Consider the following 55718-nt stretch of genomic DNA (forward strand, 5'->3'; position numbering starts at 1 on the left):
GAAAGCCTAAGAAAGAGGGAATGAAGCCGGGTGGGGGCAACTCACTCCCTGACTGAAAATTAATTCTAGGGCTGAGCACTTTCACGCCCTGATCGCTCCATGCTGGAGCCAGGTCCCTGGGAGCTTTGTGCTGGGGTTACCTGAGCAAATCTGACTTAGGGTCATGACCAGCGTTGACTGGGACAAGGAAGTGTGCCAGTGGTGCCAGAGCAGACACCCCAGATTCTCGGGGAAGCCACAGGTCCCCTCCCTGCCTGGTTTGCCCCACCTCACGTCTGTGATTATGGAAAAAAAAAGAACCCCAAAACAAAACACAAACCCCTATGCCGGTGCCCGTTTGTACACGGCGTGAGCCATACCTAAACCGAACCTCAAATCTCACCCCCTCCCCGCGCCCTGGGGCTGCCCTGGGCTGCCCTCCCCCACCTCCCCCGGGGGTGCCGGGCAGTGCCCGCTGCAGGGCAGGTGTCATGTCCCGGGCGGGCGGGCAGAGGGTGCTGCAGGGCCGGCCCGCACCATCCGGGCGGGCAGCGCCGGCTGCCCCCGCCCTGCACACAAACAGACACGCACAGAAAACAGACACGCACACAAACAGACACGCACACAAACAGACACGCACACGCAGACACCGGCCGCTGGAGGAGAAGATGCGGCTGGCAAACAACGCCTGCATCTGAGCGCAGCAAGGACCAGCCCAGCCGACGAGGAGGTGCGGTACCGACCCATCCTCCTCCTCCTCCCCGAAAAGGAAAAAACACAAAAACCAAAAAAAAAGAAAGAAAAAAAGAAAAAAAAGGAGGCATATATAAAGAGCAGGAAGAAGATTGTTATAATAATTGTTATAATAATCCCCTTTGCAGCCAGACAGGACCAGAGCGGAGAACTGCCCGGTTAGGATGGAGAGATGTGCTAGTGGCTGAAAGGGAGGCAGGGACAAAACTTGAGGATAACTAACCAGCCCTCGGGAGGGAAGGAAACCCCCAGCCCCAAGCCTTGCTGTAGCAGGAGGGGAGGAAGGATCCTCCAGCCCCTCCTCCTCCCCCTATTTTCCCCCTTCTCGCCTAGGCGCTGGGCATTGCACCTCCACCCCAGCAGCGCAGCCCCCTGCCCGAGCCTGCCCCCCCACCCGCCCCTCCCCGTGAACCGCAGCCCCTAAATCGCGGTCCGGCAGCAGAGACAGCAAGGGATTTCCCGGGCACCGGCACCGGCGAGCTGGCGCTGGGTTTGCTTTTTGCTCTTAGCCCCCGGCGCTCGCCGTGCGAAGCAAATCCCTTGGCGGGGGCGGGGGAGCGGGGTGGGGGGACGGGGGGACGGGGGGGGGGAGAGAAGTGGCTTCGTGACAGCGGAGGGAGGAGGGAAATAAAATAAAATAAAACAAACCAAAAAGAAAAAAAAAAAGAGAGAGGGAGAGAAGAGCCAAGAAAGCACTTGCTTCTCATCATCTCCCAGGGAGGAAAGCCAACTCCGTTCTTCTTATGACCCTCTGTTGCAGGGAGCAAAGGGAAGGGTGCTGGGGTAGACCTCCTAACAAAGCAGGGTTCGCGCTGTCCGCACCCCATCGCTACCCCGGCTAGCGGCCGGCTGCGGGAGGTGCGAGGAGGTCGGGAAGGTCGCCGAGGGGAACCCGGGCAATGCCAAAACGAAGCTGCACCAAAAACAAGAAGCAGAAATGAAAGTTTGGAAATAGCATCCGGAGAACCGCAAAGGACCGGGCAGAGCAGAGCTCTCGGCGTCGCATCACCCTCGATGGTGCATTCGAGGAGCTGCAGCAGGGATGTGAACGTCCCCGACCCGCTGCATGGAGAGGGGTAAAGACAGAAAATCCTTGTTATTTATTTATTTATTGGAAGCAATGTACGGGTGACACCCAGAAGGCATCTGAGCCCTGGGAAAAAACCCACCTCTGGACCCAAATGAGAGCGAGAAGAATGAGACAGCAGCCTTGACCCCTACCCTGAGAGGAAGGTGAGCAGAAAGAAGGAAAGAAGATACAGAAAAGCCATGCAAGCACCAAACCTGTAGATTACTGCAGCTCTTTTTTGCTTCACTGAGGACAGATATTTTACTGACAGCCATGCAGCATAAAGGCATCATGCTGATTGTGTTCCTGGAATATTTTATTTCTGGCCATGGGGAATCAGGTAAGCAAAATAAATCAATTTTGCTATTCATGAAACAATTCATCCTAAGTTTAGCAAGGGAAAAGGGAACAGAAATTTGATCTGTTTGTAAAAAAAATAACTATATCAACATTTTAATATCAGATTGGATTTTTGCAAGGAACCTGAGTTGGTCATTATATACAAATGCTTCTTATTCCCTGCATTACACAGCTTCATACCTCAGTCTCCTCCCAAAGATTTATGATAGGATGTACAGTTTCATACATCCTTAAAAGAAAAAAGTGTATTGTTTCTGTGAATGGAAGCAAAGTAAGAGAGAAAGAAAGAGGATTGAGACAAAATGGATATTTATTCTCAGGACTAAACACTGGCTTTCTGACAGGACAAGAGTGAAACAACATCATCCTGTCACTGTAAGAATCTGACTTCATTTTGCATCATTAGAAGTCAGAGACACTGTTTAGGAATTACTATTTATCCAAGTCAGTCCATTCATTCAGTGTATTCCATGACTTAATAGTTAACAGGTAGTGGGTAAGATTAAATTAACATTAGAGAATAAAAAGGGATTAGGACAGAAAGATGAGTTGATTAGTTGTGTGTGTGTATATATGTGGGTGTACAAATAAGCATATGTAGGAATGATACAGCTGTAATGGTCCTGAAAATACCTGGATTGTGATGGTGACAAATTCCTTGGGGGAAAGGAAGTAAAGCATTGGATTTTTAAATTTGTTTCCTTCTTGCAATGGTTTAATACATCCTTAAGTTTAAAAGAGATGAATTATGGAGATCAGGTCAGAAAAATAACAAAAAAATTATTAATAAAACAACAGTACATCCTTATCCTTGGTGACTTTGTCTTTGAGATGCTGGCTTGGGATGTCTCTTTCTGTACAGGAAAGCATAGCAGTGATTTAAATTTCACCTGTGTGCTCAAAGTATTAGGACAGGAACAGCTACCCTGCAAGAGGCAGGTTGTGTGGTTTTAGTTCAGATTATTCCTAGCTAGAATATTTTTGATACACAGACATCAGATTTCCTAACTGCAAGAGATATTTTCCAAAAAACTGAAAACAGCTCATAAATTTACAATCTTGTCCTACTATCCAGTCACTTATTTGGAAGAAAGGCTGTCTATCACAACATGACAGGGAATGAATGGAGGGAGGAGATGTACCTTGGTCTTCTTGCTGTCTTGTCTTGGGCATTGACTAGTTTTCCAGGCTAGGGCTCTCCCTGTAGGATACATATGCTGACACACAGCACAGAAAGGTTACAGGGATGTAAAGTTGCTGTTACTATTGCAGGAAGCAGCCTGTTACAACCTAGCCTAGGTTTGCCCTGCATCCCATTCAGTGTGAAAAAGAATCTTCAAGGAAATGCAGCCCACCGCTGACTGCTTGGAAAGTGGATTAGAGGGGAGAATGTGTGTTCTGTATGGAGCTAGACACACTCAGAATAATGGGGTAGGACCTTGTGAGTAACAGCAAAGTAATTGGATATTGAAGGCGATGACATGAAGGATTCAATGTCACTTCAAATATATACTTCTTGGTCCAAAGGTTGCACAAGCCATCAGCCTATGAAAGCACAAGTGTTACCTGTTCTTTTAAAAACCCTTTTAATAGATAATGTAGAAATTAATTAATCTTGAATTTTACAGGTCCTGTTATAGGCAGGGTCAGTACTACTCAGATTAAGTTCAGACAGTGCTTAGCCCATCTGTGTAAAACGATGTAGAAGTCTCAGCCTTCTCCTGAGCTGAGAGGTGTACAGGGATGTATGGTTTTGACATACTTTATTAGCCTATACAGTAAACTTTCTTTTCAGCCTTCCTGGTCAGAAGTGAAACAAATTGATGGGGCACTTGTGTGGGGAGTACAGTATTTGTGGGGAGTACAGTATTTGCTTTCTGCCATCTCTGTGCAGAAAAGACAAGCCAGGGCTGTCAAGATTGTCTCCTTTGAGCTTTAGATATAATGCCAAGGGGAAAAAAAAACAGAATAAAACAAAGCAAACAAGCCCATGACTCAGTGGTTAAATTGGAGTCACCTAGTTTTTATATTATGAGATGTGACACTTCCCCTAGTCTTATGCAGGTGGAGGACATTATTCCCCCAAATAAACTGCAGTTTATTAGGACAGTTAACGGGACTGACAACAGCTTGGGCTCTTGCTTCAGCCTCAGCCAGCCCCGGACACCCTAAGTGCCCGGGCCAGCTTTTCTCCCGACGGCAGCCCCCCAAGAGGGGGCGTGATCTGGCCAAAAATGGTCAGTTTATCCCCAGGCTTCAAATCCGTTGTAGGACCCGATTATCAGCAGGGTTTGGTTTACCTCCGGTCTGGGATTATTCAACTCATTCGCAAATGGAGATGTAGGTGTTGCAGCCCACCGTTGCTCCAGAAGGGCTGTGGGCAGGCAGAGTGCAACTGGCCACAATGGAAGAGAGCCCAGACCTGGGATCTGATTCTTCTGTCCATGCCCCAGCTCATGGAGGCAGCTTGGCTTTGCAGCATATTCAAAACTTCATTTTTGAGTATTTACAAAGGATGGCTCATTAGCTCCAGTTATCAGGGCTATTTTAATGCAGAAATACACCAGGCTGTTCATAAATGGACGATGACTTGCCAAACTTATTGCATCTTGGCCCCAGACAAACGAACAGGCTATATAGCACTTCTGCTGTAACCTGCATTAAGGGGTAAAATTCTAGGTTTAATTAATAAAAACTTGAGCAACTCATGTCCCTGGGGTGGTTAGTTTTAAAAGAACACTTAAAAGTTTGTTATTATTAAAAAAAAAAAAAAAGTTTAACAGATACAGAACAAGTGAAATCCAGGATGGCCATATGTGCTGAAACTGCTCCATCAAAAACATAGCAGAACATACTATGATGATTTATTGCTTACATGTTGCTTGGAACTGTGATATTCACTCTCCTGGCTCACTGTGGGAGACTTGAACACAGAAAATTACAGATTTGCATATGGAAAAGAAATAAAAGTTCCAATTCAAATCACTCAGAAGATATTAGGCATCTTTTCAGTCACATCAGCAGGCTTTGACTGAGTTGCCATATGACCTTTCTTCTGTCAGGTGTGCAAAGAAGGGTGAAAAAAATACTTTAAAATTTGAACCTGTTTTTTAGTTACTGTCTACAATGCTCTGTGGCATTACAAGGCTCTGAAGTAAGAGATCTCTCTTTGAAATGGTGTCCCAGGAATACCAGTACTATGACCTCCCTTGAACTGCATGATTTCCTAATCATCAGATAACACCATTGTTATAACACGTGCCAGGCATGTGCCATTGACCTGCCACTTAGTGGCATAGCTCTGAGGGACCAAAAAACCAAACAGCTAAATTAATCATATAATTTATGGAGCTGAGCCATCCTCCTCGGAGTAAAAAGCTAATCAACTTCATGACAACACCCAGCACCCATGCGCAATCCAACCGGTTAGTTCTTGATGAATTATTCAGTGAGTCCTCCTGGCAGTTGGGGTAAGTTGTTTGTTCGCCTGGCTGCTCTCTCTCTTCTGCAGCGGTCTCCCCTCACTGTCCAGATTCAACATTTCACGTTGTTTCCACAGAGTCAGTGAGTGATGGACAGGCTGTGCTGTCCTTATGGCCAAGCAATGTTCTGCCAATTGATTGCTTTAAATGCAAAGCTTTTAATCGACTGCAGATTCTGTTTTCCAATCTCTCTCCTTCTCTCAAACTCCCTTCTGCTAATTTGCACTTCATTCTTCTCCCATTTTCCTAATGACACAGCAGTTCAGACAGGAACTGTTTATTGATGTTGCTGCATTAGCAAGCAGACCAGATAACCTTCTTGTGACTGTTTTTCTTCCCTTTCCAGGTTCAGATTAAAACAGCTAAAAAACTCAATACAAGACTAATAACCCATTTATGGGAAATACAAAAAGCAGCCATTCCCTTTTAAAAATGTTTCCTTTTTTACTTTCTCACATTCCTGTCTGCAAAGTTTCCCCTAACTCCCTAAATTTAGAACTCCAGCATCCCATTTCCTCTGTGAAAGCTTCAGTGCTGTAATCCACCAATAGAGATGGACTTTCTTTTAATTACATGATATATTTATCCACAATCCAATAGCATTTGTAACATGGACCCATTCAGAATCAAAACTAAGTAACCTGACTCTTAAAGCTAATGCTTGTTCAAAGCTCAGTTGTAAGACCAGTCCCACTTAAATTCTCCAGAGGCAAAGATGACACGTTTCTGCAGCACTGAGCAAAACCAGTTAATATCCACTGTACATTAAATACAGACATTGTTGTGCTTTCTGTACTTCTAGTAATTTTTACATGAGCATGAATCTAAATGCCACTTGCAAAGACATTCTTGAGGCATGCAATTGTAGCTGATTATAGCTTTGCTGACCTATAAGGATGGATTTATCTTTATTTCAAGCATGACTCAGTGAAATTCACCCTCCAAAACAGACAAAAACTTGGAATTTCAGGTGCTCTGTAAAAAGCAGGAAGCTCTAAACTACTTTGGGGGAAACCTGAGTCCTTTCTCAAGACAAAAAGACTCAGAGAAATGGCAAGGAACATCCCAGATAAAATCTCTGAAGTTCTTTTGCTGTCCGTAGCTGTACTAGGCTCAGATGGAATAAGGATTTAATAAACAGAAAGAAAATACACGAAAACGCATCAAGCAGCCAGGATGGTCTGAGGGCTTGGTGGAGGATCACCAGTAGTGCTAAGAATCACCTGCTCTGCTGAAGTTAGGGAGCAAAGAACAGAACTGATAAAGCCAAACATCCCCATCTTCTTTCCTCCCCAGCTCTGCAACTCCTCCTCTCATAAGTTCACCTCTGTGCTGGCACAGGGAGTTGTGGTGAGACTGAGGAGGGGTCTCTTTCCTTCCTTTGATCTGAGGACTTTTTGGTGCATGTGTAATTGAGGCTCTGCTGCCCTCTAAGCTCTGCCAGTCTCCTAGGACTTCACTGGGATACTTAAAAAAAAGTCTTGGTCATTCCAAGCCCATTCCAGCCACTGGTGGAAGACAATTCCACCAGGAGGAAACTTACAATGTCTCCAGACACCCCCTCTTTCGCTGAGGTTGCTGCTTGCAATGTCTGTAACACAAGCACACATTAAGTCCAAGCTCCTTTGAAGGTGACATCCACCTGTTTCTAAGAGTAGTTGAGAGCACTTTTGGATGATCTGCTTCTGTGATATCTGAAGTTTAAGGCTACCTAACGCACACCATTGGTGAGTGGGATTCAATGAACATACAGCAACTTCATTTTGTGTCCTAATCCTGGGAAGCAAAATGCATGAGGTGTTTTCCAAAACAATGTCCACCTCTCACCTTTCTCTTCTGGCCTGAGGAACTGATGACAGAAGCAACTCAGAGGCAACACTGTGCATGCTGGACACAGTTTTTCACCCTAAACATTCCTTTCCAAAAGAGTTGCATACAGCCTCATTTATGATTTGAGTATTTTTATAAAGCTGAATTATTTTTCATTTACCTAACTTGATTTTAAAACTAATTTTGCCTGAGGAAAGACTGATTATAAACTGAATTGGGATTTTAAAATTTGACCTAGAATAGCTGACCTTTGAACTGCTCCTAGATTGCCCAGGGTTTACAGTCATCTTACGTTTCACTGGAAAGATAATTTCCTGTAGGACTTACATCCAGTGATTTGACTTTGTGACCTCTTGGATTAGATTTATGACCTTGCAAGGTCAGTCTTTAACTCCTTCTAAATGGTTAAGTTGGAAAGAGGACATTGTATGTTATTAGAAAAGCATGTGTCTCCAGTATAGTAATAAGGTTTTGGAATGATCTTTAATTCCAGTTTGTCAGGACACCACTGATTGCCAAACGGTAGATAAAATACACATTGAAGATAATAAAAATTTGCTAGTATTTGCAAACTTGGCAAATAGAATACAGTTGCCTACTCCATATCAAGGTATTTAAACAGAGATTTGATTTTCAGCTTTGCTAAGTATTAACACCAGGTGATCTCAAATGGAGCAGTAGAAACTGAACACCCCTCAAAATTATGCCAATAATGCATAACTGTGGAAATACATGCTTTGTTTATGTGTTTGTATATATAATTTGTGTCTGTAATTTGTTGGGCAGGAATCAACTCATTTCTTAATGCATCTATAGTATATAGTACAGTTTGACTTTGCTTTCTCATAACAATGAAAATAAATGCATTGAATTGATTCAGTCCTCACACACAGAGCTTTACTAGAGTGAAAATAAGGAAACACAGGATTTCTGTGGTTAAACAGACCAACACAACTGCATTTCCAACAGACACCAAAGTTAAGTGCCATAAACATGAGTTTTCTAAAGATCTCAATTTATGAATTAGGCACCAAAACCAAGGACTAGATTTACTGGGAAGCTCCCTCCAAACTTTGTGTAGAAAAGGTGAAGTAGTTCTCTTTAAAAGGAGTACTCTTGGATGTCAGTTCCCAGATGAGGACTCCAAACGTTTACATGGTCACATTTGTTACAGCCTGAGAACTATTTGAGAAATTCTACTTAGCTGTGTTTCTTTTGCCTGTCTTTCAGATCCCATGAGGTTACGAGCCTTCCGCTGTAATGGTCGTTCATGCAACCCTCCAGTGGGAAACCTTGCAACAGGGAGGACACCAGTTACTCTCACCACGTGTGGCCAGAACAGTACAGAACTCTACTGCTTCTACCCAGACCAGAATCTCCTCCATCAGGTGTCCCATGGCTGTGGGCAGCCTCGCTGCACCAAATGTAATGCCAACCAGCCTGATAACTCCCATCTCCCTGCTGACATGACAGATGATTTCTTTGCAAACCCCATATCCTGGTGGCAGTCTGCCCAAGGGGTACACAGGGAAGAAATCAGACTGGACTTTGAAACAGAGTTCTACTTGACCCATGTCATTGCTGTGTTCAAGTCACCTCGCCCAGCTGCGATGGTGTTGGAAAGATCCCAGGACTATGGGCAGACTTGGAGGCCCTACAAGTATTTCTCCACCAACTGTACAGCGACTTTTGGGCTCCAAGATGATCTCCTTGAGGAGGGCTCCATGTGCACTTCCAGGTATTCAGATGCAGTGCCCTGCACTAGAGGAGAGGTAAGCAATAACTAACATTTGGACTATGTTTAATGTCAAACAGCTGAAGATTGAGTGCAAATCAGAGCGTATGTGCTCAAAGAGGTACTGCACATAGAAATTAAGAAAGGTAGCCCATCCTCAAAGGCTTTGTGTTAAGAAAATAAAGGTGGAGAAGAGAAATTATATATTAATTAAAATAAATGGAAACTTTAACAAATTGCTTTTACAAGAGTTGCACAGGATAGGTTAACATTGCCTAATTTTCCATTGCAAACACCAACAACTGAACTAGAATTCCAACAGAACAGATGTAAGGAAATTCACATTTGCAGAGTCTGATTTACCCAGACTGGTTTCCTGTTTTAAGATGACATTAACTGCATGGCCTTTACTTTTCTTCTCTGTATAAAAGTCCTAGATGATTGGATGACTTTTAAATACATCTTTTCCCTAAGTTTAACGTAACTTTTCTTGTAGGGAGTGACCACACAGGTTGCATCTAGACATAGGCTCAGAAATTAAGCTGTTTCTAAACAGAAGTGGAAGTGAGCAGCCAGATTTCAATATTCATTGGTGGGAAAAGGCTCTCCCTTGGTCTGAACATTTTGATGTGCTGTTCAGACTTTATTTTAAAATAAATGTGCTATTGCTCTGATAAATTCCTCTGACAAGAACATTAACGGTGGCTTAGTAATCAGGTAGTTAGGTATAACCTTTTTCTTTCATCTATTTTGAAACAGTTTAGATGGGAAAGATGGTAAATGTAATAGGTAGTGCTTTATAGAGGAGACCTAAAGGCACAAAGTGAGATTATAAGACATTCTTATAATCACAACAGAGGCCAAAGTCCTTTCTCTTCCATCTCTCTTCCTTAGAGAGGTCACAATACCCTTGGTTTCCCTGTCCTGAATAATAGTAATACTTTCCTACAAATTAAGTTCAGGAGTGAGGTGAATGGTCCAGATACTCTTCAAAAACCATGGTGGTTTCAGCAGTGCACTTCAAAAAGCACTTGAGAAGAAACCAATGGCTGTACCATGCTTGAGGAAACGAAACAGCCGTATGGAGAGACTGAGTTCATCTTTGTGCAACAGGCTGGGAAATATCTCTGCGTATCAGAAATCTGGAGCAGATCATCTGACTGCTAAAGTGTCTTGTTCCTGGGAGTAGTAATTCTGCTGGTCAGTTATCATGATACATTTAAGTAAAATACATCCAAATGTCTTCTGTAAAGAGATTACAGTTTGCCACGTCAATACAGAATCGAGGCAACTAATATAATTTTTCAGCCTTACGTGCCTTCCTCTCAAAAATCTGGAAGCACTTTGCACGATCCATTTAATGATCTTCAGCACACATATAAGGGTCCTGTTGCCATTTCACAGATGGGGAAAGAGCAGCACGAAAAGGTGAAGTGTTTCATGGTAAATCAAGACAATTCTGGTTGAGTAAGAAGCAGAATTCAGACTCTTAGGTATATGCCTTGGCCTTAAGCACAAAACAATGCTTCCTTCTCTACCACAGTATCCCCTGTTGCCCTGCACAGGGGCCTACTTAACCTTGGGGAATATCATTAAGACCATGTGTTGCTGCTACAACAAATTTGAGAAGTAGATGGCAGAAAATCAAATAATAAAACATTCATCCAACACAAGTCCGTGTGATTTTAAGTCAAAATGATTCTGGCAACTTGGACATCAAGATCTGAGATGAATGTGTGCATGCTTAATTAATCTACTCTGTAGTAATAGATGACAGATAACAATAGCAATAGTGAGACCAGTCATATATTTAAAGGTCACAAATACATGCTTCTAATCTTTATCCTATTTGTAAAGGCAAAAATTCTTAACTGTTCCATCAGCTTTGGTACACCAACCTCCAACATAACATCATGGACTAAAACCAACCCCTTGTTTTTGAGGTCTGTTCATCTACTCTAAGTGCATCTACAGGAAGTGTCTGTGTGGAGGTTCATGCATCAACTGAATCCTTCTTTACCTACATGTCCATCCATCTGTTTTTCTAATTTATAAAGACCTTCAGGTCAGTCAACGTAAATCAAAACTCTGGCCCAAACAGAAGGAGAAATTACCACAATGTAATTTGTATCAGACATTAATGTGACTTACAGTTCAAAAGTCATATAGGGGATACCAGGACTCAAACGTTTCAGCCTTCATCCTGACAGCACGTGCACTCAAGGAGCTGAGAGATTTGGAGCATGTTTTTAAGAAATTAAAATATCGGGAAACAAAACCAAACCTCTCCAAAGATGATGTTTGCACCAGAGGAAGACATTAGCATGCAAAATGAGGTAGAACACTGACCTGCTTACAGCCACCAGACCTAAAAAGAGACCCTTCCCCTGTTGGGTCTAGCTAGGGGAAGGGAGTTTTGAATCAAAGGCTGGTTCATTTATGTGAGTGTCTGTGTGACAGATGACACCAATGAAGTGTGATATAATAAACCCATTACTGGAATACACTGGGGGCTGGAAGAATTGTGTATGCCTGAATTAAGTAACTTGTTTCTATGGCAACATGTTAAGTGTGCCTTGTGCAGAAGACCTGTTCATTCTCCATTTGGTATCCTGTGGTGACCTCTTTAGGGACAGAAGTCCCCAGCAGTGCCTTTTGTCAAAGATGAGTGGACTCGATTTGTAGATAAAAGACTTTTAATCACTTTTCATTCACTCTGTGAATGCCAGATCAAGACATGTTGTGATGGGATGCAGTTCTGTCTGATTCAAAAGCCACCAGGTTGTTCAGATGGAAGCCACAGTCAAGCCAGTGGAAACCCTTTTCTTCTACACTGACACTGAAGACCTCTGGTGCCTTTCTCCATCTACTGGGACTGCCTGAACAACAGTTATGGCAGAGAGGAACCACTTGCACACAGACACCAAGGCAGGCCAGGACCAGGGCTCTGTGTGGGATGTATGTGATCCTGTTCTTAGGACCTACATATTTTGGTGTCTTTTCTCAGGCTTTTATTTTTCTGCATTCATGCCAAACCTTTTGATAAACAAAGAAGGATCCTACACACACATACTTCATTAGGTGGTAACATCAATAATTCAAGAGGTCACCACTGAGGCTTCAGTGGCTTCTTAAAGACCTGATCTCATATGGCAGAGGGGTCACTGAAAAGTAACATGCTCAGCACATCACAAGGTTGAATTCCTAGCAGATAAGATGCAAGGGCAGGGTCCTGCACTGCAGTGAATTGTACAATAGCCATCAGGTCTGGCCTCTCAAAGTTGTGTGATGCTTGGGTTATGCTGACTTCCAGCCGGAAAGGATTCCAGGAGGGATTAGTCACTAGTGAAGGTAAGTGCACGAATGTTATGACTAGGGCTGTCTGTTCAGCATTTCATTTAATATGAACTGTAGAGGAGATAGAATGCAGAGGCAAGTTGAGAGGAAGCAGTTAACACCAGCAGTGTAAACAAGCAGATAGCACTGCCAGGCCCTGCTTCCCTGGAGGAAGAATTAAGGGGCTCAAGGGTTTGACTCTGAAGGGAATTTGAACTGACGAGACCAATCCAGCATTCCCATCTCTGGCAAGTGAACTTCAGGAAGGCACCATGTGTCCTACTCTGACCTGGTTTGCAATGAGCCACTTCAGAGACATTAGGAACTTGCCAAAAAGACACAGTAAGGTTTTTTTTTTTAAGCATTGCTTCTGCATTTTCTGCAGCAGATATCACAATTTATCTTCACACCTTTTTTATAAAATCTTAGTGGAGTTGTAGCCATGACTTTTTTTTTCCCAAGTTTCAGCAGTGAAACAATTCTTGTCTAAAATGCTATGAATTTTAGAGATTCATTGCCATAATTTTCAGACTCCAGGCAAAAGAACACTTGCTTGCTCTACAGTTGTCCACACATCACTGTCACGGTGAGGCTGTGCAGTTAGTTAAATCTGTTCATGTGTAAGAATTCAGCCAAGACCTAGAGGTGTAAGTGGCTCCACTTGTAAGAAATGGATGCTCTCCCATGAGACTACAGCTTGGTTGACAGTGGTTGATACTGACAGTGATGGGTTGTTTTAACTTCGCCTGACAATTCAGCAAAGTGAAATGAGTCTCGTTCTCTCACCAGTTCCCAGTCAGGCTGTCTGTATCACAGAACTCCTTATGCCAGTATCATTCCTCAGAATGAAAAAGGACACTGCACTGTGGGAGCATGGAAACTTTCTCCCATCTCCATGTAAGGAGGTGCAATGTAGGATGGAAGGAATTTTGTCCATTCCCTGTATCCAGACTGCAAGCTGAAGGTTTTGGTGCTCAATAGTCTAGATTTTGTACTCCGTTACCTGGCTTGACAGAAGATACAAACCTTGCCTTTCTACAGAGATGCAGAGATTTACATCTGCAGATAACCTGAACCTATGGAATACGTTTTGTCTGCATAGCTCCTCAGATTTGTCTGCCTCTAACTCCTGTTGTGCAGCCTTTCCCCATCACCACATTGGCAGCAATACCAAACATTAATATTAATGCCACACTGACTAGATTACTGGAATAACCTCAAAGCAAATTCAAACTGAAGGGACACTGACCCTTTCTGTTTTGGAAAACACAGATTGAATTCAAGATGCCACTGTCTTGACAGTAGCTGAGTTTACCCAGATCAGAGAAATTTTTTAAAAATCAAATGCACAGTTATTTCGCTAACACACTATCATATTCTATACTGGCTTTAAAGTTTTATTCTCTGGAAGGGCAGAAAAGCAGTGGATCTTGATTTAAAACCACTATTCCATGAATTGTCAGAGTGGGCCTTCTAATAGGTAAGAGAATAGTTAGACTTTCTCCATACTCCAAAAGTATCACAAAATAGGAAACAGGCTGCTTCTTAGTAAAGACTAGTGCAGCACAAGATGGAAGAATTCATTTTAGTCAAGTGGCTCCATCAAATAAATCAGAGGATATTTGCCACTGGGTAGGAAAAATTCTGAGACAATTGTTTACTATTCTTTTACCAACAAAATCAACTCACATGAAAATCTCTTAATGAAGAGGATTTAGGACTGATGAGAGTTTTTATTGCAGCTTCCTTCTGATGGGCCTAGTATAAGCACACAGACATTTCTGATCTCATTAACCTGATTGTGTGCAACATGATCAACATAGTTTAAGGATGATTTGTAATACCAAATTCTTGCTCTGCACAAGGATCTTCTTTTGTAGGAGGCCATGCATTGGCACTGCCCTCCATTTCTGACTCATTCCTTGACCTTAGGCTATGAGCTTGCAAGGGGGAACCTTTGTTTTGTCCACATCTTTTCTGACTAACACTGGCTGGAAGATCAGGTTAAGAAAACAGAATTATCTGCATCAAGAATGGAGAAGCAAAATATATGGCAAGAAATCAAAAATCTGAGACACTGTCTCTGGAATGAAGATGATCTCTTGATTGGTGATAAAACATCATCACCCTCTGTGAACCTGTGCCAGCTTGTGTACAGCAGAACTATTCCTCTAACAGTGGTTACATTTTTTAGCTTTGCACACTTACAGCATTCTCCAGACTTCCTTGCTCTTAGAAAGGTCAGGAGAGGACAGGGTAGTGTCCATCTTTCTGAGGCGCAGCTGATGGACTTTTGAAAATGAGAATGACAAATATGCGCTTGATAGCAGATATGCAGATAAGCATGAATGTCCTACTCAGCATTCAGCTCCAGTGTCAGCTCCTGATTATAAGGGAAACTCAGGATCTAGATGTATTTCCACAACGGGTTGAGACTATAGAGGTGCTGAATACCCTCAACTTCCAGCCTATCCAATGGAAGCAGAAAGATTTCTAGGGTGTCTCTTGGCAGACTTAACCACCATCAGCTTTTCTTCTGCAGCTGTGTATATGGTACTATTATGAAATCTGCACACTGATGTTTAGAGAAACAACCAGCAGATTTCAGAGCAGTCTCTTACACCAAAAAAACAACAGAGGTCTGCAGAGCCTTCTAATTTTCTACAGAGAAATTAGATGAGAAATAGCTTTACAGTGAACATCATGGGAACCTCTTTTCAGAGCCTGCATCTTAATTATAAGAGGTCACTTCTTTATCATTACTCTCTCTTCATACCTTTTACGTTACTATACTGGAAAACTGCAATTTTGCACAGCGTCTCTGGGAAATGAAAAATTACTCATATTTTTTCAAAGGCAGAAGTCAAACATCTGTTGGACTAGGTGATCTCTAGAGGTCCCTTCCAACCCCTACCACCCTGTGATTCTGTGATCTGTCCAGAAGGAATCTGCTTCATAGGCTTTGGAAATGCAAAACTTGTGAATTAAAAGAAAGGAAGAAATAACACAGGAAAAAGATGGAGTGTCTCTTCTCACAGCTTATGATTCTAGCAGTCCACTAATGCTTAGATCCATTTCTAATCTCATCTTCAAAACACTTATGTGAAAACGGTTGGGATGGCCAAACTCTCATCTTTTACCCATTATTATTTAAATTGCATGTATTGAACATCCATCTTTAGGGAATCTCAGATAATATTATGGACATAAATTTACTAATCTTCTTCCCATTCCATGAAGTAGTTGAGGACCTGTATCCTATTTTTTAAAAAAGTAAGCAACACATACAACAGACTGAATTCACTGGAATTCCAGAACAGCATGAGGCTTAAGTTGTGCTGGGGCTTTGGGCAAATAGTTGCATTTCCAACTCTGTATTTTGGTCCCAATGACATCTTTTCTTTTTTTACAGAAATAAAATTCTTCCCTGTACCATATAAAATTATCAATGCACATATATAACCACCACCTATCTGTCTCCTAATTTAGGATTTTTTTCCCTCAGGGAACTGTAAACCCAAATACATTAGTTTAAAATTTAATAATGTATTTTTATTAGAGAAAAATTTAGTGGTTTGACTTTGGGGTTTTTTAGGTAAATTATGCATTTATGGAAAAATAATTCAGGGCATGTAAGGTGACATACAAGAATTGTTTTAAAAGTTCATCCCAATACATACAATAGACTAATAAATGTAACTCAGAGTTTGTAACATATCGCTCTTGACAGTAGGGCAACAGGTATGTTAAGGAAGATGTAATGACTGTCACTTCAATGTAAGAGAAAACATCCAATCAAATATTTAAAATAAGCCAAGGGATGGTGAATACATTTTTGTAGTCTTCCTTGTGCTCAAGGTTCTTAACCACCAAATTCAAGGAGAATGTGTCCCCCAAAAAGGAAGATACAGGAAAATTCCATTTTCCAGTTTTATGCATATATGAAATGATGCTGCTAAACTGATTTAAATACCAAATAAAACTCTGCTACCTATGTGCAAAAGGCAGCTCACCTAAGCCTACTTACAGTGGCAGAACATCTCTGTTTTTACTCTGCTGATACCAAATGTCTTTGTACAAGTAAGTCCTCAATATCTTTGATTTTTACAAAGTCAAGGGAGGCTAATTCCTTAGTGGTTGAATCCAAGAATACAGAAATGCCACTCCCAAAAGACTTCACTAGTGTTATGTCACCTAAATCAGATCTTTTAACACTTAACAAGTCTTGCCTTGGGAGACATAAGGACAAACAAATCCAGTCTCACTGTTGAGCTTATTCCAGACAGAAATGTGTTATGAATTAATCATACAAGCAAACTCTTGTACCTCAACTGGAATGGAATACTTGTTTTTCTTAAAAGGATGCCACAACCCCCATGGGACATCGAAGCTATTAACATCTCTACTCACAAATACTGTTCAGAGTTCTAAGGGGATATGTAAAATGCCAAAGAAACTTCCCTCAAGAGATGCAATGCCAGAAATGAAAATATTTGCAAAACAATAAAACCACAGGGAACCCAACCTTTTTCCAAGCTGTCAAGCAAAGAAACAAGAAACAATACAGCTCCGTGAAAGCAAATGGCCCTATGCTGAGAAAAGAGCACCCAACAGCTGCTATTTTGCCTGAAGAACTCAGTGTTATCTGGATGCCAATTAAGACATGGGGAGGATGGATAATTGACTTGAGATCTCAGAACATGAATCCATCTCTTTAAACTTAGGCTGTAAACAAACCAGCTTTCTAGCAGTGCAATACAGTACACCAGATTTTTTTTCACAGTTAACATAGCACAATGCAAGACTATTGTTATCAAGAAGAAGTACAATCCCAGAGAGTAAAAAGAAATACTTTGGCCACTGTCTAGTCATTCTTTTTCAGAGGGGCCCAGTAAAAACTCTTGTTTTTCACCTCATTCATTTCCCCTCTCTGTCTCCTGTGAGGAGATCCATAGCCATTCACACCTGGGATCTCTGGGGCACAGAAACATTAAGCCTCTTGCTCAGCCTTGTTTAAGGAGGTAACTGGCAAGGACCAGTGCAGATCTTACAGAAGCTAATGACATTTTGATTACCTTTTTTCAGATGTCTTGTCTTGGAGCGTAGTACCTCTAGCATTTATGTTCTCAAGCCAGTGATCTGCTAGGTATCCTCTGGAGAGCTATCCTGAAAGGAGATATCATTTTTACTGAGCATATTTATTAGAGAAACCATAGACAAGAGACTAAATGTGAGAATAGGACTTATAAAAACCAGTCACCAGAGTGTTTTACCCTTGGTTCCTCTGTTTTCTGTGACTTTAAAACAGTTTCACAAAGACTTTTAATGATTAGCATCCCAGTAGTTAGTTTTCAACACTGGATTAAAATCTCTGAATTTAGCAGGTACTGCAGAAAATTCAGTCAAATTCACTGCCTTGGTCTTAGATTAACTGTCCACGTGGGAGGAAGATTTTTGCATCTGTAGACAACCAGATGCTCAGGAATCTGAGAAACCACTCCAGCTCTGTGTGGTCCACAAGGGACTGGGAAGAAAGAGACAGGAGACAAGGTTCATAAAACTGGCTTCCACTAAAAAATCAAACCATCCTGTATTAGGGGAACTGGACAGAAGAGATTTGGTCTTTGTCCTGTAAATTCATCAACAAGAGGAATGCTGGGCACCTGGACAAAACCAAATGGACCATTTGCTTATGGTTCCATTGACTGGGGGAATGTAGACACTGGGGTGGAAAGGCCTGGGGTGTATTGTCATGGCTTCATTGGTCAGGGGAATGTAGACACCTGCACTGCACAGCCTGGGCAGTCTGCCCACAGCTCTGAGATCACCAAACAGGATCCGGGCACCTCTGATCTCACCAAACAGGACTGTTTGCAGCTTTGTAAGTAGCTGATAGTATAAGACAAGGGAATTAAAAGAAAATAATAACAGAGTTAACCAAACAGAAAATGCTGCATAAAGGTGGGAAATGTGCCACTGCCTCTACTGGGGTACTGGCAGGTGTAGATCTGTGCAAAGCCTGGCAGATGATTCTGTTAAAAGGAGTTTATCTCCCCATGTGCCATCAACATGTAACATAATTATCTTCCAAGGATGTACCACAAGCTCTCTTCTGAAGTTTACACCTGGCTCATGTAAGCAAAAAGGAGCAGAAGTATTTCACATGCTGCAAGTATTTACATTGGTCAGTTCACTAGAAAGAAAAAAATAAAGAAAAATGCAAAGAGCAAGAGAAAGAAGGAATCCCTATGGAAACAAAGCTTTCATTCCTCTGAGTTAGTCACCACTTCTAAAACAGGACCAAAGAACCCTGAGGGCAAGTCCTTCTGCTATGACAGAAAAACTCCATCAGCAGAGAAAAGGTCTTAAATTGGAGTTAGTGTATCCCTAGAGAACATCTAAGTCTGGAAACAAATGCAACCACTCATCTAAGTCACTGGCATGGACTGTGGTGCAGACGTCTGCTGTCAACCTCTCCCCAAAAGCCACAGAAACAAACACACCCTGAGAGATAGAGAAGGGTAGAGCGGTGCATGTTCTAAAATACAGTATGTCCCTTTAGTCAGTGTTAAACACCAAATTAGAACTGTGATACTCAAAACCAAACTACAGCTGCTCCAGAGAACTATCAAACAGCATAAAAACTGTGACAGAAGAGTATCAAGCCACAGCCAGCCAGCAGGCACAAAGCACCTTTGGTCATATGAGCTCACTGCAGTGTAGCTTGTTCTCCAAATGAATAAATCAGTTGACTTTTTTTGAAGACAAGGTTCTCCCAATGCTTACTCACCCTAAACCAAGCTGTGTTTTCTAGCACATAGTTAAGTGACCAAGCCAAAAGTCTGATCACAGTTTCCACCTTTCACAGATACCCTCAGTGCATTAGTGTACCAGACTCCAGAACTCATGCTAAAGCCAGGTTCCTAAAATGCTTTGAGAAATTTTGATGGCATTAATACTGCATTTATGCCAATAAGCCTTGGCCTGTTGTCACTTGGCTCACAAACACAAGGAAGAAACCAACACTTGACAAGTTATTAGGTATTGGATGAACTGCAAGAAGTGACTGGGCTCAGTAACCCCAGGGAAAGATGTTTAAACGAAGGTGTTCCCTTTCTCACATCTGAGATGGGATGAAAGCAGGTGCACAGTCACTTGCTGTGGCTTGTCCAGCTTGTTTTAACTCAGCTGTGAAGTTCTGGGATTAGTCACAGCCCCACAGCTGCTTGTGCAGAGTCTTCTAAATAGGAACTATTGCTTTTTCCCAGACAATGCTTTGGAATGTTTTCTGTATATGCAGAGTCCTGTACCTATTCTTGTACGGGTATCTTCTGTCTTTCAGGTGATTTATCGTGCCTTAAGTCCAGCTAACAAGATCGAAGACCCCTATAGTCCTGAGGCTCAAGATCTCCTGAAACTCACCAACCTCCGCCTTCTTTTGTTAAAAAGACAGGAGTGTCCATGCCACGGTTCAGGATTGGTAGAGAAACCTCAGAGATTTGCCCACTATGCTATTTATGACCTGATCATACGGGGAAGCTGCTTTTGCAATGGGCATGCAGAGGAATGTGAGCTTGCCAACAGGACAGGAGTCATGGAGAACGTGGTGAGTTCACTAACATTCACAGTAGATGTTCACCAAATAGACTTGTTACCTGCTTGTGCTCTCTCAGCCTAACCATACATTTTGTGTATGATCCTGTCCAAGCCTCCTAAAGACTGTCTAAAAAAGGGCAGCACTGTCAATCCACCTTAGTGAAATCTAAAGCTCTCTTGGAAAAGTTTTCCCTTGCTGCAGTTCCATGGGTATTCATTGTATTGCTAGAGATGGGTCCTTCTAAAAACTCAGGACCCCAAAATACCTTCAAACTATGAAGGGGCTTTATATTTGGAACAGAGATCCAACTCCAAATATAGCGAATGAAATCTCCTACCTATATACCTGCACAGAACCAAACTAGTATCTTTGATACAAAGACTGTCCTAACCAGAATTTCAGCATCAGATCCTGAATCTCAGATTTTCTGAGTTTGGGAGACACAGTCAGTTCTGTCATACTTAAAGCTTCAGCTTTCATTTTTTCAGGCTTCTGTGGTTTTTTACTTGCACTACATAGGCAGCTGTGTCCAGGATGATAAAATAATTTCCACTCCCCTCTCATTTACCTATTCAGCTTAAAATAAGTTAGAACATTTGAAAAAAAAGAAAAAGCCAAACTTTGTAGGAAGATTATTCTATAGTACTATGAGCAGTCCCTCCCTGTCGTTCGTCTGCACCCTGGGTGTGCAGAGGGTGTGAGCCGGGTTTGTATGCATCCGCAGAAGCTGCGATTCAGGGGCGGGGGGGAATGACTCCTGTCTCCTCTTTGATTTTGCTGCAAGTACTATATAGAACTATACCAACAGTCACAGGGAAATGTTGCTAACCAAATATCCAGGTACATCTAAGCGCATACATCACAGACAGCATGCAAGCCACTTTAAGCTAGTTAATGGCTCCACTGGTTCCAGAAGGCTCTCCGTCTCTATAATGGGTTTTGAAAAACAAAATAACCCTTAGAACTCCTGGGTGAACTTTGATATAATAGACTCAAGAAATACATCCTCAGCTAATTTCTGTTCCTTTAGATGGGGTACACTTGACATTTTGGTTTACTTTCTTTTAGAATGTGTATTCATTGTCTGTCTTTCAAGTTTCCTAGGTCCAGAGGTAGATACTGTAAGATAATTAGGACTGCATGAGTTTCACAATATTTGGAAAATAATTTCTGAATCAGTTCCACCTGTGGTATAAATCTAAGATTTAGCTACAATTTTCTGGCACTAGGTGATGTTATCAGATGCCGTTGACTGTAAATACAGACTCAATACATAACCATGCAGGGAAAAGCTGTTTAAAGAGTGCATCCTCCCTGTTCCAAACTGTTAAATATACACATAGTGAAACCAAATAGATGAGTAACATGCTAAATGAATACAGCTGGTAGAAGAATAAACACTCTGCCCGTCAGGAAAGGAAAACACAATATTGTGTATATTACTGGCATAACCATTGTAAACTGTGACTGGATTTTTTTCTCTCCACTAGTCTCAAAGGAATAGAATCTTTTTGTGCCATCAATGACATCATGGGGCAGAAGGTGAAATAGTTTTGGTGAAATGCACTTCATGAGTGACTCATATCCCTGGAGACAAGAGGGTGGATATATCGTATCATGTGCACAGGCACAGATATTAGCAAGTCTTTGCCTAAGCAGTGGGAAAAGTGAAGAAAGTATTCCAGAGCTTTAAATACTTGTAGAATCCTAGAAGAGGGCTGGAAAAGACCATCAGTCCTTACACAAAGGTATGATGGAGCATACCGAAAACATGAACGCCTGCGGAACTAGATTTGAGAACCTCTGCTGAAGGAGATCCAACAGCAACCCTCAGTAGCAGGTCCCATTTTGACATTCTGAAAGCTCCTCTAGTGCCTGCCTAAATCATCTCTGCTGCAAATTAAGGTGATTCCTTCTTGTGACCTCTCCCCTGGTGATCAGATAGAGCAGTTGATCCTCATTCTGCAGATACTATTGGAAGGTACTTAACAGTATCCTTCTTTACTTTTGGGGTTATTTTACTATCCAGAGAACTGTGGAACCAGTTGATGAAAGTTTAAAATTCTACTCCTGGATCATACTAGGCTGAAGATGATGATGATACTTCTGTTCCTTGTTTCTGTGGTTTAGTCATTACACCCTAGCTCTTTCTCAAATGAAAATCCACTCCCGGAAGATCCAGGTTCCTGGATTCTTCTACATTTGATTTGATAACTTCTGATGACAATATTGTAGTGGTGAAGTGAGAGTTCACATAGGTACAGATCTCAGGATTTGGTTTACATAGTTAGCATGAGGGACTTTATATAAAGTGTAAACCTTTGCATTTTACAATATGATAATCTTCTTGCCTATATGCAGAAGGAAAAGGTCTTTGTTTCTGAGTGATGAACACTAGTGATACATTTCATATCAGCCAAACTACACTGCAACAAAAATCTTTTGTCATCTTGGAATTTCTTGGCAGAGACAGGAAGGTGCTCTACTTTCTAAAACAGGATGGGGAAAAGAGATCTTAGAAACAAACACTGCACATCCAGAAATTATCTGATTTATTCCACTGTCCACATATAATTACTGAACATATGAGCAGACCAAGTCTCAAGACACACAGTTTTAATGTGGCCAGTGTGACTGATATCACAGCATGAAGGCAGAGCAGCTTCATGTTTCCTGGGTTGCTGTCTAGTAATTAAATAAAATGATGGAAAAATACAGACCTCCACAGAAAGGCTTAAGTAATAGGAGTTGCAGTCCCTTAGGAGTTCAGAGTCCTCCTACAGTGTATTTATTTTCTGCAGTTAACAAAATCAAAAGCAAGTCCATGTAGAAAACAACTGTAATGGTTTGTCATGGGATAAACCCCAAACCTGAGATCATTCTGCACTTAGGCCTTGGAAGAGATCTAATTGTACTAACTTGTAAGTCTGCTCTTCTTCCTCTGAAAGAAATCTTTTTCATTTGCAATACATCTTACACTGCTAGACTGATATGGAGGCTAAATAAGGGAGAAAACCTTCTTCAGATTTTTTTTTCCCCAAAGAATTTCTTGGGACTTTTCAACCAATGCTTATCAACACCATTTTGGAGGGACTAGATAATCTATGACTACCAGATGATCTGCCAATGATCAATCTGTTAGTTCAGTCATGACAACCCATTCAGCCTCTGGTTTCTCCACTGAGGGTGCCCATAAGAAATGCACTTCTGTGAGAAGTAAGGTCACAGACAGCACAACATTGTAGAAACAAATGGTTAGAAGAAAACTTCAGACTGTAAAACTGACCAAGCGTACAGCATTCCTCATGATTTGAAATCCTAGGAAGTTTCATGTGTATTGTCTCTGGTCATAAGTAATTTGTGAAAATACTGAGTAAAGCGAGGTTCAAAGTAGAATTCCACAGGATCCAATAGAAATGTCCTTTGACTTCTTGTTTTGGTGGCAAACCAGTAAAAATTACTCTTTCAATGGGGCTTTTTATTTTTTAACAAGCCATGCACCCACCTCAACACAATTTATCTAGATCACACTTCTCTTATTAACTACTGAGAATATTATGTCAAGTAGGAGAAAGCCTTCAAGGAATTAAGATGGGAGCTGTAAACAATAGGCAAGATACATAGGGACAATCATATTTTGAATTTATGGTTTGTTGCTATTGACAGTGATGCTTTCTTCTTTTCTATTTCCTTCCTCAGAACAAAAAAGACATAAAAATTCCATACCCAACGTAAATGGCTTCTTATGATAGCTAAGGACAAAATTCTCCCTTATGAATTTCACAGCCTATATTATTCATATTATTCCAACTCTTACAAGTAGTTTCTTTGCCAGTGAGGAAAATTATTGAGATCACGTTTTGCCATAGAAACTAGAAAAACATTTTCTTTTGACTGGAGAGCATTAATATGCCTTTACAAGGGAAACAACTGCCAGGACCTGGCCACCTGAATACATCTTCCTCTACCACTGCATGCAATGGAACATAATTCTGTCCCAGGGACTGCTGTTGCAGGATGCAGAAAGTTACGTGTTGATCTACAGTAAATTAATTCTTTATTAAGCTCCAACAAAGCTAATACAAGCTGCCAGGTTCAGGATCTGCTTTGATGACACATTTTGGCTGAGTCCAAGGGTGCTCCCAGAACAAAGTTTACGAAGCAGAAAGCACACATAGTCAGAACACAGAATCTACACCAGAGTCCTTCCAGTTTGCCAAGCATTTCACAATTCTCTTTCTAGTCCCTGAGAAGTAAGTATGGATGGAGGAAAGTGAATGTTGATTAAAATGTTTTTGTATAAAACATTAAGGGTTTTTAAGTTGTGAATTATTGGTACCTACACTGCCAGGAAATTCTTACAAATCACCTCGGATGTTTCTTTTGCTTTTTTATCCTGTTTACAGAGACAAACTAGACTCCCCGTGGGTCTGATCCTCCACAATGAAGCAAACAGAAAGTTTTCCACTTATTTAAAGGGAGGAGGATCTGGTCTTAAGTAAGATTCGTTGTTTGGTATAATGGAGGTTACATAAGGTAAAACTTGTTTTTCTACAGCAATATTGTAGGTGACTTGGCTGTCGTATCCCTTACAAATATTACCTCCTCTTCAAATATCTTGTACAGTTCTACTGATAATCCTCAGCTAAGTTTTCACATTATCTGATCCAAGCTATGCCAGTCTGTATGATGTCCAGGACTCAAACGCAGGAGGTGCTCTCTGTTGTAGTTGGCAACATAAAGCATAGGTTCTGTTTGAGTACCATCAGGAATGTTAAAAAAAAATAAAAATTGCAAGAGCCTGTAGAACATTATTATTTCAGAATAAATTCTAGAAACAGATCCCTGTGCTGAGCTTTTTTTCCAAAAATTAAAACTGAATATGGACTTCAAGCTCTGCTCATAATGATCTGAAAACAGAGAATAAGAACATATAAATTATGGAGAAAATGTAGTCATAAGTCACATCGACTACATCAAAAGAAAGTCGCGTTGCTGACACCTTTGCTACACACAGTGGACCAAAGCATTTCACAGGAATCCTTGGGGGAACAACATGCAGGTGGATGAGAAAGCTTCAGATATTTCTGCTCAGAGATGACAAAGAACCTGATAGGAGAGCATCATGAAAAGGCTGTCTTTAATTTTAGGGGGTAGTCTTAGTTTTCCTAGAGGAAAAATGGCCTTTAAAACTGTAGCTCTAAATGACAGCTAAGTTCTCAATTACTTAGATAACAGTTCGAAATGGATATTCAGATTTGTCTTGTAGATCACATCTAGAAGATGCTGTTTTATCACATTGTCACAAAAGTCACCAGAAACCATAATTGAAGACTTAAATAAATCTAAAAAGGAGCTTTCCTATACATCCTATGCTTCTCTTTCTGCTTCAGACTGTGAGGAAGACTGGCACATTACAGTAATTCCTCCATTATTGCCAGGAGTTGATTCTTGGCCAACCCAAAAATCAACATCTCTGTTCTTCTGAGTTGTTAAAAATTTGAATCCAAGTGAAAACATGGTACATAGCTGCCCCTTTACTTTAGATATATTGTATCCTCCAAATTCAACCTCTGGGTTGGTGTCTGTGGTATTACCTTTCAAAAAATGTATTAATTCTGATAAAGTCTCTTATAATTTCAACTCAGATACTACACTAGGTATCTTCCTAGAATTGCACAAAGCCTAAAGTAGTAATCCCGATGAAAAGATCTTAAAGGTATCAGTCCTGTTCTGTATAGATTTAGGCTCTGTAATCTGGGTTCTTCTCCATAGTTTTTGTGAATATCTCCAGTTTTTCTGGCTCTTCAATGCTAGACTCAAACTTTAACAAGCTTGTCCTCCCCTCCCAACAGAATCAGCTATTTCAGCTGGAAAGCAGGGACACATGTAAGCAATAGTTCACCCAGTTCTGAGTTGACTTACAGGTAAGATTCAGGTAATACTAGGTCGAAAAAGTTTCCAGGGACCATTTCTAGGTGGTTCAGAAGAAGGTTTTGTCCACCTGCTGTACTCAGTGCTACCCACTGAAGTGCAGGCAAGAGCAGAAGAACTTTTGTGCTGCTTTTCAGCCTTATCTACCTGCACTGGCCAACATGCTGCCCTTAGAGCCACCACACTAGGAAGTGGCTGTGATGTGACTACCATAAGATCGGCTGTGTTATGCCTCATACATTAAGCCCTTGTATTTTAAAGCTCCCTTGGGACTGAAGAGACAGCTGTTATTTCTGTCCTCAGATCACCTCCATGTTACCAGAACAAAAGTTTTCAGCCTTTTACCAAGGCTTTTCAAAGCCTTTCAGCCAGTTCACTCATACCCAATAAGTGTCCCTGTAATTTAAGCAAATCTTTCTAGTGTTGTACCTTGGAGTTTGCATTTTAATGCTTTGGCAGCAGGTGCACACAAAATGTGAAGAAATTTTGCACAGGATTATAAACAAATTCTATATTCACAATGCAAAAGATATAAAATTCTACATAGATTTTCTTGCTTTCGTTCATTCACTGTGCTGGAAGGGTCCTGGATATTAGCTTTGCACTATTTAAGCATTTAGAATCCTTTCCTTGCTGTGCACAAGTTTTTTGCTATATCATGGACTTTCTTCCCCTTTTTCTCCCTTCCCAGATTCCCTATAAATCTGGCTGGTCCTGATTTATACCTTCCCCCTCTCTCCAAGTTGCAGCCATCTGCAGAGAAAATGCAGAAAACTATTTTTCTCTTGGCTTCCTCTATTCCATTACTCATCATAATTTCACTTGAATGGGATCGATGGATGCTGCCAACTCCACTCAATACAGGGGTAGAAATTCAGCGAAGAGCTCACAGACGCACTTTGGGATTGGACTTTCAATCACACACACCTACAGTCACTGCAGAATAGCCAGTAGAAACCCAGCTAAGTCAAGACAGTTGCTGGAGTTCACCAGACACTACAAAGTGAATGACACAATTATTTATCCTGTTGAATGAACAGGTCACATCCAAACTTCTCTGAACTGTCCAGTGTGCTAGCCCATCATGCCTGACCTGTAAATCCACAAATCCTTGTCCATATATCAGAATGTAAAGCTTCTCCCATTTCTTCCTGCCCCAAAAACCAAATCTGGGTCTTTTTACAGCAAACTTTGTCAGTCAGGCCAGACTGTTCAGTGGCATCATGAGCAAAACCTTGAACACGACCAAACCCACTCATGCCATTCACTTTCAGGAGATTTGGACAGTAGTATTTACTAGTTATGCTGTGATTCAAGCATTCACCTGTTAAAATACTGAGTCTTCTTCCCCTTTCTCCTTCCTCCATTCTTCAGACACTCACCAAGGGCTGGTGACCTTCTGCAACTCAGGGGCTGCATTTCAGCATGACAGCCGTTGCTTGTGTGTAGTTTGTTAGGGATCAGTAATGGAGCTGTTGGCACTGTAAAGAAAAATAAGCTAAGAGAGCTTACCCTAAATGATAAGAAAGCGGGGTGACAATGTGGGCGAAGGCACAGCCAGACATGTGTAAAGCCTGATGGATGTGAATTCAGGCAGAGGATGGAGTTGTGTCTTGAAACTGTCACAGGCTGAGTTCTATTCCCTCACACGAGACACGAATTTTGTACCTCTTCCGGGCTATTTATCCTGCCCTTTTGTCACGGTTCAAAAGGGGGCTTAGTGATGCCAGTCTGAATATTTGACTAAAGGCTATCCACTGATTTTTCTTCACTGTTACCTATTTAGTGTCCTTTGAGCCAGTGGCAGCTCATTCACTCACTGCCATAGAGATCAGAACCTGTATGGGCGCAGGTGGCCTTGCCACAAGTGTCCCAGCTCTACATATCCCTGCCAAGCTCCCTCAGACTTAATTTACCAAAGTGACCAAGAATGAGCCAGAAATTCGTTTCCCTCAGAAAACATCCATATGTGTACTAGTTTCTAGACATATGCACTTGTTAGACCTTTCCCCAGAAACCAGCAAGTGACATAGGAAAATAACGGCTTGCTTTCAGTTCTGATTAGAGCTGGAATTTGAACCATCATACTACTCATAGCAGGCACTGTAATCTGCACTCCCAAGCCACCTATGCTTTTAGGTCTTTAGAAAGTTGAAGAAGTTGAAAGACATTTTTTATTTGGCCTCTTAAAAGTCATACCTGCCCTCCTGCTATTGAAGGATTTATTGTAAATCTGCATGTATGTATCTCTTCATTTGGAGAGACAACAGAGCCCATTTGAACTGTAAGATAAATGAAGGAGGATAGGAGACACTTTTGTATTTAACTATTCAAAATGATACAGAAATAATCATTTTACTAAAAGCAGGTAAGAGACTAGCCTCTGATGTCATTGCAAACTGCTGTATCCAAAATTTCTCTGGCAACATTACAAAGTGAATACAGAGCCCAAAGACAAACATTTTCTCCGAATCAGCAACAGTTGCTCTGTTCTGGAAGACTTCCAAATTTAACCTTCATTCATTAGGAAAAAAGCCCCCAAACAGACTGAGAATAGTCCAGGAAAAAGAGCAACAACCACAACATTTACTGAAAGGATAAAAGGTGAAAGAAAGTAAGAGGCTTCAGGTATTATACAAAACTGGACAGAGTTTTTAGAAATATCAAAAAATTGTGGGACACAGACGGAAGATGTCCACTCACTCGCTCAGCTGCAGATCAGAATTCAGGTGAAACAACATTGTGCAGTCAAAGGTGAATAAGTATCATGCAATCTCTTGGAATTGTTGTATAAAAAGCAGGATATGGTTCCACACTATTTTCTATAAATCAACCAGAGGTTACTGAGCTCCAGTGAAGAACTACTGGATAAAATTCATGGCTTAGTGTAGCAGGTCAAGCTAAATGACTGGAACTGATCACCCAGGCATTAAAATCCATATAACCTCCTTTATGTCCTAATTCAAAGCTGCTCAGGTGGTTGATGTGCAAATCAAAGCCTTTGGCAGCAATACCAGACTTGGAACAGCATGACTGTACTGTGAGGCAGATGAGGGAATTAATCCAGATTAAAAATACTAGTGCCAAAGGGAAGAAAAAAAAAGTCAGCTTTAACTTTTTTTAACATGGTTTTGTTTCACAGACAAATTTACACATAATTCAGGGCATGATGCAGAAGGTGACAGCATGGAAAGAAGTAGGAAGGATAGCAGAAATGTCTCAAATTGAGACATTGCCCTCAAAGTCTTTATATTGTGAAACACCAGCCTGAGAATATAGCTGCTATACCAAAACAGAAAAGCAGAGCTTGTTTTCAACTGGCCATTAAAGTCAGTATGCTGGTGACTGAGAGTATAGTATAACGTTTTTTGTTCCTCTTCTGGACTAACAATGTCCTTTACCTACAAGGATGTCAGCATATAAACTTCTACCCTTTGCAGGAGCTGATAAGAAAACTGGAAGCTTGATGCAGCCAGAATGTCAGTATTTAACAAAACAGTTTTATCTTTCAAAGCTCATAGCATGCATCAGTGACATGAGTAACCCTGGCTGAATGCACTCAGAAAGCAAGACTGCAAGAATACGAACTATTACAGGCTATATACATAGCACTTCAGCCTAGTTTTATGAAATGGGGAGGTTTATATGACCACACAGTCTGCCTGCCTGCCAGGGCATCTATTTCTATGCATTCATATAAACCCCTGTCATAAACTAATTGTGCTTTAGCTGAAAACTGGCTAGGTTTCCTAATTAATGGCATGAGTCTTATGTAACGCTCTGTTCCTCATACCTTATTCCCAAGGTTCCTCCATCTGAGTTGCCAGCTCTAAATCTAGAAAGCTGGGGTATTTTTTCTTCAGATGTCTCCTAGTAGTCAGATATCCTAAAGCTTCCAACAACACAAATCCACTGCCAAGTAACTATTGTCAGAGTCCTGAGGGCACTAAGAGGACTTTAATGGCTCTGACCAGCCCCACCTGGTATTCCTACACCTCTGTCCATTGGCTCAGGGACTCCATTTAAGCTCAGCCCTGGGTTATCAGTCTGTATTTGTGGCATGCTGTAGATGTGGCTCTGTATTCATGTCTCCAATCTGGCTTCCTGGGTGGACCTTTGGCTTATGCAGTAGGTAGTTTCCCTCCTGGGGGACCTTCCCCCTCCTGGGTGTTGTAGTATCATTCTGCTTCCTGAATTGACTTAGGACCCGTGTTGTGGGCTTGTTTCTGGCCCTGTCTCTTGCTGGCCCATCCCCTTGCTGTGTTTGGGGTTGTCAATAGACCCTGGTACCAGCTCTGTCCTCTACCTACCATACTTGGGATGGTGCCCCCTCAGAGTGAAGCCTGTGCTCTGGTAACCCTCAGCTTATAGCTTTACATCCTTTAGTGAGAAACTGGTCTTTGCTGCTCCTTGATAATTGTCCCCTTAATCATTGTTGTCTTCCTTGCAACTTTGACCCTGTTTTCCAAGGCATAGTAAAATATTAGTGTAGTTCCCCTGATTCTGTATTTTCTATTTTCTCAGTGCATCCTGAGGTCTTGCATTTGGTAGAGAGTCCAATCTTCTGGGATTTTTGGACCAACTTGTGTGAGGGAGATGTGGACTTAGTTCAGCAGGGAAGAACAAGCCAGGGACATGCCTGCTCTCCTTATTGAGTGTGAGTCTCATGTTTTCCCTTCCCTAAGCAGATATCCCATTTCCTAGTTTATCTGACAGCTTCCTGTGTTTCATTCTTGTTTCTTCCTGGACTTCAGCCTCTACTGCTGCTCCTATCTCTTCTTCTCTAACAGAACAAATTGTTTTTCTCTTATTACTTGCAGCCACCTCACCTACCCTTATTTTAACTCATGCTTAAGTGTACCAGGTCTCTTCCACAGCTCAGTTTCTCCTGCATTAACCAGTCTTTCTGCAACTGCCACTTGAAATGCAACTGCCCTCCATGAAATAGGTTTTGTGCATGTGTTCTAGTTAAGCTGTTTGGCTCTGCTATCTTCTCCTGTGTAACTCCTTTCTATACTTGCTTGCCACCACAAGCAATGTTGAACTTTCCTCCTTAGTAGTTCTCACTGTGAATGCTGCCTGAGATTACTCTCCGTGGAAAAATAAACTTCCATGAGAACCATGCACAGGTAACACATGCCAAACTTGTTTTCTCTTCTTATTTTACCCCAACACTCACTTGTTCTCTCGTCTCCTTGTTCTTAAACATATACAAAAAAATGTTTCTCAGACCCAATGCTTTCTAAAAATGTCCCATGCCAGCTCCACTGTTTACTTCTGCCTGCCCAGTGTCTCTCCTGTTTGCTGGCTGCTTGGCTTTTCAACCCTTTGTCTAAGCCAGTCATCTTTCCACATGTATTTGGTAAACTGTTCAATAGCAGGGATCACAGGCAGGAAGCCTCCTTTATGCCTCTGTCCTACTTGCAACATGCCATTCCTAGATAGTCTCTGCAAATTAGGGTCTGCAACAAACCAGCAGGCAACAAGTGAACTAGTACTTCTACTTACATCCAAAGAAAAAACAGACTCTTCTTTTCTCACTGAGTTTTTCCTGTTTATTTTCTGAATAATTGTTCACAAGTGCTCACACCATCTGTGCTGTGCATGGTAAGCACAGGGTCCTGTGGAATAGTGAATATTTGATCGTGTCATTCAAGGCTAAATCAAAACTGTGTGGTTTAATCCTGCCATTTCCCAACTGCACAGTGTCAGGGTTTTTTAATGCAGTTGTTTAAAAATGGTGAATGCACAGGTTTTGGATATATTTCTACAAAATCAAAAGGGCCAACTTAGAAATTTGGCATTGAAATACACTAGCATTTTAAGTGTGGATCCCAGATTTTGGTTTTGATCCATTTTGGCAAGAGCTGTAAACTTCAGATAGTCTGAAGTTTGGCAACTTAAAAATCTACAGTTCTGGGTCAGTCTTGTGTTATCTTCTCCTGTCCCCAGTTCTTTCCTCTGTTCTATGGCTTCTGAAAAGCAATCAGTGTTCACAGGGGAACTTAGAGCCTGAAGAGCTAAACACAAATAGGGAGAAGCTCGACACTGTTGCTTATTAGTACTGTGTGTTTGTTATTTGTGATCCTATTCAGTGCTTTGAACATGAAAGACACTCTTGTCCAAGGGCCTGGAGAGGCATCCCATAATGTGCTACGTGCTGTATCCTCCTGAGATTTGCTGGTGCTGAGCTCTGACAGAAATGCATACCCTGAAGTCTGTGCTCACTCTTCCGTGAGGAGGCAGCCAACCGCTCTGTGCAGCAGCAAATCTGCCAGCTGGCCATAGAGGGGCAATGGCATCAGCTGCAGCCTGTCCCCTCTGCTAGCGACAGGACATCTCTGCTCTGAGAGGATTAGAAACCGGGGGAGTGGAGAGCAAATTGCTGCAGGGAGATGGGTTTGGGGGCAGGGGAGTGCATTCATGCAGCTGCTTTTTTGAACATTTCTCTCTTGATCCCAAGCTACCTGTGATGTGAGATGAGGGAAGGGGAGCACTGCAAAAAGGGAGTTTGACTTTCAGGAAAAGACTGTGGAGAAACATAACGCACATTAGTGGTGAGATTAAAGGATTAGATTCAATTCACACCACAGTCAAAATGAAATCTCAGCCTCTGCTTTTTTATAACATGCAGGGGGTAAGAGCTGTAGCAGCAGTTACAGATCTTAGCATCTTCAGATCTCAGCGTCTTCAGCAATGAAGTTGAGGACATCTAGTCCCACCTTTCCCCTTCTCTTTCTCCCGGTTTCCTCGAAGAATTTATATGGGGAATCCTTTCTCTGAGGCATTGCAAGCAGATACTGGAATCATTTCTCTTAATTAAAAAACCAAAACCCAAACAGAAAAAAAAGCCCCAAACAACGCAAATCCAAAACCTGCTGTAAGGCACTTTTTATATATAGCTTGACAGTATGGAATCTTGTGCACCAAATTACTGTGTGCATACCCCCCCACCCCCCCCAATATTTTGCAAACTCTTATTTCCTAGCTTAAGTGGGTTTATATGCTTAGTGCTTGAGTATCAGTCCCATTATTCATGCCAGCTTTTGATCATTTTTTGTTGAACATAATCCAGTTTCTCCTTTATCTGGTAATAAGATGTTCAAAAGCGAGTGCAGCATTGCAGGTACATTTTCCTATCCAACTGGGGTTACAGTGCTCTTAGTTAAACGGTCCAAAATTTTACTGCACCTCTTCTGCTAACCTATTCCTTCCATATTCATGTGTGAGTTGGCAGGTTGGTGCCTACTGTACCTAAGTCTCTTCAAACATCAGTGCTTTCCTCACTGGATGTGTGGTTTGGATTATTTTTCTGGGGGTATGCTGGTTGGTATTTTTCCAGGTTTCATATTTTTATACGTTGTAAACTGTGCTAGGAGGTTCAGGATTACTTGCTTATTCTTCTAAAAATTTATAACTTAGTAAATTATAACTCTCAACTCCAAAAGGCTAGTTCAACTCTTCTAGCCAAGGGTGTATCTAACACTGCCTGCAGGTAACTGCCTGCTCAGGGTCTGTGCGTGCTCTTGCCCTGAACTTGGCAAGCAAAGTAATTTCTGTAAGCTTACCTAGTTTAAATGGTCTAGAGGCTGTTCATCAATGTAGTAGTAAAATCGCCAAGTAGTGAGTTAAAAGGAGATTGTTGACACACATATTTAAACTGAAAGAGGAAAAATCTGCATCATTAGTGTCTACACAAAGAGATAAGGCCACGTGTTCAGCTCCAGGCTCTGTGGGTTTCCTAAGAGAGCCAGGCGCCTGTGTGGGAGTTGTGCAGAGAAGCTCCAGCTCCTCATGAGGCTGTTGGTCATCCCACTGTGTTCTTGCTTGTAGCTATTTGAACGTGTTCTCTTTCCCTGGCAGGTCCATGGGACATGCGTGTGCAGACACAACACAGCAGGGGATCACTGTGAGAAGTGTGCACCGCTCTACAATGACCAGCCTTGGAAGCCAGGAGATGGAAAAACAGGGGCACCAAATGAATGCAGAAGTAAGTGGAAGGATGTTTACCGATCCAGGCTTCCAGGATGTAGCAGGCTAAGTTCCCTAACAAAGAATTCTGTCAATTTATACTGATGTGTAATTACAGAAACTGGGGATAAACTGCTGACCACTGATGGAAGACTTCAGTGTGCGTGTTGTTTACTGCAGCTGACCCTTTTGGGAAGTCAAATTTACAAAGCAGAAATCTTCTTCATGCAGCTCTGTCCTCTCACATGTTTTAGCATTCCAGGGTTTTCTGCAGAGCTTTCAATAACATCAGACTGGTTTTTCTTACTATAAGAACACCACACAGCTCACAACCACCCCAAGACTCTCAGACCCTGCAGGGATTCTCACTCTATGATGCAATTTAGTTTTTATGAAAGTCAGGGATTGCAGGCAAATGAAATGTTACATTTAAGTATTTCTTCCATGACTCACCATAGGAAAATAACACCATCTGAATAGCACTGCCATATCTATTACATAAGCCTGAAATATATTCTCCTGTTTCCCACCAGAGTGTCGCTGTCACAACCATGCTGACAGCTGCCACTTTGATCTGAGTGTTTGGCTGGCATCAGGAAAGCGCAGTGGTGGAGTCTGTGACAATTGCAAGCATAACACAGAGGGACATCGGTGTCAAAGATGCAAACCAGGGTATTATCGAGATAGAGGGAAACCCATGTCTTCTACAGAGGTCTGCAAACGTAAGTGACTGTTCTTATGGGTGTTGAAGACGAATGAATGGTGGAATAAGCATTAAAAGAAATAAATCAATCAACAGCTGCTATAGAAGTAACCCATGAGTATTACTACCCTTTCTTTGTATTGTGTTCCTAACCTACAGTTTTCCCATCAAAGGTCATCTTCCTGATTTTCTGGTGCTTATTTCTGTCCCTGGTGTCACACTTTTTTTTTCTGTGATACTGCTGCAGTTCTCCAAATGCACTGCCTTCAAGGGAAAGGTGTGTTCTTGTATTTGCATTTAATATAGTTCCTTTTTTCTTGAAGCACATTTTGGGTTTTTGTGCATTTTTCAAGACTGTGTCTGGAAGTTGTTAAATTCCATGTGATTGTGCAATGTCTGTGCACATAAATGTATATAATAATGGCTGCAGGAGGTGTATGCACAGGTTGCTGTAATGGCTGCAGCAACCTCCCAAATAGCATTTATTTGGGAGGTTGTTATTTTCAGGAATATGCATAATTTCCTTTCCCACTCTGGATAGTTTTCCTTCCCCATAGCCCAGACATCAGTTGCCAGCACAGAAAATTTCATCCTGTCATCTATACTCATGCCCATTGGTATCATGTGCTTTTGAAGTTTTCCTGACTATTTCATCAAGATTGCTCTTAAACACTCAGGTTACAAACACTCCTCTCGCTAGGCATCTGACACTGCTTAAACTTTCTGTCCCCAGAAACATTCTGTCCCATGTTTCTGCTCTTTTGTGTTCTTTCCAGGAGATCTTAGTGCCAGCACAGACTGCTTCCACACAACTGTTTTCAATTTCACAATGTTTCACCCTTTACAGTTTCACAGCATTCATCACAGCACACTAATCAGCAGAAAGGGCTGGGGGTGAGTTTATCTAACCCACTGTGTATCCCATAGTCTTTTATGGTGGCCCCTTCCCAGTTCTCTTCTACTCTGAGCATACTTGCTACAGTGACACATTGTAATGAGAATAAACTGTTGTACCAGAAGATTAGTTTCCAATCTCAGTCTCCTAGTACCTGAAAGAATCTGCCTAGAAACTCTTGTATTTAACAGCAGGGAGATGGTGTAGTAACCAACATCATGAGTGACATTCGATAACAGCGAAAGTCAAGGAGCACTGGAAAGCAATGAAGAGGAAAAATCGTTGTTTGAAAATACAGCCTATCTGTGTGGAAACCCTAGAACAGTCTGCCTGGATGAAATCAGACCTTGACTCTACCTCCACTTCTTTTGTCTGGTCTGGTTACAGGCCATTCAGTACCTCTTGCCAACGCTCTGCATAGCAAAAGAAAAACTGTTCAGAAATTTACCTTGTTGAAAGAGCTTTATTCCTACTGTGCCAGTCAAGCACAATGATGTTCTTTTCACCTGGGAACATGCTGCCAGCAGAAGGCCCCCAGATGCAATTGTTTCCACTCTAACTTGCGTGCTCAGGCCTAGATAGCAGTCATCCCACTTCAGCCACCAGAAAGTTGTATGTCTTTTCTAGGCGTCCCATACAGTCAGTGGAGAAACAGTGGGACCTCTAGGGAGTGACTTACTGCAGTCTAATGTAGCTGTGGGATAGCTGAACTGCCCTCTAGAGAGTATCTATTTCTCTTCCTCGACTTCAGAGGTATTCTGGATCACCAGCCTGTGCTAGAGTTTCTGTTGGTTGAGATGAATCTAGCAGGTTTGATTCAGCAGTCTTGTAAAGAGGTAAGGCCTGACCTTATCTCTGATTCACGTCAGTGGGACCTTTCACAAGTGTGTACAGACACACATGAATGTTTGCCATATTGAGATATAAGGAAAGGGAATTGCAGCTGACTCCAGAGAGCCTCAGCTTTCACAGCAGACTGATGTGTGCCCTGTGCTTGTACCTGTATGGGAACAGAGGGGATGCTGCAGATATAACTACAGAGTTAAGAGAAACCTGGAAAAGGGGGTGGTTAGCTTGTGTCTTATGTATTTAAGGTGAGAAGCTCCATGATGACATTTGACAAATCACCTTAACAGGGTAGTATTTTGTATGATGAAAGAACTGATCCTCAAACACTTCCCATGTGGTCTGCAGGTAGTGTTTAAGTGCCTTCATGTTATGCTGTACCTCTGCAGAGAACTTTCAGGTAACATTTCAGTACTTTGGTTATTATCAGTGGCAGCAAAACCAGGAACACCAGTGCAGATGGGAAGAGTTGTTTTGGTTAGAATGGGCTCAGTTTGATAGAGGGAAGACTTCACCTCCAAGACCATCATCAGCTCTTTTTGCCTGGAGCTGATACTAAACTGAAAGGCTTCGTGAGAGATATTAAGATCGAGGCCCTTTTCTCCATCCTTCAGACTGCAAAACTTGCACTGCTATTAAACTTAACCTGGTGTGGTTTGAGTAAACTGTTCAGGTCATGCAACCCTAAAACCAGCTCTAGTTACTCAGTGAAAAACAATTAGTATTTTGAGCACTGCTAATATGTAAGAAATTAGACAATTAGACCACCAGGTACATTTCTTTCATACCCTCAGGCTGCTGATCATAAATTGAAGAGCTGCCACTGTTGGATCAGCATGTTTGTAAGGATTTAAATGTACAAATTCCAAGGCATCATCTCACTTTGAGAAAAACATGCAAACAGTGTCAGACTGGTAACACTAAATGAAAACCCCCCACACTGGGCAAGTGCTGTAAAGCAGTAATAAACTACAAACAGCAGACTGAAAGGATCATTCTGGTGAGAGCAACCTGGTCCTCAGCCTCCTATTTTGAACTCAGAGGAGGGGGAAAAAACCCTCAATGGGAGATCAGAACTTGACCCTTGTGTACAGTAGATACTGAGCTGGGAAAGGAAATCTGATGAAAAAGCTGAATGAAATGCTGTGCTAATCCCTTTGAGAAAGCACGCTTGAAGAGTGCTCTGCCATCCAGAGCAAAGTCTAGGTTCAGCTGTGACATCCCCCTCAGGCTCCCAGAAAGTTAACAGGACACTGCCCAGGCCCAGAAAGAGTCTTTAAGCATTAGTCATAATAACGAACAGCATTCTCTCTTAATCGCTGCTAGGAGAAAAAAGTTGTATAACAATTGGATGTCCTGGCACTATCCAAACCACCCTTTGCTGACCCTCCAATGTGAGACTGCAGAGACATTCTCTTGAAAAAAAGTCTGTTGAAATTTCACATGAAAGTGTGAATCTGCTGTTCCTTTTTGTCTGCAGAGGTAGCCTGGTTCTTATCCTTTTGCTTTTCCTCTTCCTAGCAGCTGGGAATGAATGAAAGCCAGGCTGCAGAGCCTTGTTTTGACACTGTTTGGATCTATATTTAAAAAAAGGGATAAAAAAAAGAGTCCCAGAGCAAGGCACACACCTGCCTGTTATTGGGGGTGACAACACAGGATTAAGTAGTTTGGATATAGACATGTATGGGAGCTTTGACTCGGAAGCCTAATCGTTTCCTAACCAATGGTTGGAAAAGCTCGTCTATCCTTGGCTCTTTCCTGTGGCTTATATGGAGGCTTAAGGGATCCTTCTGAAATGGCACCATCTTTTGTACTCCCCTTTGCTTAGCTTAAAATATAATACAGGCATGTGGATCCATTAAAAAGGGTCTCCAGGAAAACAAGCTTTTTTAACTCTAAGCACAAGGGTTGAAAATTAAAATGTGCCCAGATGCACATGCACACTCCCACCCTGAAAAGCTCTGCCTCTCATCCTTTTACTTCTGAGCAGAGGGAGTGAACTTTTAATTGTAATATCACAAAGGCCTGATCACATCTTGGTTCAAAGTCTGTCTTAATCAGCCCTGACCACACACAGAGCAGTCTGTCTTACTTCCTTCATTTAAGAAACATCATTGACTGAGTCAATCCCCACATCTGACATGCTTTAAAAATTGCCTTGATTTGGTCATATGCTCCAAAGATGCACATGTATATATGTCAGATTCAAAAGGCTTTGTTTCATTTTTCATTTTGCCTGTTTTTCATCAGATAGCCAGAGTCTGCTTAGAGCTCTATCTTATGCAGCGTTACTAGACACAAGTTTAAAGCGAGATTCCTCAAAGGCCACTGAATTATTTGGAGGACTTGTTATTTTCCTTTAAGTTGGGACCATAATGTTACAACCAATATTATATTTTACATCTGTGTCTAATTACATGGGAAAGACAGCTGTGCTGAGGGCAGACAGATTTATTGAGGACTTGAGTGGAGACTGCTGTATGAATTATTCATTTTTCATTATTCCTTGTCTCTTCCTTTTTACAGTAGCTTCTGACAAAACAAACTTAGCATAGGAGTGAGATTAAAAGGCAAGAGGATGCTTTGTGGTACTTTGTGACCGTTAGCCAATTCTAAAGTACTGTGATGAAGTTTTTCATTGCCCTGCTGTCAAGAGGAGAACCCAAATAAACCAGCCATCTCTGAGCCAGAACTGTCTGTACACCGGCCCTAACAGAATTGACGATGCCTTTGACAAACAAGGCCATTGTCATGTCGGCTGGTGTTTTGTTAGACAGGCAGGCGGATGGAGAGAAAATAGGGTTTGCCAAGAGAAAAGAAGCAAAAATCAGCAGGGAAAGATGCTGTGTTGTCAAATATTGGGAAATGGAACAGGGTGAGGCTTTGGAAACTTGCTTTTATGTTTCTTTAATTGTGAGGTTTATCTGCAAATCTGTGGTACTATTAAACAGATAAAACCCAGTCATCAACAGCTGCCCCTTTAGCATGTGACATGTGGGCTCTTATTTTGGGAGTTACCTTAGATACACAACTGGGATTTTGGCCATAATACTCTGGAAGCCAGACAATGTACACACCCAAGCTGAAATGCTAAATAAGCAGACTGAATAAAGCGTTCGCAAACCACTTGTATAACTCATCTGAAAGTGTTGTACACTTACTGATTCAGCTTACTTTGTGATCCACCAGAAGCTGCCCCAGTTTCTGATTGGGGAATGTGCCTCACAATTCTTTTGGTAACATTAATTTTCCTGAGTCCCAAAAATGGGGGTGAGGGTTGGCAAAGCACTCTCTTCCTACCTGCTCACCACCTTCTGCCAATGCTGTCAGGCACTGTCCTGTAGTGCTTTCCTTTAGAGATAGGATGGAAGAAGGTCTCATCTTCCTGAATCAGGATCTAGTCTAATTTGGTGATTTGGTAGTTTCGTGATGCTCTGTTACCTCAGCTGAGGAAACCTGAAAACCAGAAATAAGATGGGAATAAAGACATACCCAGAAGTTGTGGAAACATAAAAAAGTTCAGGTGGAAACTCCACAGGCAGACGCTATGTACAGAGCTATTGCAGTGAAATTGGAAACCTGGATTCAAGCCAACCCAGATGTTGGTAACCTCTTACTTCTTGTGGCTCAGACCTGCCTACAGTAAAGGAAGCGTGTGTTTTCCCTCCTTACCCCCAAATCTGACATCCTTTTTTTAGTGATGATGGAACTAAGCATCTCTTCTTTTAGAGTAATGTAGTCAGCCCTGCAAAAATCTGGGCAAGAATAATTCAAGTTGAGCACCAACAAATCAGAACTTGCCTTTGAAACTGTCAATGCTAATGAGCTCTTCATGGTTACACCTGCTCTCCAGAACTGACAGCAAAATCCCTGGGTTTGCTCCCAAAGTCAAGACTGCTTTGTGGCAAACAGGCGAGCCTGCTGCCATCCGCCACCCAGCTCATTGTGTCGAGTACATTGCCCATGACAGCACGCTTATTTTCTGTCCTTAGGCTATTGTGCCAGTGTCCCTTGAAAACAACGGCCTGAGATGTGTCTACAGCAGAGTGTAATAATATTATTAAAAATATTGGCATAAAGAACACAGGGCATGGTGAAAAACACAACTACGTAGTAAGCAGATCCTAAGACAAATGCTCTTTAAATAAAATTGCTCTCTCTTTCTTAGCCTATTTTCAAAAGATATTTCCTATTCTTGAGTAGCAAATATGAGGTTGCAGATGAAAGTGAATCTGTCACTGCCACACTTAACACTCTTTATAGTTATATACTTGTGTCTTCCCCTTGGAAAATGATGTGTGGAGTCAGTGTTCATTTGGTCTCTTATCTGTGAGCTCATGAAGAAAAGTAGTTTGGTTAGAAGCAGTGATGGGCAAACTTCAAAAGCTTTGGCGATTGTGTTTGATTCAGATAAGGATCCAGAAAGCTGGCCTCTGATCCAAGCTATCTAAACACCTTGGGTGTCCAACATTTAACTGAAAATCTCTGTTAAAGCAGGTCTTAGCCACGAGATTTTTATTTCTGCCCTCTTCCAGATGGATGAAGTAGTGATGCATTTCCTTTTCAGTCTCTGCCACAAGTGAAAGCCAGGGCATGCTTCTTTGTGGACACAAAAAAAGAGCTGAAATATGAAGGCCTGGAGTTCAGCTCAGTTCTCATTTTACTCAAACTTGTTTGAGTATCAGAAATGAATGGATATGTTTATTGCTTCTATTTTACCTCTGCAGAGCTGTTGGCATGAGGCTCGGCCATCTCAGCTTGCCTCTGCCCTGACAGAGAGGAGTCAAGCGTGTTGGCTTTGTACCACTGTATGTATATTACTTTCCACCTCACTCCCTGATGCTGTCACATGTACTGGCACCGTGGCCTTATGACACTTTATTGTCTGTGAAGGCAGAGTTGCCCACTGAAGCTGTTACTGTCTGTTTTACTGCCAAGTTGCCTTGAGTTGCCAGGCTGGTGTCCAAGTGGCAATAGCATTAGAAAGATCTGGAGTTTTTTCCTCCAACTTCCTCACCTCCATCTGCATGTAAAATATGTCTAGTGAGTTTAGAGATCTTCCTTCAGTCCACCTTCCTTAGAACAAATCTGCTCATGTTTTTGTACAAAAATGTCACCGACTTCCTTACACACATACAGTGCTCCACAGCGAGATGCATCCCTTAGAACTTTCACTAATGGGAATTTATGGACTCTTGGAAGGCAGAAATTGAAAACATGTTTCAGGTCATTTGAACCACCTGCATAAACCCCAGAGGAAAGAGTAGTTTTGTGCTGTGTTCACGGGAAAGACAAAGTAGATGATAGGTATAATTTTTTGCCTTGTCCATGCTAGTGAATCTTTTTGCAAAACACTTGGAAAGTGAATCACCTGCAAGCCTCTTTAAAGAGAAGCACGCAGCAGAGGCTTCCTGCCACGGCCTGAACCCCTGTATGGTCAAGATTTGCGTAGCAGCAAGAACTGACTTTCACATGTAAATGGATCCCAGTTGTACTTGTTTTGCTGTGCTTAATGAGTTAAGTTCTGACTTAAATCCACTGAGCATAAGGAGGAGGGCACAAGTTTATCAGCCTTGTAAAAATGTCACTTAACCCAATGACCACCAGGCACGTAGTCTCAGTCACCTCTTACATATCTCCCCAGCGTGTGCCTGCCAGCCGATGGGTTCGGCCAACGCAACTGTCAGCAGAAGCTGGAGATGCCACCCCAAGACGGGATTCTGCTACTGCAAGCCAGGCGTGGCGGGCCCCAGCTGCGACAGGTGCCTCGTGGGCTACTGGGGCTTCGGAGAGAATGGCTGTCGCCCATGTGACTGTGCCAGAGACTGCGACCAGCATACTGGGAACTGTTTCAATGGGTAAAGAAGCCCTCCTTTGGGTTCACTCTGAGATGGGATTCCGTGAAATGGAACGAAAGATTAACTGAAATACTGCAGCAATGGCAGTAATTGGAGGATGCTGCATGGAGGGTGCACAAGCATACTAAAAAGGTGGTTGTAAATCATAAAAGGTTCCTTAGATTCCACTTGCTGGCTGGCCCGCTTTCAAGGCCATTGAACTATCCAAGGCAATCTTGACATGACAACTTTTTGCAGTAATAACAGGCGATTCTACAACCCCATGGAAATACCTATAGCATCTTTAAATACACCTTGGAAATAGATGGAAGAGTCTGGAGAGCTTGCCTCTCATCTGTGCCCAGGGTAAAATGAATTACAAGCTCTCCCTCTCGTATCTAGTGGGCTGGCATCTGTACCCCAAGCATGCATTAATCACTACAGAAATCCTGTGATGAGCTGAGTGACTGCAGTTTTATGGGTCCTGCAATTGTCCTCCGTTCCTAATGATATCAACAAGTGGTCACCAACTTTGAATTACTTAAGTAAGAACAAACAAAAGCAGAAAAGGCCCAATACATAGTTTTTAAAATGCTAAGTCATCAGTGTTAGGACCTAAATAAAAGCCTAAATCTTGTGATCTCTCTGTGGCATGAAGCCTTGCTCTTATTTGCATTCCCAAGCTGAAGCAAGCAAGCTCATCTATCTGGATACAGCCCCATGCTACAAACACCTGCTTCCCACCCATCTAGTGGCCTAACCAAATCTTCTGTTTAATGCATCCTTCCAGCTATGACAATGAGCCTTTCTTTAACATCCCCATTGGGGGACGAATCCCTGACCTTGTGCAAACACCAACCAACGAGAGTGAAGAGGAGTGGAAATGGAATGACCACGAGCAGGGATTTTCTGCACTGAGGCACCCAGGTACAGCCACCAGTAATGGTGACACTTCTTTCTTCTCCCCACCCCAACTTAAATTCCCCCACGCATCTCTAGCTTGTCTGTCCCTCATCTGTCAGCAATACCTGCTAATCTGAACTATAGGTTGTCATTATGTGTACATTGTAATTTTATAAACCACTGTGCCATCAACTTTGGCTTTGGAAATTGGTAAATTGTGAATAAGATTTTGTGGAAAAAATAATTTCCTTTTGGGGTTGTAATTGTAGCCACAATGCTTATGATTTTACACAGCTTCTCCTCAAGCATTTAGTTGCTGTTCAGAAGCTATTTGTGAAAAGATCGTGTCAGCCATCACTGAAGCACATCTCCTCTGGGGTAGAATGCAAGTGATTTTAAGAGTAAGATTATTTTTCATGGCACAACAGCTCAGGAGAGAAAGGATACTGTCTCCAGCTAAAGTTACAAAGTAAGTAGGCTTATAGAATGAGGTAGAGCCTTTAATATTTCCATAGTTCTCAGACTTGCGTGCCATGTCTGAAGGTCAGCACTTCCAGCATCAGTGGCTTTGTGAGAACCAGACAGAAGTAACAGTGCCACCTATTGCATACCCTGACTTTGCTGGGAGGGGTATTACCTCAATACCAGCATCGCTTAGTTTATGGGACTGGACAAGGGTATTATTAGTTACATGGTTTACACCTGGATCTGATCTTACACATCTCTGTTAGTACCAGTTTATTAAGTGTACAACAGACCCCCATGAGGGCCACATTTTACTTGACCAGGCTGATCACATTTCAGAATAATTATTCTATCATCTAACAGGAAACAGATTTGCAAATAACTGAGCTCACCCTCAAACTTACTCTTAAGGGCCGTGCAGATTATGGGACCTGTATGCATAGAAGTGTGTAAGTGAATATCATTTGCTTTTTTTGTCTCTCTCATGTCCTGGCTCTTCTCCAACCCTTTGTGTTCTGCGGTTCCCCTGCTAGAAAAGTGTGTGTGCAAAGAAAAGGTGCTTGGAAGTGTCACTGACTTCTGCCAAATGAAATATGCTTATGGTAAGTGGGGAACATGCCCTCAAAGAATGATAATTCCACAATGTTCTCTCTATGCATGTTATTAGCTGATAGCTTTGAACAACGACAGGACTGGCTAAGCTGTGAAATAAGAGATAGGATTTCTTCTGCCTTTTTTTGTCTAGTGACATGTCCAACTGCTGATCAGAACTGAATAGCATTTTCTTGTGAGGTTCTGTGGTGTCTCCTTCCCACACAGCTTTCCTCTTCACAGCACGGAGTGCTAGAAGCGTAACTCAGCGGGCTGGCTGACCTCTGCATCAAGAATAAATCATAAAAACCTTGCATCCTAACCACCATTGGTTTTGCATCCATTATGTAGGTTCAAATGGCCATGCTTATTTACCAAGAACGTATTTAATACTGTTATTTATGAGCACCTGATTCATGCCATCACATGAAGCCAGGAAGGAAAGCTCTGGGATCCAAAGTTTTGATGTGCTTGTGTCACGACACAACAAAGCCTGCTTGTGGGGCCAATCTAGATGAGACTACTCTGCCAAAAGGTTACAGGATCCTATTAAATTAAAGGAACAGGAATTTATCATGGCAACCAGATGTTGGGCCACAAAACAAAAATGCTTTTTTCTGGTTTGTTGTGTAATCATGGAATTTAACCATGTGACTTGCCTGCAGTCTGATGGGAAACTTCCTGACTTCCTTCCTGTAGAGCAGACAGTCCCTTCCCACAGCACAATATTTTTGAAAGGCCACTGTTAAAGCTCAGCACAAGTTTTCAAACTGCAAAATATAAAGCCTAGAATCAGTGCACTTAAAATCAGTCAGTTGTTGATCTGTATTTTCTACCCTTCTGTCTACATACAAGTGCTTCCTATGATTTCCAAGCATTTGACATCAGCCCATTACAAAGTAGTTGCTAAATAATTTGATGAAAGGACTGGTTAACTACTTCAATAGAAAAATCGAGGTTTTCAACTCTAAACACATTTACAAAAATCATGACTGAAATGGACAAGCACTGGAATACACTGTACAACTTCTCTCAAGGTGTTCAAATTCTACCTTATAGCAGCAGAAAACAAAATTAATTTAGGAATTCATTGTTGGTTTCTACCTTGGTATGTCTTCTGGCAGTGATAAAAGCAAGAATCCTATCAGCTCATGACAAAGGGACCCATGCAGAAGTTGTTGTGAAAGTGAAGAAGGTCCTTAAATCAGGCAAGGTGAAAATTGCTCGGAGCAACAGAAGCATTTACCCAGAATCCTGGACCAACAGGGGATGTACATGTCCCATTCTGAATCCTGGTAAGGAAAAAAACACTTACCAATTACTTTCCTTCCCCTCTAAACAGTGGTGGCAATTCACTACAAACACTAGCTATGGCTACTCAACACTTCCCATCAGTCTTTCCAGGGCAGTTTCATCCACACCAAAGAGTCAATACACAGCTGCAGTAAAATAGCAGTTTCTTATCAGAGAACAGGTTTTACCCCAAAGGCCAAACCTCCTGGAAATGTGTTACTTTCAGTGACTTTTTCAGAATATTTGTGACCAGAAGAATCTTTGTGAGAAGGGAAAAAACCTCACAAAAACCCCTCGTGTTTTTATGTCCAAGGCATTTTTTTCCCTCAATCTGTATTCTCACATCATGCTTTACTTCTTTTTGGAAAAAACAGAAATTACTATGAAAATTCTGGGAAGTGAAGGGACCCTTACTACTTCTGTGCCTTTGCAATGGTTTCAAATAAGGAAAATGAAGTCTCCTACTCTAAATTCTAGTGGAATCAATAGTTTGTTCCATCAAAGTCAAAAGCTGACAACCTGCAGCATACTAGAAACCAATCAAGGGTGGAAGGCATAAAACAAAGTGAATTTAATTCCAAACCAAGTAAGACAAGAAAATATTTAATAATTAGAGAAATCATATTTTAAGTGAATAAAGCCCCTCTTTCTATTAACAGCTTAGGACAGGTCTCTAGGTTTGCTCCCTAACCATGTTCTACCAGAATGATCCATGTTTCTTCACTTTTAATTACAAGAATCTCCCTGCAGCAGTGGAGTGGAGAAGTAGGATAGTAGAAAGCAGCAACTTTCTCTCTAGTTCTGCCACACCAGATCCTTGTGCATCTGCATGCAGAACCTCACACAACTTGCCATGGGTGCCTCTGTTTCTCTAAATTCTGACCAGTGAGGGAATTTTACCTATTACAGTTAATCCAACACAAGAGTGTTTATACATCTACTAAGGCAATGACAAGATTTTTTAGAAGTGTTTGTTTCTTGTCTCTACATGTACTCATTTGTACACAGCCCTTTTGTTTGAGTCCCTGCTACCTCTACGTTAAGGATATAATCTAGGATATCTGGTTTGCTATTTTCATATACAATTCCAGCTTCCACATCTGTTCAGTCTGAATTCTGCTACTCATCATACCTATACAAGCCCAGAATAATGCAACTGAAGCACATGGAGTTACAATGCCTTACAATAAAGGTCAGACTGATCAGACTCAAACCTGGCCATCTGCCCATGGAGGTTTTGAATCCGTAAGTGGTAAGGCCACTGGAACTAAATCAATTTGTAGTTGTAAACCTGAGCACATGACAGCACTGAACCTGTGTGCTCAGAGTCAGCACTAACAATATGCATGTGAAAGTGTCTGTTCACAGAAAGTGGCACATGCACAAACGAGATGAAGCTGGTTAAGAAGCCACATGTCAGATCCTTATGAAACAGAATAATTATACATTCAATTCTGTTTTCTTCTATTTACTGACTGAAGATTTTCTTTCTTTTTTTTTTTTTTAAACTAGGTACTGACTATCTTATTGCAGGCCAGGAGGACTCCAGGACCAGCAAACTCCTTGTGAACATGAACAGCCTGGTGAAACCCTGGAAAGCATATTTGGGAAAACAAGTATCAGATATTCTTCGAACTGGGTGCAAATAATTTCTGCTTCAGAAGTTACAGTGCTGAACTCTGCCTTTTAGTAACACTGCAGTGAAAGGTGTAGTTAGTTCCTGCATTTCCACTCAACATGCTCCCAGCTGGAGTGATGGGAGCAGACTTACCATCCTTCTCCTTTCACCTGCTTAGACAGGAAACTTGGGACATGACTATGGCTCTCAAAAACTGCACAGCCTTATCATACAAGTTTAATTAGCGCATCATACATAGGTCGCAAGTCAGTTCTTAATTTGAGCCTAATTCCACACATCCAGAAAATAATTTTGCAAGGCAAAACTAAAGATATGGATTAGTGTTTCCATACTTCAAGTCAGAGCCTGATATTAATACATATAAGCTGCTTACATAATGCATTCATTACTTGGGTGTAGTTTTCTTTGTAAGTGACCACTAACAGGCAGCAATTCCTTTCAGCTTTACAAGTGGCATAATACTAAATAAGCACAACAAATAATACTTATTTAAAAGAGCACAGATTGATTTAACATCAGGCTGCAATTATGCCAATATAATGGGTTGCTTTTTAGAAGGCAATATTATCCTGCTGCTGAACAGAAACCAACTAACATGTGAGTTATGTTGGGACAAGGTTCTTCATAGATGTCCATTGCTACTATCAACGCTTAGTGCAGAGGTCTCCTGCAGAAACCACCTTGGCTCAAACTTGATTCCAAATCCAACCCTTGCTCTCCAAGGGCATTTTGCTCTTTGCTGTAGTACTTCAGTCTGTAGTACCACACAGACTCCACAGCAATTACCGCTAAGAAGCCTTAATGCCAGGACAGAGCCAATACAGGTGAGGAATTAGCAGCTGTTCCAACATTGAGATTGCAACACTACAAAAGCTACAAGGCAGAAGCAGGAGGAGGTAAACGGCTCAGCTGGACTGTGCATTAAATGAGGTAGCTGTAGTTCTGTGAAAGCAACCTGGCTATTCGAACTGTGCCTAAAACCACCAGTATTTGATTGCACTTAGTGCTTTCATTCAGCTTTACTTCTCTTGGTCACACTTCAGGTTAGGATACTGAAGCTAGGCTTCCTTCCCATTGTGCCAAGGATTATTTTTCCCTCCAGATTAGTGGTAACATCTGCACTCTAGGTAAAAATAGATCTGATCTGCAAAAGCATTCCCTCTAAATTAATTTTACACTCCTCTACAACAACTAAGAAGTAGCTACCTAAGTCACTCCCTAAGACAACATTTTGAGGAAACTGTAGTTTAAGAGCTGCATCCCCTGTTTATAAAGGCTCATGATCAAGTGTAACTGGTTGGAGCACATTCCTTCTCCAAGTAATGCAAAAATTATAATAAATCAGTCCATTCTTTCAGGTTGCAGTGGCAAAAAGTATGCATACATGCTACTTTTGCATCTTTGTAAATTTTTTATGCCCTCAGGAGAGAGGCAATATCTTCATTTAGCACTGTTTGACTGGCACATGGAGTATCTAGACAAACCTAATACCGTGCAGAACGATAGAAGTCCCAGTTTACAGCTTAAGCCATCAGCTTGTTCTCTTTATCACTGGGAACATGAAAAAAACAGTCTTTCATTCCGTTTGTTGCTGTTTTCCTTTTAACTTCATATTGGTTTAACAGCAGACAAATCCACAGCTCATTTGGACATAGATGACAGGCAGGTATTTACAAAATAACCCCCCCACTTTTCTCCCAACAATGCATAAGAAGTGTTTCTTCCTCCCCTGTTTCCATGAAGTCTCCCCTCCTCCATTACCATTTCTTTCCCACTTTCACTTCATTATTTATTTGTTGTTACCTAAAGTGGTATCCAACAGCGTGGCATCTCCAACAAGCCATTTAATTAATGCAATAAAACACTTTTTAACCAAGGAATCTGGCTTAATTTGAAACGTCAGCTTACGGACATTGAGAGCATAGCAACTGCTTTCTTTACCACCTCCAGAAATCGTCTCACAACAAGAAGATTGACTAGTGCTCTTTAAATATCACCAGAGATGTGTATGTGAATTTACAGTCTGTTCTCAAAGGGCCTCTCAGAATAAATGGAAACTCAAGTGTAGGTTTAGAGCTTAGCTGAGGCACATGCTTCTCAACAGAGGCCATTCTACCTGCAGGGGATCTTATTTAACAACCATCACATTCCATTTTGGTTTACAGTCAGTAAAGCATTAAAGCAAACTCCCACATTGCACTTTTTGTGCCAGATTGGTGATTTTACAGGGAGGGAAAACATCTGCATAGCTCCTTTCCTTTGACATGGTCGTTTACAAGTGTTTCTAGCTACTGCTAGTAGAAACACTACTTGGAACAAGAATATTAATGTCCTGGTGTGTTCTCTTGGGGCCTGCTACAATACAGTGCTTAACAGCTACCAAATGCAAACACAGCTGTATGCAAACAAGATGGCCATGGATGTATCACACTTTTCAGATATCTCAACAGCATGTGATACATACACACACTTTAGAGAAATGTGTAATGCAGGTGGAATGGGGGAAACCCAAAAATATTCCTCTAATTTCTCCTCCTCCTTCTAATTTCTCACTCGTTTGGCAAGTATAGCCAAAACTTCATACCTGTCTATCAGCTCAAAACATTCCACATTTTGTTCCAGCCACTAGCTTGTGTTCAGTGTTACAAGAGTAGCAGGTATTCCATAAGCATGGAATTTAATTTGAAAGTGAAAAATGAAAGCTCATTAGGGCAAGTCAGCACTGCAAGTTGACTTTTTGTTGGTATCAGTACTTCTGCTAATCAGGTATCTCCGAGCTGAAGAAAAGTTTCAGCTCACATGGAGCTACCACATGCCATCTCTTTGTTCTGCAGTGCTACAGGTAGCCTGTCCAAAAACAAGCATCTAAGTAGAAATTAACTGTGTAGATCAAGTTAGAACAGCTGTTAACAAAGAGATCAGAAAGTTTGAAGTGATCACCTTTCCTTTGGAAAAGAATAAAAAAATAAAATTGTGTTCAGGTACCTGAAAAGAAGATGAACATGAGACAGCACAAGATGACAAATTTCTTTCTAGTAGAAGCTGCTACTCAGAACAAGACAAGTTAAAATAACTACCACAGGAGGCATGATAGTCCTGTACCAAAAAAGAATTTTGCAAGCCTGTGTAAGTTATCTCATACCTTATGATCCCCTCTGTGGCTGTGTGTCTTATGTAACATAATGAATGTAGAAAAAAGGATGTATTTGCCCAATACAGAAGTGGCTCAGCACCTGCTTTCAGAACGTCCAAAATGAGACCTGTCTTTAAAACAGCCACATGAACAATCTTATAGCACCCAAATAGATAAGGTGCAGCCGTGTGCCTATTAACACATGATCATTCTGGCAATGTGGACCCTCAAAGCATCAAAGGAGTAGAGTCAGTTGAGTCACCATCCCTGGATATATTTAAAAGACAGGTGGATGAGGTGCTCAGGGGTATGGTTTAGTAGTGGACAGGTACAGTTGGACTTGATAATCTCAAAGGTCTTTTCTACACTAGTGGTACTATGATTAAACAACCACTGTGAGCCCTAACTCCAGTGTACCAACATGATGCTACTAATGCTTCTCCAGCTTCTGCTCTTTGCAAGCAGCTAAGTAGTACCTATGTTCAACCTTTGTGCACTGCTCTTCTGAGGGTGGCTCACTACTATATAGAGTACTGGAGCATTTACCATGTCTCATAATTTTTCCATGCTGCTTAATCCTAATGTAAATTTTCTTTGAACTGATATAATCCCCATCATGTTGTCCCTCAAGACCCCCAGACCCAGAAAAGTCAGTGTGTTATTTGCTATGTGTTGTAGCACTTTTTTTTGGGAGGGCACTTAAAACTTCAATTAAAATACTCAGGCATTTATATTAATGTGAGGTTTGGGATCTATTTTAAAAAATGTAAACAATACAACCCTCAAACCACATGCACATTAATTCTTTTAAAGTTAATAAACCACAAACATTCCAAACATCAGGTTCCTGCTTTGACAGTGTTAGCACAGAGTCAGGCAAATGGAGAAAGGCATTTAGCTAATAAGGCAACCATGATAAATGTTATTTTTCTACTGAGCAACTTACCAGAAAAAAGTACATTTGGTATAAGAACACCTAGATTAAAAACACAAAACAGGTACAGGTAATTTACATTAATAGCATTTTACATGTAGGTACTTGCAGGTGCTTAATTCCCTTAAGAAATAGACACATGAAGTTTTACTGGTTTGAGATCTAATGTGGTCTAAAAAAAATACTTTACTGGTCCAAAACCTCCTCCTTTACACAGGGTTGATATGAGAGACACAAGGCATGAAAATAGAAACACAACAGGCAGGTGGAAGATGCTCTAGCTCTAAATTCTCAGAATGCAAGTACATGGAAGTCTGCTCATGTCAGTCTCTGAATTTAAAATCAAGCTGGTATATAAGAGACTTGCCCAAGCAACCCTACATTATAGGTGCATCTACTCTTCAGGGCCCTGCACAAGTTCTCACCCTACTTGTGCACTTCTGTTAAGAAAACTTTACCTCTAAGACCTGTTTGTCATTCTTCACACATTAATGATACATTAAATATTGCCATCATTCTTTTGTCTTGCAGCTTAGTGATGAGAAACATTATGATGAATCAAACACACAGGTCTGAGTCTTAAAAGAGACTTTTGATCCAGGACTGTCCCTATGCAGTGGTACTAGACAGTAGCTTCATGTCAGGTGTTGTGTTTTCATGACAAGTAACGTAGCCCAATGTACAGTACAAGTTCTTCTAGTCCAGATTCTCAGGCCCTCTGTTCTTCTGCATTTGAAAAACCATGAGTCTAGCTCTGAATATATTAACTCCAATTCATTTGTAACATGGCTTTTATGAGAAAAACCACAAACACTGAGGATATTTCAACTGCTAACTGTGCAGCTAGCACACATTAGTAACATCTGTACACACTCCCAATATAAAAACATAACGGTTATCAACTGGACTAACTGTAAATCAGCAGCTTTGCACACAGCATGGGAAATGTTAACAAGCATGGCATCCAGCTATCAAATTCTGCCAGCCTTTGCTTGTTCCATAGAGGGTCAAACCCAAAGAAAATCAGCTGGATCCAACCATTAGTTTAATTCTTTACATTGCAAGGAGAAAGCATGCTGGCATTTTGGGCCAGGTAAGTGAACACAGCTGACACCTGTAAGGAGAAATGCAACTAGCTGGAGGAGAAAAGGAAGCAATACTAGTATTGGGGGGCATATGAGGAGGAGGCAAAATAGAAAGCAAAAGGGACCAGGGCAGGGAGAGCAACACTCTCCTAAGAACAAGAAAAAGGCAGAAACAACAGATGTAGAAAAATCAAACACCCCTCTCCCATGCAGCACCCTATGAGTGCTTTCACCTTCTTCGGAGGCATAAGGAACTTTTCACTTTCAGAAACCGATCAACTGGACCTGTCAGATCTGGTACAATAAATCCTATGTCCACTTATCCTTCACATCATTGTTGTGGCATCTGGGTTAATCTGCAATGTGCAACCACTACAGATCTTCCTGTGCTCTTTGTTTAGACTATAACAGGCCCTCCATGAGCTGTCTGCTCACAGATACATCAATACTGATTTGTAATATGCTCTTTGTAATACTAAAAATCTCCTCCCCCCAAAAAAACCAACAGCAAAAACATTTCTTCTTGTTTTAGAGATTTACACACACACACACATTCAGGCTGGTGACTATAGTTTATGTTAAGAACATGGAATTCACTGGAGGAAACACACACACAAAAAAAGAAATAAAGGAAAAGTCCAAGGATTCTTGCAGAAAGTCAGTGATAGGAAAAAAATCACAGCCTTACATTAAGCATCCATGGCCATACATTCCACTCCTGACATCACTAGGTGAAACTTTCCACCTTCAGTTTACTTTCCTTGAACTACAAAAAGCAGCTTTTTGTTTATCAAGCAGCAAATGCTGCAGTCTACACAAGCAGGGCAAAGTATTTAATAATTTCAATTAAATTAGCAAATGGCAGAAAATTCAGCAATATTCTAAGCATTTCAGTGCGTTGTAAAGGACTACTTTCAGCAGATCAAAACGTATGAAAAGGCTGTTCCAGAACCATATCAGGTCCTAACTTGCAACAACAGGGAAAGAATTAACACATTAGTGTTATAATCATTCCTGTACTTCTCTATTCTTCCTCTATTGGGTGGGTCTTCTCTCAAGTTCTCAGTATCCCTAACGAAACATCCGCTCCAGAGGGTTAAAAGTAGTTGAAAACCAACTGCAGACAGGCTGGTGCTGCAACAAAATGAAGTCATGTCCAATGAATAGACCTGATTAAGAATAAATGACAAACTGCTGGTAGCTTCTCAACACTGTCCCACACTAACACTGCTAGAATTTTAATGAGAAGTTAAACAAGAGTCTAAGAAGCATATAATATCCTTTTTTTCTTCCCTAGGAATAAGAAAGTAGGTTCTACCTATTAAGGTAACAACTTTCCTCAAAGAGATTCATTGAGGCGAGATCAGATAAGTGCCTCAGATGAACAGGAGACATCCCTGGAAGGTTTAACAAGGACATTCTCAGTAAGAACTGCCCACGATATGGATCTAGTTTCCAACACAGCCCTGCTAGATCCCCAGATCTAACTATCCTTAGAATAAAATGCAAGATACACATCTCCCTCTAGAAAACCTTGTGTACATCATTCCTGCTGCAGGGAAGAATGTAAAAAAAAGGTCATTTTTGCACTTGAAGCAAGGTCAAGTCTCTAGGAAAGTTACAAACCACAAGTTAAGTCTTTGAAATGCAGGTAGGCTGTACCACAGAGAAATACAGAAAAAAACAAGTAGCTTTTTAACACATTCTGAAAATGCAATTTCACCCATTTTTCACTAGTTAACTACATTCTAGAACATATTTTATGTTAAAACATTCACCTGTAAGACACAGGTTTTATTGGCAATCTTTATCCTCATGAGGAGATGCGACACATGCTCCACGGATTCGAGTTTAATTTGATTGCAGGAACACCTCCATCCTAACAAACAGGTTATCACAAATTACATGTGAATTTGTGGCCTCCATCAGATCCCAGCCTTCAAAGCTATGGCTGTTTTTACCACCACGTGAACTCCAGAATTGCAAGGGGGTGCAACAATTGAAGAAGAATGATTAAAACTGAAAAAAAATAACTACTACATAGCAGTGCTGTACAAGGCAGCACTGCAGAGGCACTGGTAAAAGGCTGTGTAGGATGAATACAATTAAGACCATCTCTTTTTATTCTGAAAACGGATAAATTCCAACAGGGATTATATCTGCATGTTGCTGTTTGGGCTAAGTAATTTGTATTAACATATTCTATTACATTTAGAAGTGTTTTATGCCTCATTAGCAGTACCTCTTGGCTAAATTGTAATAAACAGCACATCAGTTTTTATGACAGAGATCAACTAAAAGGCACAGAATTGCAAAGCATTATCCTGTAAGGAAACCCTTCTCCCCATCAATGACTACTTTTGACTTGACACACAAAAGCACCTAATACACCATGCATAAACTCGTTACAAAACGACTCCCCAAGAGCAATTTCTCAAAAACATTCAGATGTACTACTCCCCCCACCCCCCAAAGAATCAGCTCACTCATGACAGATAGAGAACCAAGGCATGATTTATCCAGAAAATAAGAAACACATTGGAACATGACAGCAACACCCAGCTCTAAGTTTTGTATCCACAGTAAAAATGCAACTGATCATCTGCTCATTTGACAAGCTTGCCATATATTGCTAGGGATCGTTTTATCATCTTTATTATGTACTAAAATAACCACTGCCTGGTTTTAGATTTAAAATGAGAGCATGCAACTATAAGAGGAAAATCATGTATGCAAAGCTAATGCTGGGAAACATAACAGAAGCAGGGAGTTAGAAAACTGCAGGAGTTCATACGGCAAAAAAAGACATTACAATGTATTTTTTGCTGTTCATCTAAAGTTACGAACAAATCTACCACTAGATATGGAAAAGAAATCTCCATGAAAGTTCTGTAATACTTTCAAGGGATATATAATGGTCAAGACAATTTGACCCTAAAATTGCATCATCAAACTCAGCTGCAGCATCCACACTGACTACCTTCTCTCTACCTTCAAGGAAGTGGCAATACATGTTTACTATTGACCCACCTTCAAATGCCTCATCTTTCACTCAACTACATGCTTGTCACAAACTTCAAATCCAGAAAGACGTCTGATTGCATTCCACTTCTTTTAACACAGCAAAATACAAATTCCACACCAGGAGGTGTACTTCAAGAACTGAAACAGGAAACAGGACTTGTCTCAAACATACAGTCCCTAATTGCTTCCCATGCAAATCTATTTTAGGTTTGTAATGGTGGGAAAAAAAAAAAAAAGATGAGTCTAAAATAGAACAGGCTGGCACTCACTGCAGTCATAGAAGCAGGGAGGGAAGATCAGGTGAGAAGAATGAAAGAGACTTGA

General features: G+C 41.4%; 1 protein-coding gene across 1 annotated transcript; it reads left to right on the forward strand.

Annotated features, from left to right (window-relative positions):
• Positions 1-2074: 2074 nt before the first annotated feature.
• On the forward strand, positions 2075-47228 carry LOC311196034 (netrin-4-like; the record flags this gene model as incomplete). Its single annotated transcript, XM_084269527.1, has 10 exons — positions 2075-2141; positions 8704-9245; positions 19887-20150; positions 33939-34065; positions 34580-34768; positions 42135-42348; positions 43118-43254; positions 44229-44297; positions 45411-45581; positions 47092-47228. 10 exons carry the CDS (start codon positions 2075-2077, stop codon positions 47226-47228), a joined length of 1917 nt encoding a protein of 638 aa, XP_084125653.1.
• Positions 47229-55718: the final 8490 nt, after the last annotated feature.

Source organism: Gallinula chloropus, assembly GCF_964237585.1.
Source record: "Gallinula chloropus genome assembly, chromosome: 12".
Taxonomy (NCBI): Eukaryota; Metazoa; Chordata; class Aves; order Gruiformes; family Rallidae; genus Gallinula; species Gallinula chloropus.